The 72089-nt window shown below is 45.7% G+C and overlaps 1 protein-coding gene across 1 annotated transcript; it reads left to right on the top strand.

Moving 5' to 3' along the window:
• The first annotated feature begins 35443 nt into the window (after positions 1–35443).
• STK38L (serine/threonine kinase 38 like) lies at positions 35444–71664 on the top strand. Its single transcript, XM_044281447.1, has 14 exons — positions 35444–35593; positions 55039–55183; positions 59184–59235; positions 59324–59446; positions 59547–59630; positions 59748–59871; positions 62005–62159; positions 62453–62555; positions 63650–63711; positions 64778–64895; positions 65100–65223; positions 66762–66857; positions 68742–68833; positions 70237–71664. The coding sequence occupies exons 2-14, from the start codon at positions 55050–55052 to the stop codon at positions 70365–70367; spliced, it is 1398 nt and encodes a 465-aa protein (XP_044137382.1). The 5' UTR covers positions 35444–35593; positions 55039–55049; the 3' UTR covers positions 70368–71664.
• The last annotated feature ends 425 nt before the right edge of the window (positions 71665–72089 follow it).

Raw genomic sequence — 72089 nt, 5'->3', positions numbered from 1 at the left:
AGGGACAGATGCTTCTCTGCGCCGTGAATGCGCATCTAACGTTTAACTTCTTCTTTTACAGGTGTCCTCCCGCCTTGACCATTAGGCTACCATCCAATGATAGTGAAGATGAAGATAACAAACCAAATCTCCAGTTGATCCTCGTGGCTGACACCTATCACCAGGTAAGATAACTTTATTAACATTAATACAATGAACGGAACCATGCCACCATGTGTTCCCTTCATTGTATTACACAATGATATAGGGCCTCTACATTCCAGAACTGTAAGGGTTACATAGCATCATAAATCAATATAATGCTATGCGACCCCGGCAGTGCTGGAAGCTCAGGACTGGAGCTGTGCTAAGAGTCCGTCCGGAGCGTGACACTCACTCGTCTGAAACCTGCCTTACAGTTCATGCATAGAGCAGGAGTGCTCAAAGACATGCTCTGCTATCTCTAAGACAGCGATAACAAAAGACAGTGTAAGGTCCTTAAGGGTTTAAAAATTAGTCCGCATTTTCCACCCGGTGTACGGACAATTTAGAGCTCATACGTCTGAATGAACCCTACGGCGCCTTCTTCTGACAAGGTTCTATTAAAGGGTTTCTACCACTTGGATTTGACATAATTAGGTGTCAGACACTAGCGATCCGCTAGTGTCTGCTCTGCCAAACTATCCTGCTATAATAGCTTTTGGGGCAGCCGTCTACCTAAAAAAAGAACTTATATTGATATGTTAATGACCCTCTAGGTGCTATGGGGGCATCATTAGCACCTAGAGGATCGGTCTACCTTCTCAAGATGCCGCCGCCCAGCGCCTCCCTCCAGCCCGCCCATCTGCTTCGGAATGCGATCAAACGGATGACTTCACGCGCATGCGCTGTGCGCGGCTGTATTCGGCGCATGCGCAGTGAATGTCCGACCGCTTCACTGCTCAGACATCTCCACTGCGCCTGCGCCGATGGAGCACTATGACGTCATCGGCGCAGGCGCAGTGGAGATGTCTGAGCAGGGAAGCGGTCGGACATTCACTGCGCATGCGCCGAATACAGCCGCGCACGGCGCATGCGCGTGAAGTCGTCCGTTTGATCGCATTCCGAAGCAGATGGGCGGGCTGGAGGGAGGCGCTGGGCGGCGGCATCTTGAGAAGGTAGACCGATCCTCTAGGTGCTAATGATGCCCCCATAGCACCTAGAGGGTCATTAACATATCAATATAAGTTCTTTTTTTAGGTAGACGGCTGCCCCAAAAGCTATTATAGCAGGATAGTTTGGCAGAGCAGACACCAGCGGATCGCTAGTGTCTGACACCTAATTATGTGAAATCAAAGAGGTAGAAACCCTTTAAGATATTTACTTATGTTTGTGGGAAATCTAGTTGAAGAACAATACACAATTTAAAGGGGTTTTCTTCTTTTGCTATATTGATGATCCATCTTCAGGATAGGTCATCCATATCAGATTGTGATAAGATTTCAACAGCACTCGGTCCGTAACTTACGCTGCGCAGGAAGGGGCGTTCCCCAGGCGCAATATAAAAGACGTTTTTCTGTTCATCACGGTCTATTCTTTTTTTCCAGCATACAGGTATAGGTCTACAGGACGTGTTTCGGCCCGTCCAGCCTTCCGAAACTGATCAGTTGAGGAAGGCTGGATGAGCCCAAACGCGTCCTGTAAACCTATATCTGTATGCTGGAATAAAAGAATAGACCGTGATGAACAGAAAAACATCTGCTAGGATTACTTTCATATCAATATTAAGGCTACTTTCACACTTGCGTTTGGTGCGGATCCGTCATGGATCTGCACAGACGGATCCGTTCAGATAATACAACCGTCTGCATCTGTTCAGAACGGATCCGTTTGTATTATCTTTAACGCCAAGAAGAATCCGTCATGAACATCATTGAAAGTCAATGGAGGACGGATCCGTTTTCTATTGTGCCAGATTGTGTCAGTGAAAACGGATCCGCCCCATTGACTTACATTGTGTGTCAGAACGGATCCGTTTGGCTCAGTTTCGTCAGACAGACACCAAAACGCAGCAAGCAGCGTTTTGGTGTCCGCCTCCAGAGCGGAATGGAGACTGAACTGATGCATTCTGAGCGGATCCTTTTCTATTCCGAATGCATTAGAGCAAAACTGATCCGTTTTGGACGGCTTGTGAGAGCCCTGAACGGATCTCACAAATGGAAAGCCAAAACGCCAGTGTGAAAGTAGACTTAGATTGACGGGGCGCAGACTGACGGCACCCCCGCAGATCAACTTTATGAGCACTGCACTCTCTAGTAGTGGTGAGCATATGTAATTATAGCTCCTCCGTCCCATTCACTTCAATGGGACGGCTCTGTCCCATTCACTAGCACTGTGTTCTCTGCAAACTGCTGATCAGTGTGGGTGCTGGCAGTTGGGATAGGTCATCAATATATCAAAAGTAGAGAACCCCTTTAAGCTCCCATAGAAGTTGTCACCCAGCTTTCCCTGACTCCTGAATGGCAAATGTGCCTAGTTGTATAGCAATACAGGTACCAAGCACACTGTCAGACAGGTTGCCTTCTGGGTACTGATATATAACCATTCAGTCTCATTACTGCAGTAATATTCGGGGGATGGGCCGCATTATAAATGCCCTTATATATATTTTACTGCAGACATCGCATAACCAGAAAGGAATTCAGCACTGGATTTTGGGGTGGAGCGCTGCTGTATTTTCTGAGTCTGCCTTAAAAACGGAAAATCCTTTCCTGCCGTCTCATCTTAACTGGATTATTTGTCACAGGAGAAGAACACACCCTGGAAATTCAGGAGTTGTACATGACTTGTGCTGTTATAGTGCCTACAAGAATTACCACCCAGTCCAGCCCTGAATGGAATAGAAATCTGCTCATACATTGGTTCCCTTGCCCCCTTCCTAAAAGTCCTTCTACTTCTCTCCTACTGAATTGCTTGTGCGAAAGTCAGTCTTCACTGAAATTTTGCATTCTATTCATGAGCCTGGAATGTTTTATAACTGGCAGCACTGATTGGTTACAGACTGGCACCTCTTAATGTAACAATACCAACCTACCACTGTATGAAATAAAGCCCACTTTACCCAGGAAATGCATTAATGTAGTGACAAAAAGTGGTGATGGTACTAACTGGTGGCAGCAGCAGTGTAGGATATGTGTGCACTGTATAGAACTATTGTGTATACAGGGCTGCACTGCCAATTAGGTGAGGTTAGGCAATCGCCCCAGGTGGCACGGCTCTGGAGATGGGGGGAGGGGGGGGGGCAGGGGCGAGGAAAATGTATGCTTCCATTGTGGAAGTGCTCATCTCTCTATATTCAACTGTATTGCCGATCTCAGGAAAGTGTCTCCCTGCACTGCTGTTCCCTCTGATAGGCTTCAGGCCTAGTGTTTGTAGCCTATCAACGCGCCACCTGAGCCAGGCAACGCACGGCACGGGACCGCATCGCTGACCACGGCATGGAGGTAAGTACATATTTTTTTCATTTGACACCATGCTGTTGGCTGATATGGGGAAGGGGGGAGAGGAGCACTATGGGAGCATCATTTACTGGCACACATTATGGTGGGCACTATGGGGAAGGGAGAGAGGAGCACTATGGGGGCTTGTACTGGGGGCACTATATAGTGGCATTATATACTGGCACACATTATAGGGGGCACTATGGGGAAGGGGGGAGGAGAACTATGGAAGCACTATATTGGTGTATTTTAAACTGGCACACATTCTGAGGGCACTAAGAGGAGGTATTTTTTGTACTGGCACACAACAGGGTTATTTTTTATACTGGTGCACATTATAAGGCGGTATTTTTTGTACTAGCACACATTATAAGAGGGCATTTTTCTACTGTCACATTATAAGGAGAATTATTACTACTGTGGGCATTATGGTGAACTTTATTACTACTGGGGGATTATGGGGAACATGATTACTATTATGGCCACTATAGGAGCATTATTACTTCTGGCGCACAGTGGGGACATAATTACTGTTGGAGGCACTGTAGGGGCACTATTACTGCTAAATGCACTCTGGCAGAGAATTATTACTATTGGTGGGACTTTGGGGAGCACTATTACTGTGGAGGGCAGTGGCGTAACTATAGGGGTCGCAGTTGCGACCGGGCCCCTAAGCCAGGGGGGCCCAGAGGGCCCCCCTTGCAAGTCCTAATGATCGCGGTCTCCACAGCCCTGCACGCAAGTGATTTAACATTTTTTAGGCTACTTTCACACTAGCGTTCGGGCGGATCCGTTCTGAACGGATCCGCTCATATTAATGCAGACGGAGGCTCCGTTCAGTACGGATCCGTCTGCATTAATAACTTTAAAAAAATTCGCAAGTGCGCAAGTGCGAAAGTAGCCTGCGCGGATCCGTTCAGACTTTCAATGTAAAGTCAATGGGGGACGGATCCGCTTGAAGATTGAGCCACATTGTGGCATCTTCAAACGGATCCGTCCCCATTGACTTACATTGAAAGTCTGGACGGATCCGCACGGATCCGCACGCCTCCGAACGGCCAGGCGGACACCCGAACGCTGCAAGCAGCGTTCAGCTGTCCGCCTGTCCGTGCGGAGGCGAGCGGAGCGGAGGCTGAACGCCTGCCAGACTGATGCAGTCTGAGCGGATCCGCCTCCATTCAGACTGCATCAGGGCTGGACGGCTGCGTTCGGGTCCGCTCGTGAGCTCCTTCAAACGGAGCTCACGAACGGAAACCCGAACGCTAGTGTGAAAGTAGCCTAAATCTTACTTTAATAATGGCCAGTCAGGTCATGCCTGACCGGCGGCACAGCGATGCGCTCTCACAGTGAATTACATCCCGCCCCATCCCCGGCTCCGCCTCCACCAATCCGGCGCCGCCTCCACCAATCCGGCGCTGCTTTCTTGCTGTAATCTCGCCGGATCCCTCGGGCCTGCGGCGCACGCCGGATGACGGGAGTGGAGAAGTCTCCTCAGAGAAGGTGTGTAAATGTGCACACACCGCTGGCTTCATAACTCACAGAGGGGCACCTGGCAGCATGGCACAGTGGTAATACACAGGGGACTGGCATGGCAGCAAATCCTTCATAGGGGCCCAGCCTGGGGGACAAAATAATGACATATATAGGGGCAAAGTGAAAAAAATTGAAATATATACAGAGCGGGCAAAAAATGTAATATATACACAGGGGACAAATGTAATATATACAGAGGGGGCAAAATGGATTTATATAAAGGCAGGGGCGTAACGATCGCAGGCGCAGAGGGTATATATATACATTTTGCCCCCTCTGTATATATTACATTTGTCTCCTGTGTATATATTAAATTTTTTGCCCGCTCTGTATATATTTCATGATTTTGCCCCCGAGGCCGGGCCTCTATGAAGGATTTGATGCCATGCCAGTCCCCTGTGTATGACTGGTGGGGGGGGGGGGGGCCCAATTCAAAGTTTGCCCCGGGGCCCATAGAACTCTAGCTACGCCTCTGTGGAGGGCACCCTGGCACAGTATCAGCTTGGCACAATTATTTCTGGGGGACATTATGTTTACATTAATAGTGTCAAGGCCAGGGGCGTAGCTAAAGGCTCATGGGCCCTGGTGCAAGAGTTCAGCTTGGGCCCCCCTTCCCTCAAACCTTCGTGCTGCATGAGGCAAAAATTGAAACTGCACCCCCCCTCCTCCATACCAAATTCTTAACCTAACCCCTTCTGTCCAGCCAGAGGTGTAACTTGCATGTACTTTCTATAATACCAGTGTCTTCTTATATGGCACAAGGGTCTTTGGGCCCCTTAGGCTCCTGGGCCCGGTAGCAACTGCTACCTCTGCACCCCCTATAGCTACGCCCCTGGTCAAGGCACTGTTTGCTTTGCGCAGTTATTCTTTAGGGTACTGTGTGCCAATAATTATTAAAAGGGGGCACTATCTGTGTGGTACTAGTATTTTCAGGGGGGTTGTTTCTGCATTATAATATTGGGGAACACAGCGGGCACAGTATTGGGGGTGGCAGGATGGGGTGTTCAGAAGGTGGGAGGATGATGGAAAAGTAGGAAACTAAGATGTCTGTGTGTCAAACTCTGCAGAGATGAGATGCGGCTGAAAGAAATCATCACAGTGGTCTGGTCTGAAAGATGAAGTCAAGGAAAGAGAACATCTACATCAAAGGAGACTTCACTGGATGTAAGAGTTATGGGGTGCTGTATTAGGCCTCATGCACGCGGCCGTTGTTTTGGTCCGCATCCGAGCCGCCGTTTTGGCGGCTCAGATGCGGACCCATTCACTTCAATGGGGCCGCAAAAGATGCGGACAGCACTCCCTGTGCTGTCCGCATCCTTTGATCCGTTCCGTGGCCCCGCTAAAAAAATATAACATGTCCTATTCTTGTCCGCGCTTTGCGGACAAGAATAGGCATTTATATTAAAGGCTGTCCATGCCGTTCCGCAAATTGCGGAACGCGCACGGACGCCATCCGTGTTTTGCGGATCCGCGATTTGCGGACCGCAAAACACACTACGGTCGTGTGCATGAGGCCTTACCCTGTGTGTTTTGTAGTGCTGTATGTAATGTTAGGAGGGAAGAGGTGAGGTTGAGAATTTGGCACGGGGATTCGAGGGTTTGAGTGACGTTTACATTTTCACCTCAGGTAGCAGAAAGGCTAGGTGCACCCGTCTGTATAGTAGTATTAGTTCCATTCTATTATCTGGATGCTGTATAATAGTGAGAGATGGGCAATGTCTGGGTGTACTATGTGGACAATGTATGGTGGCATTATTTCGGTTCTTTATGTTTTTTTAGCCCTACAGTATTTGACAGTATTCTTTATCTTCTGTATAGCACTATTATTTAGACACTGTACAAAAGTGGCATAGCCAGGCACCATATCTGTGCTATATGTTAATGTTGCTACCTGATACCGCCATATATTGTGGTAGTAAGCTCTGTATATCTGAGCTATAAGGGCATTGTGTGGCAGAACTATTATATATGATTTCTATTTGGGCTGTATGTGACGGTATTACTTGGGTTTGGTAAACCAGAGTTGGTAAACCAAAGTTCTGACTCCAACTCCTGCATTTTATCACACTCCAACTCCAGCTCAGACTCCTTCATAAATGGCCAAAATTTAGTAACAATACATTTACTGTGGTAAAATGGTAATATCCACCTTTTTCTTAGGGTGGATTTACATTGGACAGGACTATTTTTTCCATCATGTATAACAGAACAAAACAGAACCGTTATTTGTGCCCAAAGACATGTATTAGGACAGAGCAAAAGGGAATGGCTCTTAAAGGCTTCCGTTTTACAATCCGTCCTAAAACTCTGTTACAGTATATTCCGTTATAACTCTAATGGAACCCTATAACAGAATTCCATAACGCGAATTCGAACCCGCCCTTACAATTGTGTAAGTAATCAGGCTACTTAGATGGAGCTTAAACCATACTTCAATTTAATTTCATTTCAATTCAATTTCTGAAATTCCTGATATTTTCTACATTTCTGTAAGTAAATGTGTAATGCATTATGCATTTAATAACTGGAACAGATTGTTATACACTTAAAGGGGTTGTCTCTTATAGTGTGCAAGCACGGCCACCGCTTCTAGATTGCAGGGTGGTCGTAACCATGGAAGCGAGCAGTGTATAATGTGATGGAAAAATGAATCCAGCCAGCAAAAAATGCAATATGGACAATCACAACACATTAGTAAGTGCCTTGTATTAACTTTCTCTACATGATAAATGCCATTTGATGAAGTGAGACAACCCCTTTAATAATTGTAATAAATCTATGAATTTTACCTCAGCTATATGTATGTTCTGGAAATGCAGAGAATCGTGTGGAAGCCTAAATCGGAATAAAAGAAACATGTAAAAAAACATAGCTGCCATATCAAGTGCTTGCCATGAAAGAGTTATCTGGGAATAAGTAACTTTTCACAGGAGCCTGCAGCATGCCTCTATTATGGGAAGATTCATACTTACACGCTATCTGCCGCTCTTTTCCTACACACTGGCTGCCAGGTGTCTATCTTCCGGTCCATGGCTTGTTTAGTTCCCTCCTGTATGGACATGAGAACACAGGAGATGTGAGAACTGATTATCTATCACCACTAGAACACCCTGCTGATCACTGTCTGTAGTATAAGGACAGGAGGGAACACAGGAGAGGTGAGAACTGATTATCTATCATCACTAAAACACCCTGCTTATCACTGTTTATAGTTTAAGGACAGGAGAGAACACATGAAACGTGAGTACTAATTTTTTATTATCACTAGAACTTCCTGCTTATCACTGTTTATACTATAAGGACAGGGGAGAACACAGGAGAGGTGAGAACTGATTATCTTTTTCCACTAGAACACCCTGCTTATCACTGTTTTTGATAAATAAGGGCCTTCGATTAATAGAACATAAAATATAATTATGAGTAACATTTCTAAACTTATATGGCAGTTAATAAATTAATTACACAACATAAGTAACAAGTATCTATTATTGTCTTAATAGATACATGCATTCCAAATGTAATAACAATCCTGGAGCATCTGTTTTTATCTCTCTATATTGTGACATTCCTATATCTACTAGAAGTTATGAATGAATTGCTAGTAGTCTGCAGTAAGATTACAGAGCGGTGTTGACCAGTTTTGGGGAGGGGGGGGGGGGGGGGGGTGTAACTGCACAATCTAACAATGGCAGCACTGACTGGAGTGAGATTGTGCAGGGACTCCCCCTCCCCCAACTGGTTACTTACTGCAGACTGCTAGCCATTCATAACGTCTATTAGAAATAATAGAAGAATGGCACAACATAGAGCCATAAGAATAGATGCTCCAGAATTGTTATTACATGGTCAATGCATAAAGCTATTAAGGCTAGTTTCACACTAGTGGCAAGGAACTCCGGCAGGCTGTTCCGGCGGGTGAACAGGCTGTCGGATCCGTGCTGCCGTTGAGACATGTTGTAGTTTTATTCCGGCCGCCTCTCGGCATGTTTGCCATGCTGCCGCCGGAACTCCGGCCCGCCCCTATTATAGTCAATGGGGCCAGAGCGGTAGTCCAGGGGCACGCGCGCACGAGCGGCAGCACGGATCAGACAGGCTGTTCACCCGCCGACACAGCCTTCTGAAGTTCCTTGCCGCTAGTGTCAAAGTAGCCTAAGACAGGCATGTCAGGAGTGGTGACAGGTCCTCTTTAAGTTGATTTGGAGTCGGTACATTTCTACTAACTCTGACTCCAGGGGCGGGCTGGGACGGGGGGCAGGGAGGCAATTGGTCCCCAGGCTGCCCTAAAGTAGGTTAAAAACGGCTGCCTGCTGAGCACCAGAGGACCAGTAAGCGGTGAAATTACTTGCGCACCGCCTGTCTGTTCCTGGTATCTTCTCTCTGGGCTCCCGACAAGTTGTTAAGGACCTTTCCCACTTAGCCAATCAGTGGCTGCAGTTGTGTCACGTGTCAGGCCAGTGATTTCCTGCTTAGCCAATCACTGGCCTGACACATGACACAGCTGTGGCCACTAATTGGCTGAGTGGGATAGGTCCTCAACAACTTGTCCGGAGCCCAGAGAGAAGATACCAGGACCACACAGAGGAGAAGGGGAGCTGCTGCAGACAGGGCCAGATGAGCATAATGTTTTTTACACAACATTAATAGAGTTGAGGGGGGGAAATATGACATGGGGTGAAATATGACATGGGGAGTAGAAATGTGACATGGAGGGGGAGAAATATGACATGGAGGGGGAGAAATGTCACATGATGGGGAGAAATGTGACATGGGGGGTGAATTTTTACATGGAGGAGGAGAAATGTGACATGGGGGGGTGGAATGTGACATGGGGGGAATGTGGCACAAAGGGGGTGCTGTAAAAAGGAGGGGGTGATATGACATGGAGGGGGAGAAATTTCACATTTCTCCCCCTCTATGTCACATTTCTTCCCCCATGGCTGAGTAGGATAGGTCCTCAACAACTTGCCCGGAGCCCAAAGAGAAGATACCAGGATCACACAGAGGAGAAGGGGAGCTGCTGCAGACAGGGCCAGGTGAGCATAATGTTTTTACACAACATTAATAGAGGTGAGGGGGGGAAATATGACATGGGGGTGAAATGTGACATGGGGGTAGAAATGTGACATGGAGGGGGAGAGATGTGACATGGAGGTGGAGAGATGTGACATGGAGGGGGAGAGATGTGACATGGAGGGTGAAAAGTGACACGGAGGAGGATGAAATGTGACATGGATGGGGAGAAATGTGACATGGATGGGGAGAAATGTGACATTGATGGGGAGAAATGTGATATGGGGGATGAAATGTGACATGGAGGGAGTGAAATGTGACATGGGGGGGTGAAATGTGACATGGGGGTGAAATGTGACACAAAGGGGGTGATGTAAAAAGGAGGGGGTGATGTGACATGGAGGGGGGAAAATTTCACATTTCTCCCCCTCTGTCACATTTCTCCCCCCTCTATGTCACATTTCTCCCCCCTCTATGTCACATTTCTCCCCCCTCTATGTCACATTTCTCCCCCCTCTATGTCACATTTCTCCCCCCTCTATGTCACATTTCTCCCCCCTCTATGTCACATTTCTCCCCCCTCCATGTCACATTTCTCCCCCCTCCATGTCACATTTCTCCCCCATGTCACATGTCTCCCCATGTCACATTTCTCCCCCCTCCATGTCACATTTCTCATCCCACCCCATGTCACATTTCTCCCCCCTCCATGTCACATTTCTCCCCCCTCCATGTTACACCACCCCCTCCTTTTTACATCACCCTCACCGAGTTCTGGTAGTGGTGGGGGCGCCAAAATGCAGCTTTGCTTGTGTTGGCAAAAATTCTTGCACCGGCCCTGGCTGTCAGTTGTGCAGAGCTGCGCACAGGAGTAAGGCGCTCTGTGACGTCACGGTGTGCGCAGCCTTCACAGCACAGCCGACAGCAGGAGGATGCAGATCGCGTTGGAGGAGAGGAGCAGGAAGGGTAAGTGTTTTTTTTATTTATTTTATATTTATGAGGCTGATGGGCAATTCTGGGGGCTAGTGAGGGCACTGAGGGCTGATGGAGAGGCTGCTGGGGGCTGAGAAGCTACTGGGGACTGAGAAGCTACTGGGAACTGATGGAGAGGCTGCTGGGGAGAATTATTACTACTAGGAGGTAGTATGAGGAGCTTTACTACTACTGGGGGCTATGGGGAACATAATTACTAGTATCGGCACTATAGGGGCATTATTACTACTAAGTGTGCTCTGGCAGAGAATTATTTCTATTGGTGGGATTTTGGGGAGCACTGTTACTTTGGGAGGCACCCTGGCATAGTATCAGCTTAGCACAATTATTTTTGGGGGACATTATCTTTATACTATTAGTGTCTGGGCGCAGTTATTTTTTAGAGCACTGTGTGCCAATAATTGTTAAAGGGGGCACTATCTGTGTGGTAGTAGTATTTCCAGGGGGACTTTTTTAGCAGTATAGTATTGGGGGTGGCAGGAAAGAGTGTTCAGAAGATGTGAAGATGATGGAAATGTGGGAAACTAATGTCTGTTTGTCAATCTCTGCAGAGACGGGAGATGGCTGAAAAATCATCATGGCGGTCTGGTCTGAATGAAGAAGATAAAGAAAGAGAACGTCTACAACAAAGGTGACATCACTAGATGTAAGGGGTATGTGGCGCTATGTAGGAGAGGAGATGCTCCGGCTCCTCCCCCTGCCATTTGCAGAAAGAGGATTCAAAGCTGGATGAGGATGGCCAAAGGGGGCAGCAGGCCACGGGGGGTGGCAGATGGTGGGGGGAACCACAGGCCTTGAGCAGGATCTGGGGAGGGAGGATAGCGGAGGAGCTTCCTGGCTGTAGCCTGCTGTTTATTGTATAATGTGAAGCAGGCAGTGCAGCCAGAACAGTGTGCTATTTGCATTTGGAATCTGTTGCTGTCAACTCTCAAGATGAGATCCAAAAAGCTGTCACTATCAGTGAAGCAAGCCATCATTAGGCTGAAAAAAACAAACCCATCAGAGAGATAGCAAAAACATTAGGCGTGGCCAAAACAATTGTTTGGAACTTTCTTAAAAAGAAGGAACGCACCGGTGAGCTCAGCAACACCAAAAGACCCGGAAGACCACGGAAAACAACTGTGGTGGATGACCGAAGAATTCTTTCCCTGGTGAAGAAAACCCCATTCACAGCAGTTGGCCAGATCAAGAACACTCTCCAGGAGGTAGGTGTATGTGTGTCAAAGTCAACAATCAAGAGAAGACTTCAGAGTGAATACAGAGGGTTCACCACAAGATGTAAACCATTGGTGAGCCTCAAAAACAGAAAGGCCAGATTAGAGTTTGCCAAACGACATCTAAAAAAGTGATGCCTTCACAGTTCTGGAACAACATCCTATGGACAGATGAGACCAAGATCAACTTGTACCAGAGTGATGGGAAGAAAAGAGTATGGAGAAGGAAGGAACTGCTCATGATCCTAAGCATACTACCTCATCAGTGAAGCATGGTGGTGGTAGTGTCATGGCGTGGTCATATATGGCTGCCAGTGGAACTGGTTATCTTGTATTTATGTCAGAATTGTGTCGATGTCCCAATATTTATGGACCTGACTGTACGTCCCTACATTTCCAATGCCCCAAGAACAAGTAGGAACTGAAGACAGTTGCAGTAGAGGCCTGGTAGAGCACCGCCAGGGATGAAACCCTGCATCTGGCGATGTCTATACGTTCCAGACTTCAGGCTGTAATTGAGTGCAAAGGATTTGCAACCAAGTATTAAAAAGTGAAAGTTTGATTAAGGATTATTATTCTGTCCCATTACTTTTGGTCACTTAACAAGTGGGAGGCACATATGCAAACTGTTGTCATTCCTACCGTTCCTGCCGTTCACCTGATTTGGATGTAAATACACTCAAATTAAAGCTAACAGTCTGCAGTTACAGCACATCTTGTGCATTTTATTTCAAATTCATTGTGGTGGTGAATAGAGCCAAAAATGTCAGAATTGTGTCGATGTCCCAATATTTATGTACCTGACTGTACGTCCCTACATTTCCAATGCACTCTTCCCTCTCCCATGACTCCTGCCTTTTAACATTGATAGATTTGGGGTTTTCCATCGCAATATTTACGGTACATCATATTTGGCAAACAGACTCTCCCTGTTCCTTCCTGTTGGGTTTCAGGAGACTGAGATTATTTTTCTTTTACTTTTAAGGCGCCTTCCCCTATCAGTGGCTGATCACAAGGGGTCACACTGCAGGAACCTTAGCTCTCAGGTATTGTGATACAATACAGCCTCTTTGCTTTAAAGATCTGTTCACCATTTCAGATTGCTCCAATGCATCTGCAATTAAGGCCTCATGCACACGACCTTATGTGTCTTGCAGTTTGCAAATCTCGGATACGCAAAACATGCATTCTGGCCGTGTGCAGAGGATAACACATGACAGGCTCAGACTACAAGACCACACACAGGATCTGTAACCATGGTCTGCATAGGGGCTGTAGACATAAAACGGTAGATTTTTCATCAAAAACATTTACAGATTTACTTTTTTTATTTATTTGAGATGCCTTGAAGGAATAAACATGGTTGCAAAGGTGTACACACCCTTTACATTTTTTTTTTTGGCGAGGGGGGGCAGTTTGGGGATGGTGGTCTGTAAATAAACAGATTTTCTGGAGCCAAGACATTTTACAAAAGTCAATGACAGACGATGGAAATTTCTCCCCCCCCCCCCCCCCCCCCAGTCTATGGAAATTTTACCCTTTCTATCTATTTCCTAGTGACAGGTGACGAGGCACAAAGATAGCCGTCTTGGCATGACACCAAAGTCTCATTGTGTCTTCTGCTCCCTTATGAGGTGAGATCACAGGAGGAGGAACTTCCACTGTAATATTACTAAACAGTTCTGAACAACCACCTCTTATACGGTAATCTCAGAGACGGCCTTATCAGCGCAGACAGGAAAAGGCTGCACCAGTGTGTTATATAAGGACACAGAACCACCATGATTACCAGTTCACAAGTTAAATGGGGTGGGGGGGTCCATCTTCTGACCTTTTATAGTGGGTTGTTCTGAGCATCAAATATGCCTAGTTATACAAAAGTATGATGTCAGAGAATCTGTTGTTCAGGTGTCAGGGAAATTTGGATGTCAGACTGCAGGGGCTTGTAATGGTGGTTATACTGGTTATCAGTCAACTAATAACTAAAGCTGACTAAACACATTCGATTAAGGAGTCCGGGACTGACCGACAATCTAATGTGTATGGGTCGGAGGTGGGGTGACCTATCCCCCCGCAACGTAGATGTCTGGGAAGGGGGAGAAGGGGTTGTGGAATGCCTGATCCTCCCACAAGCATACTCGGCCGAATGTGCACTCTACGGGGGACATTTATTAAGACTGGTTGTTTTATATGTCTTAATCTGTCACCCACTGGCATCATATGTAGTACAAATTATTGTTCTAATGATTGTCAATGGTGTCGCAATGCGAAACGTGACATGCTGTGACTGGGATGCGACAGTCGCAAAAAATCCACACATTTTGTGTTGCAGGTTGTGTGCATCCATTGGCTGTATTGGAAGTCATGCACGACATTCGACTCGCCTGTGTTTTCACAGCCAAATCACAGTTCGAAAAAAGCTGCGCGACTGCAAGTTGCAGACAATTTGCACTTATTTGTGTCGCACGACTTTTCTGCATGTTGATGTTATGTGACACATCTTGCATCTTGTTGTAAAGCCACATAGCCGTACCCTAATTGGTGCTCACCTCTTAATAATTTTGGCATATCTGTGCAGATCTGTGAGCCAGAATTTAAATCTACGCCAGGAAGAGAGCTGATGGTGCTAGGTCAATGAACAAACAACCAAGGAGGTGCACTCCTTATTTTGGAATCTGCAGCAGGGTATATGTTGAGGCAGGGTCACATTAATACTTGGTGGCATCTCCCCTTGCTGTGATACAGGCTGACACTCTGGTAATGGTCATACAGATCCTCCTTTGTCATTGCAAGCTCTTTCAACTTGGACTTGTAGTTCAGTCAAGGGGGTTGTTGACTGCTGTACATGGGAGATCCCTCGGCCCATCCAGTCCCAGACATTCCTGATGGGTGAGAGATCTGGTGATCGAGCTGGACACGGGAGCTTCTTTTTTTTTTGTTTCAAAAAATTTATTGGGCAAAATACAAAACATTTACAATAAATAAGATTTTTACAATCTCTCAATTCTTAGTGACCCAGCTAATTATATATAAACATAAATATATTCAACTCGTCTTTTCATAGCAATTAGAAAACCCTCCCCTCCCTCCCCCCCAATATGTGGTGCGTCAAAGTAGGACCCCCAAATATGAAACAACCTGACCTCAGCTAATCAAATCCTCCAACCGTCCCATATCCTACTCCACTGGTACTCAGTTTCCCTCCGTTTATATATAATTTTCTCATAGTTCTTTACCTTATCAGTTAAGTTTAACCATGTATTTATGTCTGGAGCGGAACGGGCAAACCAGGTCCGACTGATCAGAACTCTAGCCAACATCAGTATTCTGCTCAGGAAAATCTTTTGATACTTGTGATTTTTTAGTTTGGAAAGATCATTAAGAACAAATACTTGTGGTTCAAAAGGAATTTGAATTTTTAGTTTATACATAATACAGTTATTGATACTATTCCAATAATTTATAAGTTCTGGACAAGTCCATATCATATGGAGAAAGTCCGCTCCTACAGTGTCACATTTGGGACAGTTGGACGAATCTCTTAACCCACATTTATTCATCCACAAGGGAGTAATATATAATCTGTGACAAATATAGAATTGTATTAGAACGGGAGCTTCTGGTTACTCTGAAGAGCACATTCTGCAGAGCACTCAGTGTGTGGGCGGACATTATCTTCTTGGAACACCACATCTCCTGAGTCACAAAAGGCAGTAGGACTGGTTCCACAATGTCCTGGACATACTAAAGGCTGGTGCATGTTCCCTCCATGAATATCAAATGGGAACGGCCATGACACTTGGTGATGGTCCTGTGTGTCTCTGAACTATGCATGATGCTAGTAGGTGCTCTCCATTCCTCCTGTTAACTCCTGGATTATTTAATTTATTTTACCAAATTTCTTAATGAAATATAAAACAATAAACTATGAACATCATTAATTATCACTAAAAATATTGGCAGGTTTTAAGAAATGTTGTAAAATAAATTCAAATAAATAATCCAGGGGGACAAGATCTTCACTTGATCCCTGTTCTCATCATTGGACACTATTGTTTGTCATTGATGACCACATCAGAGGTTTTATGGAGAGCGCCTACTACCATCACATATACAGGACCAACACCAGGTGTCATGGTGTGGGGTGCCATTAGCTACCATAGCCGTTCCCATCTGATATTCCTGGAGGGAACATTGACCAGCCTTTGGTATGTCCAAGACAATGTGGAACCAGTTTTACTTCCTTTTTTGACTTAGGAGATGTGTTGTTCCTAACAAGATGATGCCCGTCCACACACTGCCCACGCTACACAATGTGCTCTTCAGAGTAACCAGCAGCTCCTATATCCACCTCGATCACCAGATCTCTTGCACATCGAGAATGTCTGGGACTGGATGGGGTGATGGATCTCCTATGCACAGCAGCCATAGATGAACAACAGGTCCAAGCAGAAAAAGCTTGGAATGACATTTATATCAAACTGTCTCTATCAGAGGACAACGTAAAGAATTCTATTTACAGGGGATTTACAACCTGGGCCAAACTGGGTTCCCACGACAAGCCTGGAAAGTGCAGTACACTTAAATACAGTGCAAATAAATGCAACACATAATCCTCTGCCTACACAATTTGTATAGTATTTCACATTGTACATAACCTGTCAAAAGATACCAACATGGTGATCACCAGTTACTTTACTGGTGGTTTGCTGGAGGGGATGGTGAATGCCCAGATTGTCCTTACTGAGGCATCCCCTTACAAGCCCATAAAAATAAGGATGGGGTCAATATAAGCTGGATCCCCTCTTCATAAGGACTGTATGCCCTTGGACCCATGTATAGTGTTCCCAGTTTTGCACCAAACTCAAGAAATGCACAATCTATGCCTCAATCTACCTACATCATGCCCAAATTTGCCCCAGCACCCCACAGCTACACCCCTTTATTAGTAAGCTCTAAGGGGGCTGGTCAGAAGGCTTATATGTGTATCTTTACAACCTTGACATAGCCATAATCCTCAGTACATTAGTGATTAATGATTATTTTCTAAGTTCACGTCAGTCACATGATGTTATAGTGCGCCATCATTACGCCTGGATCCGGTGTCATTCCCCAGCACGTTCTCACACACAGGTAACCTTGAATCACACAGTTTATGATGAGCCGCACATAATTATTATTGTATCTTCTGTACACGGGTGTGACACATAATACTGTACTGAGGAGGATGTCATCATTAACGTGTCTGCTGCATCCTCTGACATTACAGCGGTGCCGAAGCATCATGATAGGTTAAGAAATTGGCATGGGGGGGGGAGGAGGGATGGGTCTGACGGCATTTACATTTTTGCCTCAGACAGCAAAAAGGCTAGGTGCACCCCTGCACATACAGATTAATATCGGCAGAAGCCACAAATTTGACAGTGGTCCCCAACCTTTTTTGCACCAAGGACCAGTTTCATGCAAGACAATTTTCCCAGGGACAAGGTTGGGGAGGCTTTGTTTAAAAAAAAAATATTCTGTTACGGTGCTCACCACATAGGAATTTTCGAAAAATATTTTAATAGTTTGGACTTTTCGGACGTGGCGATATGTAATATGTTTATTTATTTATTGTTTATATATTTTATATGTAAAATTGGGAAAGGGGGTGATTTATACTTAATATTTTGGTGTTTTTTTTAAAAACTTTTTATTCAATAACTATTTCCCCCCTTAGGGGCTAGAACCTGGGATCTTTTAATACCTTGTCCTATTCCCCCTGATAGAGCTCTATCAGGGTGAATAGGATCTCACACTCTCCCTGCAGCTCTGTGCATAGTACACACAGCAGCAGGGAGCTGACCATGGCAGCCAGGGCTTCAGTAGCGTACTGGCTGCCATGATAACCGATCGGAGCCCCAGTATTAGGCCCCATTCACATGTCCGCAATTCCGTTCTGCATTTTGCAGAACAGAATTGCGGACCCATTCATTGCGGACCTGCATTTCCGTTCCCGAAAAACATAGAACACGTCCTATTCTTGTCCGCAATTGCGGACAAGAATAGGCATGTTCTATTAGTGTCGGCAATGTGCGGTCCGCAAAATACGGAACTCACATTGCCGGTGTCCGTGTTTTGTGGTTCCGTGGATCTGCAAAACACTTACGGACGTGTGAATGGACCCTAACACAACTAGGGCTCCGATCAGAAGCTACCACTGTCACCAATGAGGAGAAGGGGAGGGGACCCTGTGGCCACTGCCACCAATGATTTCAATACTGGGGGGTGTACTGCGCCACCAATGATAATTAACCTTTAAGGCCTCATGCACACAACAGGTTTTTTTTCACGGTCCGCAAAATGGGGTTCTGTTGTTCCGTGATCTGTGTTCGTTTTTTTTCCGGGTGTCTTCCGTGATTTTTGGAGGATCACCAGACATGAAGGAAAGTTAAAAAAAAGTCGTTTTGGTGTCCGCCTGGCCGTGCGGAGCCAAACGGATCCGTCCTGACTTACAATGCAAGTCAATGGGGACGGATCTGTTTGACGTTGACACAATATGGTGCAATTGCAAACGGATCCGTCCCCCATTGACTTTCAATGTAAAGTCAGGGTATATTTTAACTTGAAGCGTCCCCATCACCATGGGAATGCCTCTATGTTAGAATATACCATCGGATTTGAGTTATATTGTGAAAACTCAGATCCGACAGTATATTCTAACACAGAGGCGTTCCAACTGTGTATATGACTGCCCCCTGCTGCCTGGCAGCACCCGATCTCTTACAGGGGTCTGTGATCCGCACAATTAACCCCTCAGGTGCCACATCTGAGGGGTTAATTGTGCGTATCATAGCCCCCTGTAAGAGATCAGGTGCTGCCAGGCAGGAGGGGGCAGACCCCCCTCCCTCCCTCCCCAGTTTTAAATTCATTGGTGGCCATTGTGGCCTCCCCTCCCCCCCCCTAATAAAAATCCCCCCCCCCCCCCCATATACTATGGCCCCAGTTGTGCCCCCATCTTTATATTATGGCCCCAGTTGTGCTCTCATACATATACTATGACCCCAGATGTGTCCCTATAGATATATTATGGCCCCAGTTGTGCCCCCATACATATATTATGGTCCCAGTTGTGCCCCCATACATATACGATGGCCCCAGTTGTGCCCCCATAGATATATTATGGCCCCAGTTGGTGGCAGCAGAGAGTTCCGATCGGAGTCCCAGTTTAATCGCTGGGGCTCCGATCGGTAACCACGGCAACCACAACGCTACTGCAGTCCTGGCTGCCATGGTTACTTAGCAATTTTAGAAGCATTATACTTACCTGCGCTGTCTGTGACCGGCCGGGCGCTCCTTCTACTGGTAAGTGAAAGGTCTGTGCGGCGCATTGCTTATAGCACAGACCTGTCACTTACCAGTAGAAGGAGCGCCCGGCCGGCCACAGACAGTGCAGGTAAGTATAATGCTTCTAAAATTGCTAAGTAACCATGTCAGCCAGGACTGCAGTAGCGTCTTGGTTGCCATGGTTACCTGGGGCCATAATATAAAGATGGGGGCACAACTGGGGCCATAATATATGCATAGGGACACATCTGGGGTCATAGTATATGTATGAGGGCACAACTGGGGCCATAGTATATGGGGGGATTTTAATTAGGAGGGGGGGAGAGGGGAGGCCGCACTGGCCACCAATGAATGTAATACAGGGGAGGGAGGGGGGCCGCACTGGCCACCAATGAATTTTAAACTGGGGAGGGAGGGGGGGTCTGCCCCCTCCTGCCTGGCAGCACCTGATCTCTTACAGGGGGCTATGATACGCACAATTAACCCCTCAGGTGCGGCACCTGAGGGGTTAATTGTGCGGATCACAGCCCCCTGTAAGAGATCGGGTGCTGCCAGGTAGCAGGGGGCAGTCATGTACACAGTTCTCAGTATATTCTAACTTGAGATAAAAATACTGGGCACTCTCGCTATAGGTGGAAACATGCGATTTATTAATATATAAGAAATACCTTAAAAACATACAAATCTAATATATATAAGTCGAATAAACAGCCTTAGAGATAGTACAATTGGAATTAAAAGGTTAAAATGTATAAGATCGTGGATAAATAAAACTGTGAGCGCAACAATGTAATGATGGTATTAGCTCAGCAACATGTAACAGTCGGGTCACGAATGCGGCTTTGATTCTATAATAGCCGTTTGAACGTTGTTTGGGGTCTTGATGTATCCCCTATAATTACTTGGATAGTAAGTCTGAATCCATTCTTAGAAACAAAGTTGCTGAAACTCTAACAAACAGTTCACAGTGAGTGTTTAAAGCGGCGTCCCGCTATTACTCACTGCTCAGCGATATCCTGTTGAAGTTTTCAACTGCTGAAGTTGCGGTCCAATGTGTTGTTGGAAACCTTGCTCCCGGGTTGCCTCTGCCGTCACTCTGAATTGCTCTGGGCACCGCTCCGTAATGGGTCCAAGACCCCCAATATAACCACATGAATTCATGTTGATCATATGCTGAAACTATCCCAGGCTGTTCTTGAAAAAGACCGCGAATGCCCTGAAAGTAATAAGGTCCTGGCACGCTGATTAATTAGGATCGCAGCACGAGGATACAAGGTATCGTGACTGCAGACTGAACCTAGCGTGGGAGCAGGCAGCTAAAGGCTCGGAGGACACCGGCTCTTTAGCATTACGGAGCGGTGCCCAGAGCAATTCAGAGTGATGGCAGAGGCAACCCGGGAGCAATGTGGGGTCTAAAAGGGGCATCATTAGTATATGGAGCTCAAAAGAGGGCACTTTTTCTGCATGGGCACCACCACACGTAGCGAGTCCGTTGTGGAAAATAGACATCTGATTTGGCTGAAATCCACTGCTGCTGCTAAAAAAATCTCCATAAATCACCTAGGCTTTGCGGTGGCATTGACGAAGGAATGGAAATTTAAGCCTGTGGGTAAAACCTGCAGAGTAAGGGTCCATTCGCACAAGGCCGGCCCTGTGATAGAAATGCCTATTCTTTTGCGGGGCCGCAGAACGGAAGTGCAGATGCGGACAGCACATGGTGTGCAGTCCGCATCTTTTGCAGCCCCACTGAATGCCTCTGCACACCTTCCGCAAAATTGCGGAACGGATGCGGACCCATTTATACAGACGTGTGAATGGATCCTAAGCTGACACGCTGAAAACATGCAGCACATCAGTTTGCTCTGCGGGTTTTCTGTTGAGATGACTCAAATGTTGAAGAGACCAATGTGTTAAAACAAATGAAAGTCCCTGTGGGGGCTGTCATGGAGGCCATAGTGGCCCCTACACATGTCTCTAAAACCAGATCGAGCTGGGAAATGGCTGCATAGAAATTGTAACACAGAGTGAGACACACTGGTCACTGCGATCCTCTGTGGGTTTCTGAGATGTCTGCTTGGAGCCACGTGTACCCAAGCTAAACCATTGGGCCTGTCCTGGGTATGAGCATAGCACTAGATAGTACCGAGGTAGCAGCCGCCGCCATGATGTGGTACAAAGGCCCTCAGAAACATAGGACAATGGTTTTATTTTTGGGGGGCTGTCACCTATTTTGAATTGGGGCTCAAGAGCTTCATGTTACATTGGCATGAAGAATAGATGTCACTGAGACAGGATATTCCCGGCACAGTGGACACATCTTATGTCAGATCCTGGTGGACAACATGGGGAAATGTGAGAACCCATAAAAATCTGCCACAAAACTGCAGTTTTTGATAATGGGCAGTTGCCCTCATGAAGCATGACTGCAGTGGCAAGTAGCAGCCGTACAAGGGACTGGCGTGGGTTGTGTGTCCAGCAGGGCGGCGGTGTGTTTACACATTAGACAGCATGTGGGTGTGACAGCGCTGACAGTCTATTCTACTAGAAGAGAACCTGCTCCGGCCGGTTTTCTTGTGAAGTTTGATACAAGTTTGGCACAGTGTACACGACATGGCTGAGATCACACTAAAAACTGCATCCGTTTGAGTGAATTTCCCCACAGAAAACCAAAAATGTCAATGTTTGTAACTAAACCTGTTTGTGGGAAAGTCACTGGGGGAAATTTATCAAACTGGTGTAAAGTAGAACTGGCTTAGTTGCCCACAACAACCAATTTGATTCTACTTTTTATTTTTCAGAGCTCCTTTAAAAAATGAAATGTGGAATCTGATTGATCATACCTCCCAACTTTTGAAAAGGCTGCACTAGGCCACGCCTCTAACTCCGCCCAAAACATAACTAAACACCTAATCCCACCTAGTCCCCTAAATGCACCTGCATAGTAATTTTTCCCCCTTTATGCCACAACAGAGTAGTTATGCCAGCATTGTGCCCCCTTTACAGTAGTTATGACCAGATACATTTCCCCGGAAAGTAGCGATGCCCAGTTATGTGCCCCCTCACAGTAGTTATGGCCAGATATGTGCCCGCTCACAGTAGTTATGGCCAGATAGGTCCCCCCACAGTACCTATACCCAGTTATGTGCCCCCTGACAGTAATATGCACAGTAAAGTGCCCACTAACAGTAATATGCCCATTAAAGCCCCCCCTAATAGTAATATGCCAAGTAAAGTGCCCCCTGACAGTAATATGACTAGTAAAGTGCCCCCTGATAGTAATACACCCAGCAAAGTGCCCCCTTCAGAGGTGGTAAAAAAATAAAAAATAAACTCCACATACTCACCTTGTTCCATAGCTGCAGCAGGATACATGGATCTCCCGGCCGGCCCCGCCCCCTGCCCTTCCCAGACCTGCAGTGTGGAGTGCTGGCAGGGGGAGGAGGAATGATGAAGCAGACAGCGGACGTACGGTACGTATGTACGATCATTACAGGCAGCTGTCTCTACTTTCTATGGATGTGATTGGTTGCTATGGACAAATAAGCCAGTTCTACTTTACACCATTTTCTCTTGTAGGCTGCAATCCAGAAGACATGGTGCGGTGCAGAACAGAGGCACGGATTGGAAGCACTAAAGGGCTTTCATGGGTTTTCTGTCCGTACTTCCGCCCAGCAAAAAAGTAGTGCATGATCACAGACCCTGTTCAGGTGAATGGGTCCACGTCCGCAGATGGAGGGCACATGTTCGGTGCCTGAGGCCATTTTGTGATATTTTCTGTGGGAGTTGGTTGTCATCCAGCTTTTCCAGACTCCAAAGTAAACATATGGGTGACAACAAATATGGCCACCATCAGCTTCTTTACCATTGTAATACCGACCAGATTTGTTCAGGTGGGCTGTATGTTATCACCCAGCTCCTAACTAAGTAGATTTTAATGCAAGCATCTGGGAAAGATGAGTGAAGACAAACATGGCCACCATTAGCTCTTACATCATTTTACTACTTGAGAGCTGTGGGAGCCGGTTGCCATCCAGTTTTCCTGGACTCCTGGGTGCCAAATCCGCCTATTAATAAAGTAATATATTACGCCTCAATTCTCATATTAGTTTACAAGTAGGAGGATTTTTCATTCAGGTGTCTGGGAAAGCTGGGTGGCAACCAATATGGCCACTATTACCACAATCAAAGGGTTGTTTCATGAGGAAAAAACTTCCAATATTCAGTAGTACAGGAGTGGGGGGTGGCATTGCTAAGCAGATATGGCTTTCAAGGGGTTAAGAAAACGCCTTATGTGGGCTAATGGTGGCCATCTTGGTTGTTATGCAGTTTTCCAGATATAATGAGTACAATTTGACAGGTGAGGACAACTCAAGGACTCAAAGTTACAGGGAATTTAGACTCTAGGACCCAGTTGGATTGGTTTGAGAGGGTTAACGGGCGCCGTGTTTTTCTTGCATGCCTCATGGGTGTGTTTGTGCCGTCTCTTAAATATGTTACGAGATCGATTTCAAGGGCATTTTTGGACAAACAAGTTTTTGACAATAGTGAAAAAGTGCTGGGAAGAGGCGTAAGCCAAGATAATACCCCGAGGCTCCTCACTAACTATGTGGGGGGGCATAGACTCTGAGGACAGCCACAGCTTCACCTAAAATAAGTAGATAAGTGAATGTCCTGGACTGGAGGTCTCTTGATCAGGTCTCCATCAGCCACAGGACAGAGCTGTTCTCTACAGCTGCTAGACACGTCTGGAACCGCTGATCTTATCATGAGATTTTACCAGAAAAAAAAATCGATCGATCGATCTCTTATCTATCTATAAATCTCATCTATCTGGTCTCATATCTATATATCTGTCTGTCTGTCCCATATCTATACATCTGTCTATCTATCATTTAATATCTATCTAGTTAATACCTGTTTCTAATGACTATCTATGGCAGAATGTAGACGGACAACATTTTGTGAGATTCGGCTATAACTGGTTTCAGGCAGAGACCGCTTCCCTCCCTGGTAATCAGTAATGACTGTTCTTCCTGGGCTGTGTGGTGGGTGTTTGTGGTGTGACGGCCCCATTGGGCAGCGCATATAACCAGACCCACACGTTTACTGCTTATGGATGTGAAATCTGTTCTTCTTCCTTACACTGGTGCCATGGGTGACATGTTTACTATTAGGCACCCAAGGGCACCCAAATTTGTGTGTGTGTGGGGGGGGGGGGGGGGGGTTGGTTGGCGACACTCTGCTAAGTATGTCCACAAGTCCCCCTCCTGAACTCAACTGTATTATCTGAATACTCCAGTTGAATACTGCAGCGGGGTATGGCATCCGATGCTACCCTGCCCCCGCCATTAACTCTCATAGGTCTCAGGCCTAAAGGGCAGTACATTTCAGCACAGGCAGGCATGGGAAGCAGTATAGTGACATCAGCGCAACTGACCGCCTGCATCCCAGGCCGTAGGCTGAAAGAGGCTTGTGACCTCCATAACGGATGCCAGGGAGAAGAACTCTCAATGAGTATTAGTTGTTTTTTCTTTAATGGCCACTTTGGCCACATTACTGGGAGGAGAGGGGGACAGTACTATTGGGGCTATTGCTACTTGAGGAGCACTGTGTGGGACATTACTACAGGAGGGGCACTGTGGGAGCCATTACTACTGGAGGGGCACTGTGGGAGGCATTAAAGGGGTTGTCTGGGTTCAGCTCTGAACACAGAAATACCGATAATTTGACCTAGTGTAACGGTCACGTACACACACTGAGGACGCCGACGGCGCTGAGGAGAGCGAGCGCCTCGTCGGCGTCCCGTGACACCCAGGCAGCCCCCCTGATGTTAGCATCGGAGCATTTCATGCTCCGATGCACTCCCTTGCCCTGCGCTGGATCGCCCTGGGCAAGGGCTCTTTTGTTTACAATCAGACACTGCTGGGCAAAGGTTTCCGCCCGGCAGTGTGTTTGGTGATATCACCAGCTGTAATGGGTGGGCTTTAGAACAGGCTAGAGCAGCGCTAAAGCCCGCCAATCAGTGCTGGTGACGTCACCGGGCTCACTGCTGGGTGAAAGCCTCCGCCTGGCAGTGCTAAGGAGAGCCCGGTTCATCACCGGAACTCCAAAAAATGCCTTTGCCCTGCGCAATTTAGCACAGGGCAAGGGAGAGCATCTGAGCATGAACTGCTCTGATGCTCAAGTCAGGGGGGCTGCCTGGGTGAAAATGGGGATATGTCGGGTATAGCTCTGAACCCGGACAACCCCTTTAGTACTGGAGGGATATTGTGGGGGACATTACTACTGGAGGGACACTGTGGAGGAGATTACTGCTAGAGGAGCATACTGGGTAACGTTACTACTGGGAAGGGAGCATTATGGGGCACTGTGAGACATTACTACTGGAGAGCACTGTTTGGAACATTACTACTAGGGGGCACTATTGGGGCATTACTACTGCAGGGGACACTGTAAGGGACATTACTGGTAGCACTAGAGTGGGCATTACTGGGTGCACTACCAGGGAATTTTTAATATTGGGGACAGTATAATGGGCTGAATCACTGAAAAAGGTGCACCACAATCATATGCGACTGACCATACTGGCTAGACCCTCACGCTAATGTTAAAAGCTGAGACTTTAGCCAATGTATTCCAGTCAAGAACATATCAGAGACCTGCGCACCCAGTCAAGGTGTCTCAGTGTGGCGTGGGTCTGACCGCTAAACTACCTATCATGTGTGAACACAGTCTGTGAGGACCAACTCACAGCCAAACTCCTACATACCTCCACAGTGAGATCACTAATACAATGGGACAAATAGTGGCAACGAGGAGAGAAAGGCGCTCATAGGGTGAGTAAACACTATATCCACAGATATTGCAACCACAATAAAGTGCACCTGGTAGCCTGTGTCACATGGCCTGTTATAGATGGGGCTCACAGCCGTATCATCTTCACTATGGAGGTATGTGGGAGCTTGGCAGTGAGTTGTATCTTAGCACCTCTCAGACCGTGTTCACACACCTTAGGTAGTCTAATGGTAGAACCCATGCCACACTGAGATACCTTGACGGTGGTGCAAAGGGGCTCTGATGTGTTCCTGACAGGAATACATTGGCTAAAGTCTCAGTTCTTGACATCAGCCTGAGGAATTAGCCGGTGTTGTCAGTTGCGTATCATTGTGGTGCACCTTTTACAGTGATTTCTGTATTTGTATATTTGACTGTTTACAGTCAGCGCTCTCCACGTGCCGACGAACAGCAGCCGTGCTGGCCATCCTGCTGACCTGTCTCCAGGTATCAACTTCTCTTTCTTCCTTTTTTTCTCCCATAGAGTGGCTTCATGATAATCATGAACCTCAGCTCAAAACCCAGTAGAATTCGTTTTTTTTTTAATTATATTTACAGTTACACTCTCATTGCTAATTGCATCTTAGAATTACAATCCCCTAGTGTATCCCCAACCCCCCAAAAAAAACTTACTCAAAATTTGATGTAAATAACAGCAAGACATTGATCTGATTTTCTGGTTATACGTCCCAGTTTTTTTCTTTATTTCATTCTTATATGTTTATCTTCTTTTTTTTTTTTTTGTCTCTGTACCTCTTGTGTGTATATATGTGTGTGTATGTGTATATATATATATATATATATATATATGTATATATATATATATATATAAATTGAAGAAATAGGACTGCACTCCAAAATAGTGATAAAATCAGCAGTGGTTTATTCACCCATAATATGGCAAGTCTTGCGACGTTTCGGCTCACAAGAGCCTTCCTCAAGCATGGTAACAGTGAAAGTGAAAGCATTATAAAGGCGTTTCAAAAGTGTCCAAAAGTGTGCACTTTATTGATTTGTATCAGATGTTCGTAATTGTAATAGATTGTAACCACACCCATATGGGTTGGACATATGGGTCAAGACTGTTGGAAGACCATTTCAGGTGACTACCTCTTGAAGCTCATCAAGAGAATGCCAAGAGTGTGCAAAGCAGTAATCAAAGCAAAAGGTGGCTACTTTGAAGAACCTAGAATATGACATATTTTCAGTTGTTTCACACTTTTTTGTTATTTATATAATTCCACATGTGTTAATTCATAGTTTTGATGCCTTCAGTGTGAATCTACAATTTTCATAGTCATGAAAATAAAGAAAACTGTTTGAATGAGAAGGTGTGTCCAAACTTTTGGTCTGTACTGTATATATATTATATCTATATCTTTTATATTTCTTTGATTGATTCTTCTAGGGAGGTATTTTGTGCTGCAGGGCAGTATATTGTCCCGCAATGTGGTATTTGGTTCTGTAGCCATAACAAATACGGTACTAAAGTGCAGCACAAGATACCTCCCCAGCAGAATCAAATACCACACTGCTGTCACGAGGGTGTCAAGAGCCACGCCTGACTCCGTTGTACCCGGGGTCAGGAGGTCGCAGCGGTTGGCTGCACGCTCTATGTCAGATAGGGAAGTTTCCTTATTGTAGCTTTCTGGGTTTGCTTTACAAACCCTTTTGGCTCACTCAGGGATCCGTAGCTCCTTCTCTCAGCTGTTCCTTGTCCAGCACTCCCAATCCTCCTTATATTCCCCTCTCACACTTCTCTGGTTGCCAGATATAGAGCTTCCTGCCTGGACATCTATTCTGACCCACTGGAGCTGTGTTGCTGCGTTCTCTGGTAGTTGATCCAGAACGCTACCCTCCGGATCCCTGTTGGACCTTTGTGGACAGTTGTTGTCGTCCACCTGGGTGTTTGTGTTTGTCTGTGTTTGTCTGTCCTCCCCCTGGTGTTTCCCACTTAGTGCAGTGGTGCGGACTAGCGATCCCACCGGCCCGTTCATTATCTAGGGCTCATTTCAGGGAAAGCCAGGGTTTAGGCACGTGATCGCCGCACGGGTGAGGAACCCGTCTAGGGACGACAGGGCAGGCAGGTACCAGCTGCAAGGTGAGTTAGGGGTCACCACCTTTCCCTCTCCCTTGTGCAGGGCCTTCCCTGTTTTCCTCCCTGTGTGTGTTGCCGGTCATTACATTATATCTGGCCCTTATTTTTGTGTAGGTAAAAAAAAAAAAAAAAAAAAAAAAAAAAAATTTTTTTTACCTACTTAGAATCCAGTATGGATCCAATTGCTGCTCTGTCCGAACAATTTCATGGCCTGTCTTTGGAGGTGGCAGGATTGAAGGCGTCGGTCCTCCAGCAACAGCAGCAATTACAACAGACCGCAAGCCCAGCGGTTGCTACTGGTAACCAGGTTGTTGCGGAACCCAAGGTCCCTCTCCCTGACAGATTTTCTGGGGGAAGGGACAAGTTTTTGACGTTCCGTGAGGCCTGTAAACTATACTTTAAACTGCGTCCTTACTCCTCTGGTAATGAAGAACAGCGGGTGGGTGTTGTTATTTCCCTGCTGCAGGGGGACCCGCAGTCCTGGGCGTTCTCTTTACCTACTGATTCCCAGGCTCTTCGGTCAGTGGATGAGTTTTTCGGGGCCTTGGGTCTCATATATGATGACCCTGACCGAGTCGCACTGGCTGAATCAAAATTACGGAGACTCCTACAAGGAGAGCGGCCGGTAGAGGAGTATTGCTCTGACTTCCGTAGGTGGGCTACGGATACCCAATGGAACGACCCGGCTCTCAGGAGTCAGTTCTGCTCTGGGTTATCCGAAAGGGTTAAGGATGCGCTTGCATTGTATGAGACCCCCTTTTCCCTTGATGCAGTTATGTCCCTTTCTATCCGTATAGATAGACGCCTTAGGGACAGGTTGAAAAAACCGGAGCCATTGATAACCCCTCCCAAGCAGCAGTTAGTCTGTACGGACATAGACGAGCCTATGCAGCTAGGAGGAACTACTCGTCAGGTCCGTCCTCCTGAGGTTCGCCGTAGGCGTGGGGGTTGTTTTTTTTGTGGGGAGAGGGGTCATTTCATTAACGTCTGTCCTTCTTTCCTCAGAAACAAAAAAACCGTCGGAAAACTACTAACCCCAGGCTGTGTGGAGGATGTCAGCCGGGGGGTATACGTTTCCTCCATACGTACATCGCAATTTTTGTTGCCAGCGGTTATTGTTTTTGGTGATAAGACAGAGACTGTTTCTTTCTTTCTAGACAGTGGAGCAGGGGTAAATTTGATAGATGCCCATTTTGCCCGCACTATGGGTTTGTCTCTCTGTACGTTACAGAGACCTATTCCCATATTTGCTATAGATTCTGCTCCTCTGTCTCAGAGAAACCTCACCCACATCGTTCATAATTTACACCTTCGGGTAGGGGACCACCATAACGAGATGCTTTCATGTTATGTTCTGGAGGGGCTTCCCACTCCGGTGGTGCTGGGCCTACCCTGGTTGGTAGCGCACAATCCAGTGGTGGATTGGCAGGCCAGGGAGATATTGGAGTGGAGTGAGCCGTGCAGAGAAAATTGCTTAAATAGCAATTGCTTAGTCGCCTCCATAACTACCCTACCTACATTTGTTTCGGACTTTGAGGACGTTTTTTCTGAAAAGGGTTGTCAGAAGTTACCACCTCATCGTCCTTATGATTGCCCGGTTAACCTCATTCCCGGCGCAAAATTACCCAAGACCAGGTTATATAATCTTTCAGGTCCAGAGAGACAAGCCATGAAGGATTATATCTCCGAGAGTTTGGCTAAGGGACACATCAGACCCTCTTCTTCACCCGTGGCTGCAGGGTTTTTCTTTGTTAAAAAGAAAGATGGGGGCCTGCGTCCTTGCCTAGATTTTCGTGAATTAAATCGGATAACCATCCGAGACCCATACCCTCTTCCTCTCATTCCTGACCTGTTTAACCAGATTGCGGGTGCTAGGTGGTTCTCCAAACTCGATCTTAGGGGGGCCTACAATCTGATTCGTATCAAGGAGGGGGATGAGTGGAAGACAGCTTTTAACACCCCTGAGGGGCATTATGAAAATCTAGTTATGCCTTTCGGCCTGACCAATGCTCCTGCCGTCTTTCAACATTTCGTTAATGACATTTTTAGTCATCTAATCGGCAGGTTTGTGGTAATATACCTAGATGATATCTTAATTTATTCGTCTGATCTGAAAACACATGAGGAGCATGTCAGACAAGTACTACAGGTCCTACGGACGAATGAATTATATGCTAAAATTGAAAAATGTGTTTTTGCCGTTCAGGAGATACAATTCCTAGGTTATTATTTATCTGCGTCAGGTTTCCGTATGGATCCTAGGAAGGTCCAGGCAATTTTGGATTGGGATCTTCCTGAGAACCTCAAAGCACTACAACGGTTCTTGGGCTTTGCGAATTTCTATAGGAAATTCATTAAAAATTATTCGGTGATCGTAAAACCCCTTACTGACATGACTAGGAAGGGGACTGATTTTTCTAAATGGTCTGACGCCGCTAAAGTTGCTTTTTCCTCTCTAAAAGAGAGGTTTACCTCAGCACCTGTACTAGTCCAACCTGATGTCTCTCAGCCTTTTATTGTTGAAGTCGATGCATCAGAGGTGGGAGTGGGGGCTGTGCTGTCTCAGGGTCCGTCTCCTGGCAAATGGCGTCCTTGTGCTTTCTTTTCTAAAAAACTATCTGCAGCGGAACAGAACTACGATATTGGCAATAGGGAACTGTTAGCTATTAAACTTGCGTTTGAGGAGTGGCGTCACTTTTTAGAGGGGGCAGTCCACCCCGTCACTGTGTTTACGGACCACAAAAATCTGCTGTACCTCGAATCAGCTAAGCGTCTCACCCCTAGACAGGCTAGGTGGTCGCTATTTTTTACCAGGTTTAACTTTGTGATTACCTATCGTCCTGGGGTAAAGAATACCAAGGCTGATGCACTATCTCGTTGTTTCCCTGGAGGGGGTAATGTGAGTGATCCGGTACCCATTCTACAAAGAGGAGTAGTTGTCTCTGCGGTACACTCTGCCTTGGAGGGGAAGGTGTTAGAGGCCCAGGGGGACGCCCCGGTCTCTTGCCCTTCAGAGAAGTTGTTTGTACCGTTGAACCTACGTCTCGAATTATTAAAGGAACATCATAATTCGGCACTTGCTGGGCACCCGGGTAGTAAAGCAACCTTAGAGCTATTGTCTCGTCGTTTTTGGTGGCCAAGGTTGCGTCAGGATGTATTGGATTTTGTGTCTTCTTGTTCTACCTGTGCGCGCGCAAAAGTTTCACATACACGTCCTGCAGGGTCTCTATTACCACTCGTCATTCCCAATAGACCATGGACACATCTGTCTATGGATTTTATCACTGACTTACCTTTGTCTGCGGGTAAAACAGTGATTTTGGTAGTAGTGGACAGGTTTAGCAAAATGGCACACTTTATTGCGTTACCCGCACTACCTAATGCTAAAACTCTTGCTCAGGTATTCGTCAGTGAGATTGTGAAGCTTCACGGGGTCCCCTCCGATGTTGTTTCGGACCGGGGAACCCAGTTTATTTCTAAATTTTGGAAAGCTTTTTGTTCCCGTTTAGGGGTTCACTTGTCCTTTTCCTCAGCTTTCCATCCTCAGTCGAATGGACAGACTGAGCGCACCAACCAAAACCTGGAGACATATCTAAGATGTTTTGTGTCTGAAAACCAAGAGTTGTGGTCGTCATATTTACCGTTAGCTGAGTTTGCCATAAATAATCGCCGTCAGGAATCCACTGGCAAGTCACCTTTTCTTGGTGCATATGGTTTTCATCCCCAATTCTGTACTTTCAAAGAGGGGGGGTCTTCTGGGGTTCCCGAAGAGGAACGGTTTTCGTCATCTCTTTCTTCAGTATGGCAGAAGGTGCAAGCTAACTTGAAAAATATGGGAGGTAAATACAAATGCATGGCTGATAAGAGACGGTCGCCAGGTCCGGACCTAGGAGTGAATGACTATGTGTGGCTGTCTACAAGGAATATCAAGTTGAAGGTTCCCTCTTGGAAACTGGGTCCTAGGTTTATTGGTCCTTACAAGATTGTAGCCATCATCAACCCCGTGGCTTTTCGCCTGGAGTTACCTCAGACTTTTAAAATCCATAATGTCTTTCATAAGTCGTTACTCAAAAAATATGTTCCACCTCTAGAACCGTCACCGCTGCCACCCCCTCCTGTTGTCGTGGATGGTAGTTTGGAATTTCAGATATCCAAAATTGTTAATTCTCGTCGGGTCCGCCGCTCTCTCCAATATCTGGTGCACTGGAGAGGTTACGGTCCCGAGGAAAGAATGTGGGTTCCTGCGTCTGAGGTAAACGCCGACAGGCTAGTCCGGATTTTTCATGCCTCTCATCCTGAGAGACCTGGTCCTGAGTGTCCGGAGGCCCCTCGTAGAGAGGGGGGTACTGTCACGAGGGTGTCAAGAGCCACGCCTGACTCCGTTGTACCCGGGGTCAGGAGGTCGCAGCGGTTGGCTGCACGCTCTATGTCAGATAGGGAAGTTTCCTTATTGTAGCTTTCTGGGTTTGCTTTACAAACCCTTTTGGCTCACTCAGGGATCCGTAGCTCCTTCTCTCAGCTGTTCCTTGTCCAGCACTCCCAATCCTCCTTATATTCCCCTCTCACACTTCTCTGGTTGCCAGATATAGAGCTTCCTGCCTGGACATCTATTCTGACCCACTGGAGCTGTGTTGCTGCGTTCTCTGGTAGTTGATCCAGAACGCTACCCTCCGGATCCCTGTTGGACCTTTGTGGACAGTTGTTGTCGTCCACCTGGGTGTTTGTGTTTGTCTGTGTTTGTCTGTCCTCCCCCTGGTGTTTCCCACTTAGTGCAGTGGTGCGGACTAGCGATCCCACCGGCCCGTTCATTATCTAGGGCTCATTTCAGGGAAAGCCAGGGTTTAGGCACGTGATCGCCGCACGGGTGAGGAACCCGTCTAGGGACGACAGGGCAGGCAGGTACCAGCTGCAAGGTGAGTTAGGGGTCACCACCTTTCCCTCTCCCTTGTGCAGGGCCTTCCCTGTTTTCCTCCCTGTGTGTGTTGCCGGTCATTACAACTGCAGAACAAAATAATACCCCCTGGGGGCAGTATATTGTGCTACACTTTGGCATTTGGTTCTGCTGGGGCAGTATGTTGTACTACAGTGTGGTATTGGGCTCAGCTGGGACAGTATATTGTTCTGCACTATGGTATTTGGTGCTGTTGGGGCAGTATATTGTTCTGCACTGTGGTATTTGTTGCTGCTGGGGCAGTATATTGTGCTGCACTGTGGTATTTGGTGCTGTTGGGGCAGTATATTGTTCTGCACTGTGGTATTTGTTGCTACTGGGGCAGTAGATTGTGCTGCACTGTGGTATTTGGTTCTACTAGGACAGTATATTGTGCAGCACTGTGGAATTTGGTGCTGTTGGGGCAGTATATTGTACTGCACTGTGGTATTTGGTTCTGCTGGGGCAGTATATTGTGCTGCACTGTGGTATTTGGTTCTTCTGGGGCAGTATATTGTGCTGCACTGTGGTATTTGGTTCTTCTGGGGCATTATATTGTGCTACACTATGGTATTTTGTGCTGCACTGTGGTATTTTGTGTTGTTGGGGCAGTATATTGTTCTGCACTATGGTATTTGTTGCTGCTGGGGCAGTAGATTGTGCTGCACTGTGGTATTTGGTTCTACTAGGACAGTATATTGTGCTGCACTGTGGTATTTGGTGCTGTTGGGGCAGTATATTGTGCTGCACTATGGTACTTGGTGCTGTTGGGGCAGTAGATTGTGCCGCACTGTGGTATTTGGTTCTGCTGGGGCAGTATATTGTGCTGCACTGTGGTATTTGGTGCTGTTGGGGCAGTATATTGTGCTGCACTGTGGTATTTGGTTCTGCCGGGGCAGTATATTGTGCTGCACTGTGGTATTTGGTGCTGTTGGGGCAGTATATTGTGCTGCACTGTGGTATTTGGTTCTGCTGGGGCAGTATATTGTGCTGCACTGTGGTATTTGGTTCTGCTGGGGCAGTATATTGTGCTGCACTGTGGTATTTGGTTCTTCTGGGGCAGTATATTGTGCTACACTATGGTATTTTGTGCTGCACTGTGGTATTTGGTTCTGCCAGGGCAGTATATTGTGCTGCACTGTGGTATTTGGTGCTGTTGGGGCAGTATATTGTGCAGCACTGTGGTATTTGGTTCTTCTGGGGCAGTATATTGTGCTACACTATGGTATTTTGTGCTACACTGTGGTATTTGGTTCTGCCAGGGCAGTATATTGTGCTGCACTGTGGTATTTGGTGCTGCAGTATATTGTGCTGCACTGTGGTATTTGGTGCTGCAGTATATTGTGCTGCACTGTGAGCACCGAACCATATAGTGGCAATGCTTGGTATCAGCCCCTTTCACTTCAGGAGGGGAGCATTATATATACTGAGGGTACTGCAGGGGTTGGGCTGTAAAAAAAAAAAAAGCCAATGAAATTCATCTGTTATTAGCGGACATTAAAAAAGAATGCAAAAAATATATAAAAAAAATCGATGGATGCACATACTGACACAAAGTGGCCTTCAAAATTACCTCAGACCCCAATTTTCCCCTTTAACTGTAAGTGATAATAACCTTGTATGCACATTATAGAATCCTACTGGTAATATCCTGGAAGTGTGAGGCAGTATGGAATACGTCGTTAGTCACAAGGAAAGTTGATGTCTCTTATAGAGTTGTACATCTTCTGAAAACGCCCTAGCCTACAGTAGGTGAAAGTGCACCTGAAAATTTTAAATTCCATACGATATTGCGTCATTTCCGCTCAATAATAATAATAAAAATAATAATACCTAAGAACTGTCCCCATTCATGCGACCATTTTTCTGACGACTAGTTTTGCGTTTCAACGACATTAGTCTTCTACATAATGGATCCCGTAGGAAGCTGTGATGTTGCTGTTTGTCCTCTAGTTTGCGAGAGTAAATCACAGAACGTGGACGGGGCGTGTCTGGGAGCTCAAGCTGCGGGTGTGACAGGGGGCGGGTATACCGGGACAGGTGCTCAGATCTCGCGAGAACTGGCTGCTGGAGCTGCGGGAGGATGAGGTTGTAGTCAGTCCGGGATCTGGTTGCCGGTGTGAGGAGACGTCAGGCCGGGTCAGTGGGCATTGTGGCGACAGGGCAGAGAAGAGCTGCAGTCACCTATACTAGCAGTGTAAGTATATGTCCTTATACACCCCCATGAGGAATACACGATACTGCTATATCCAGCATTGTACTTTCACGTCTCAACGTTTTCAAGCTCTCTGCTTGCTGTCAGTGATTAGGAACATGCTTTTTTTTTTTTACATCCAGAGGTTGAAACCTAATACTTTTCATAGCTGAAGATTTCTAATAATTGTATCCAGTGGAGACAATAGAGGTAAACACATGGGCAGCACTTTGTTACAGTGTATCAGTCTGGAGTCCAGCCTATGGCTGGATGGGTAAATAATGTCCCCTTTCACTCCCAGCAGGCAGAGGTCTTGACAATGGTGAGGAAGCGAAATTATATTATATTAGAGAGTTGGAGGGGATGCTGGGAGTTGTGGTATCACTGCTTACTGCAGTGTACTGGTTCTTGTGATGTCACCTTGTTTACACTGTGACATTGTTTCCCTCCCATCATGCAGTGTACATAGCAGTGCTGTCCGGAATCACCTGTGTGGGAGTACATTTATACTGTCATCTATCCATATGTTATATGGCTGGCCGTCTGGCATCTATCTATATGTTATATGGCTGGCCGTCTGGCATCTATCTATATGTTATATGGCTGGCCGTCTGGCATCTATCTATATGTTATATGGCTGGCCGTCTGGCATCTATCTATATGTTATATGGCTGGCCGTCTGGCATCTATCTATATGTTATATGGCTGGCCGTCTGGCATCTATCTATATGTTATATGGCTGGCTGGCATCTATCTATATGTTATATGGCTGGCCGTCTGGCATCTATCTATATGTTATATGGCTGGCCGTCTGGCATCTATCTATATGTTATATGGCTGGCCGTCTGGCATCTATCTATATGTTATATGGCTGGCCGTCTGGCATCTATCTATATGTTATATGGCTGGCCGTCTGGCATCTATCTATATGTTATATGGCTGGCCTGGCATCTATCTATATGTTATATGGCTGGCCGTCTGGCATCTATCTATATGTTATATGGCTGGCCGTCTGGCATCTATCTATATGTTATATGGCTGGCCGTCTGGCATCTATCTATATGTTATATGGCCTGGCCGTCTGGCATCTATCTATATGTTATATGGCTGCGTCTGCATCTATCTATATGTTATATGGCTGGCTGTCTGGCTGGCATCTATCATATGTTATATGGCTGGCCGTCTGGCATCTATCCATATGTGTATAGGCTGGCCGTCTGGCATCTATCCATATGTTGTATATGGCTGGCCGTCTGGCATCTATCCATATGTTGTATGTGGCTGGCCGTCTGGCATCTAGCTATATGTTGTATGTGGCTGGCCGTCTGGCATCTAGCTATATGTTGTATGTGGCTGGCCGTCTGGCATCTATCTATATGTTGTATGTCTCTGGCTGTCTGGCATCTATCTCTGTTGTATGTCTCTGGCCGTCTGGCATCTATCTCTGTTGTATGTCTCTGGCCGGCTGGCATCTATCTCTGTTGTATGTCTCTGGCCGGCTGGCATCTATCTCTGTTGTATGTCTCTGGCCGGCTGGCATCTATCTCTGTTGTATGTCTCTGGCCGGCTGGCATCTATCTCTGTTGTATGTCTCTGGCCGGCTGGCATCTATCTCTGTCTCTGTCTTATGTCTCTGGCCGGTGGGGGTCAGTCCCGTGGAGCCTCTGTGCTGCGTGTCACCTCGCTGTATGTGTAGGACTAATAGCACTAATTACAGGACTGCCTCCGTTAGCGCTCATGACGCAGAGCTCGGTGACATTTCAGGCCTTTGCTCCGGAGACATATATATCGGTTTTCTCTTCTCTGTAATCCGATCAGAAGCCACGAGAAGATTCCCGCACCGCATCCTCCGTGGTTTTACAGATTCTCACGACTTCATGTCATGTTACTTACAATTGTTGTTTTCCAAAAACTGTAACTCCCAGCATGCCCTGACAGCTGCGGGCTGAGTATGCTAGGAGTTGTAGTTTTGCTGAGACCTCGGCATTGCAGGGTCTGCCTGGTGATGCGTCTTATTCCTTAGAGAAAGCGTCCATTAAGGTGACGTCGGCCTCAAAACTGAAAACATTTCCAAACCTCGCGGCTGATAACGGATGATTGTGCGCGGTACATTCACGTGGGTCAGTGAGGCGCAGTCCTTCTGCATTGTGATCTTCCGCCAGTTTCTAAGGATACCTTGTGCTGCAGATCCTGATTCCTTACCATTTTCAAGATCTCCATTAGGGCTGCAGTAAACGATTATTTCAGTAATCAAGTATTCTATCGATTAATTGTAAAAAATAATCGAGTAATCTAATAAGAAAAAATGAATTAATAGACTGTTTTCCTTTATAAAAACTTATCAGACCCCCTGCCAGCAATCCCCAACACCCTTCGTTCCCCCTGTGCGATCAGCCCACGTGAATCAGCCCCCCCCCCACCCCAGTGCCATAAGCTCAGTTCCATCAGTGCCTTCAGCTCTCCCCCACCCCAATGCCTTCATCTCCACTCTGCCAGTGCCATCAGCCATCCATTGCCATGTCCCCCACTCCCCCCGTGCCACCAGATTGGTCCCCCCAAAAATTTGCATGCTGTCTGTGAGTGGCGCCATTCATAATTTCTTTTCAGTGGCTGAAAATGTGTACAGGCATAAATTCTTACAGATGTGGGTTTGTTGCAATTGCATGTGTGTCATGTCATGTAGTATTGTGATGTCCCCTGCAGAAGGAGCTGGGTTTATTTAAATTAGCATGCAAATGAGCATTTCTTAAGGTTTTTGGGGCATTCCAGATAGAATGGCGGTGATGCATAAAACGTCCAATCTTTGTGAATAGTGTCACAATCGGTGCCAACTTAGGAGGCTCATGTGCCGTAACCCCTTTGTGTTAGTGGTTGTATGGGATTCCAGCCCATGGACCCCCCCCCCCTCCCCGAAACTAATAACACTCTATAACATGTGATTTAGGCCTCATGCACACGACCGTTGTGTGCATCCGTGGCCGTTGTGCCGTTTTCCGTTTTTTTTTCACGGACCCATTGACTTTCAATGGGTCCGTGGAAAAATCGGAAAATGCACCGTTTGGCAGCCGCATCCGTGAGCCGTGTTTCCTGGCCGTGAAAAAAATATGACCTGTCCTATTTTTTTCACGGCCAACGGTTCACGGGCCCATTCAAGTCAATGGGTCCGTGAAAGAACACGGATGCACACAAGATTGGCATCCGTGTCCGTGATCCGTGGCCGTAGGTTTTAGTTTCATACAGACGGATCCGAAGATCCGTCTGCATAAAAGCTTTTTCAGAGCTGAGTTTTCACTTCGTGAAAACTCAGATCCGACAGTATATTCTAACACAGAGGCGTTCCCATGGTGATGGGACGCTTCTAGTTAGAATACACTACAAACTGTGTACAAGACTGCCCCCTGCTGCCTGGCAGCACCCGATCTCTTACAGGGGGATATGATAGTACAATTAACCCCATCAGGTGCGGCACCTGAAGGGGTTAATTGTACTATCATATCCCCCTGTAAGAGATCAGGGCTGCCAGGCAGCAGGGGGCAGACCCCCCCCCCTCCCCAGTTTGAATATCATTGTGCGGCCCCCCCCTCCCCTGTTGTTAACTCGTTGGTGGCCAGTGTGCGCACCCCCCTCCCTCCCTCCCTCTATTGTTTTAATACATTGGGGCCAGTGTGCGCGCGCCCCCCCAACCCCCCCCCCTCCCTCTATTGTTTTAATACATTGGGGCCAGTGTGCGCACCCCCCCAACCCCCCCCCCCCCCCCCCCTCCCTCCCTCTATTGTAATAATAGCATTGGGGCCAGTGTGCGCACACCCCCCCCCCCCCCCCCCCCCCGATCATCGGTGGCAGCGGAGTAGAAGATTTTCATACTTACCTGGCTGCTGGCTGCTGCGATGTCTGCGTCCGGCCGGGAGCTCCTCCTACTGGTAAGTGACAGCAATGCGCCGCACAGACCTGTCACTTACCAGTAGGAGGAGCTCCCGGCCGGACACAGAGATCGCAGCAGCCAGCAGCCAGGTAAGTATGAATCTTCTACTCCGCTGGCACCGATGATCGGGGGGGGGGGGCACACTGGCCCCAATGCTATTATTACAATAGAGGGAGGGAGGGGGGGGGGGGTTGGGGGGGCGCGCACACTGGCCCCAATGCTATTATTACAATAGAGGGAGGGAGGGGGGTGCGCACACTGGCCACCAACGAGTTAACAACAGGGGAGGGGGGGCCCACTGGCCACCAATGAGTTAAAAACAGGGGGCAGTCATGTACACAGTTTTTTTGTATATTCTAACCTGAAGCGTCTCCATCACCATGGGAACGCCTCTGTGTTAGAATATACTGTCGGAAATGAGTTTCACGATGTAGCTCATATCCGACAGTATATTCTAACATAGAGGCGTTCCCATGGTGATGGGGACGCTACAAGTTAAAATATACCATCGGATTGGAGAAAACTCCAATCCGATGGTATAACAGAACTCCAGACTTTACATTGAAAGTCAATGGGGACGGATCCGTTTGAAATGGCACCATATTGTGTCAACATCAAACGGATCCGTCCCCATTGACTTGCATTGTAATTCAGGACGGATCCGTTTGGCTCCGCACGGCCAGGCGGACACCAAAATGACTTTTTTTTCATGTCCGTGGATCCTCCAAAAATCAAGGAAGACCCACGGACGGAAAAACGGTCACGGATCACGGACCCACGGACCCCGTTTTTGCGGGCCGTGAAAAAAAAACTGTCGTGTGCATGAGGCCTTACAGGTACCCTTTAAGTGCTGCCAGTCTGCAGCCGATGAAAGTAAATTTCCTCAGCATGTACCTGTAGGGGGTCTTACCCCATTGGCCGTTTGAGGTATGATAATTTTTTTTGGGGTGGGATGTTTAGTGTATTAGTACCTGGCTGGAGGCGGCTTCTCCCTTTGCGGCAGCAATCTGCTGTGATCACTGGGGGAAGCTGCAGCCAGTCATAGGTTTCCTCTGCAGTGGCCACTACTGGTGAAATGTGGTAATACATGCTGGCCATTCAAACGATGGGGCAGTGAGTGGTTCTCTGCGCTGGCTAACGTGCCCATACACCTTCAAAAGCTATCTCTTCTCTGACTCCCCCATACACAGCGCCTCGGACTCCTCTTATCTACCAGGAGAATAAAGGATTGGGCGCGAAATGCAGCATCATCTTGGGAGAGATACATATTGTCGGAGGCTCATTTTTCATTGGGTGCCATGTAAAGCTGCAGTTGTGCGTTCTTCCCAGCAGAAGGATTCCCGGATTCGCACAGGTCGTCACTGTTTACACTGAGGGATGGCATACAGTGATGGTGACTCCTTTCTTCCTCACGTGTGAGGCACGAGGCTCCAACATGCCTCACCCTGAGCAGGACACGTACCTGCATAATTATCCATCTTATCTGCCTGTTTAATTGCAGTGACTCGAGGAGATGTCATTCTTGGGAAGTCGGGGGAGCAGGCGCTGAGTGGTAACCATTGCTTTCCGCTCACCCTGATCCGTTCTTTGTAAGGTTGCCGTCACGCTGTCTGTTTTTAGAGCTTTTACTTTTTTTATGGCATTTTTGCGATGTGCGGTACACATCTGTTATATCCTTCTCTATTAGGATTTTTCTACAAAAGTAAAAAAATATTAGTACAACCTATTTAACCAACAACCAGTTGGTAAGATGTATGTCATCATATAGAAACCCAAAAAGTAATCCAAACGGAACACCCATACATATACAAAATATTAAATTTTATTAAATAATTACATACAAATAATAAGACCATGAAAGACAATAAATCTAAGAAATGTAAAGCAGCACTACAGGTGATGTTGCAAGCGGCAGCTCACATGCTGACCGGCATGGTATAAGATCCCAGAAGCAAAAATAAACTAGGCACCTAGTCAATGCCTAAAGAGAAAATGTCTATGCACCAATTATGCCCTAAAAATGTGTCTGATGTTCCAAAAGAGCCCTGTATAACAAGCCTCCACATAAGGTCCCTGCAGGGACAGGCAGCAATAAACTAGAGGAAAAAACAGACAATACCTGGGCTATGGTGCAAAGCAGGGATCCAACCTTCGGTCAGCTGTGAGCCCACCCCGACGTATGTTTCGCTCCGCTTTCTCAAGGGGCGTATCTATAAATGGTGGCATGCACGCAGCTGGTATCCATATTTAGTGGATCCGTCTCTTGCATATCACAAAAACCGATACAGTCGTCTGCATGCGCCCTAAGGCTCTGTGTCCCTGTGAGACCTGGAATCTACTATATTACCCTGACAGCGTTATGTCGGTGTAATTCAGTAGATTCCAGGACTGTGATGGTTACACAGAATTGTAAATCATTCACCTGAGATGAGCCCTGTACGTGACTCATCTCAGGGACAGGACTCATCTCAGGTTAATTTGCATATGTATCAAATCAGTTTTTTTACACAATAAAAGCACACAGAGCTATCGGAACGGAGTATTGCGGAAGTGCTAGCGGCCATCTAGCAACCCATGTCCTCAGCGCTATACACAAAATCCAGGTGACAGGTTCCCTTTAATGCCTTCACCCAACCAACCGAGTGTCTGAGAAAGTCGGGGGGCTGCCCTTTTGTGAATTGTACGTGTTGTCACACAGATTTCTCGGATGTAACTGAAGGTTGAGAATTTGACAGAAGTGGATCCATCTAACTTGCTTTCTAGACTTCTTTAGGAATTGACCATGTCATGTGTAGACAGGATACCTACAGGACAATGAGGTGCCATTCCCATTGAAACCTGTCAAATTAAATTCCTCTCCTCTAGGTACATGAAAAGTGGAGGTTACAATGGGGTTAACGGTTCCGCAGGTTTTTTCTGTTGTAAACCTAGTTCCTCCTGCGCAGCTCAAGAAGCGGCCTCTTTTCTTTCCTCATTACACATGCACGTTCTCGGGCATTGCATCAGTTGTGGATTTGGAGAGGGTCACGGTAAGCAGCCTCGCCTGCTACACTGTAACCTCACTCCTCAGCACTACCCACCATTAGTACATAGGACCCCAGCAAAACGTACTGCCTTCTGTGGGGCCTCATCATGGAGAAACGCGCCATATAGTTGTGTTGGCAGCCCCCGTACCTCCCCTAAAATCTCCATCAAGACCATGGGTGAAGGGAGAGGTGGGTCATTTATATTTAGGACTGCAGAAGGTCCAGAGGTCCTTCTGGGGACCATTCTATATATAAATGGTGTTCATTGCCATGATGGAAACTCTTTAAGGGGATCACCGGTTTGTAATAAATCAAGCATAATTATTGTCTACTAAGTTTAATAACTTTCTTATTTCCTTTGTATTTCCATTCCGCGCCTTGTTCACAATCTCTGCTTGCTGTCAGCAAGGGCTCGTGCAAACGACCGTAGCCTGTTTTGCGGTCCGCACAACCTTAGCATTTTGCTGAACGTCCAGGCCATAATAGAACAGTCCTGTCCTTGTCCGTAATCAGCATAAGAGTAGGACATGTTCGATATTTTAGCGGATACAATGGAACGGATATACGGATGCGGATAGCACACGGTATGCTGTCCACATCTTTTGCAGCCCCATTGAAGTGAATGTGTCCTTATCCGACCCGCAAAAAATGCGGATCAGCATGCGGACGATAAAATACGTTTGAGCATGACCCCTAAGGCTAGGGTTACATGATGAATTTGACCACACAGCAGCAAATTTTGGGTCACTTTTTGGCTCCGTTCAGTTGCGTTACGGGTGGAGCTACACTGCGACCTTAGGCCTTATGATGTGTGTGACAATCAGTAGCCATGTTTCCCTCCCTTAAAGGGAACATTGTTTATAGCCAGAGGATGTAGAAGCCTACTGATGTACTGTCAGTCTACACGGACTACCCTTGTACCAAACCCTAGGCCAGTGGTGGCGAACCTTTTAGAGGCCGAGTGCCCAAACTGCAACCCAAAACCCACTTATTTATTGCAAAGTGCCAACACGGCAATTTAACCTGAATACCAATATGGCATATCTTCTATGTACTAGCCTGCCTACATTCACTGCCTGCGCTGTTGAATGGAAAAGTCTAAGGCATATTGGTACACAATAGACTTTTTCCAGGGGCGGGTGCCCACAGAGAGGCCTCTGAGTACTGCCTCTGGTACCTGTGCCATAGGTTTGCCACCACTGTGAGATGTAAGGTCTGTACAGGTTTCCAGCCTCTGCATCTATGTTTTATTCACAGAAAGCAAGCAGTGAATAGTAAGGAATTCAAATGCAAGTTATAGGGCATCAGTATCCCATCAGTGGGCGTTTGATTTCCGGCATTCCTGCAGAACAGTACTGAGCAGTACCAAAAACAGCCACTACACAGTTTACGGCGCTGTGCTTGGTATGCTGTGACGAGTCGGCAGCCCCTATTGGCGCACCCCGACCTCCTCACAGCCTACCAAGAACAGCGCCGTACACTGTGTAGTGGTTGTGACTAATGATCATGACATCACTGGCCTAGGAAGAGGCACAGCGATCGCCAGAGGACTGAAATCTCATCAAACAGCTGATCAGACGGGATTCGGACCCCCGCTCACCTGATATTGATGATCTGTCCTGATTGTACTCCCGAAAACCCCTTTGATCACTTTACCACAGGATAGGTGATAAATGTATGATTGCTGGAAGCAAGACTCCTGGGAGCCCTAGCGATCACGAGAACGCGAGTTCCCTCTGGGTAGGTGATAAATGTTGTTTGCGTGCCAACCCCTTTAAGGGGATAGGATGGAGTTCACACAGTGGACGCATTGTTCGTTCTGTGTTGACTCCGCTCATTGACACAGCCGCCCCCAGTCTGTACACGCAGCTGTTGTCGCACAGGTCACTCCTTGCACCCTCCTGTTACTTTATGGCTCTCGCTACCTTTTTTTTTCTTTCCTCCCTCTGGACGTTGTTAATCGGGTGACGACATTTTCCTCCCGTAATCACCTGATTATTGACAGCAGTCCGTGAAACTGAATCTGCAGTCCTTCCTCTTCTGTCCCCGCAGTGCGGCGACCACTGCCTCATAGAATTCAATGACAGACGACGTACAGTGAGATTGCCAAACCTGTGGCCCTGCAACTGCTGCAAAACGACAACTCCCAACCGCAGGCTGTCATCATGGCATACTGGGAGTTCAGTTTGGGGAACACCACCTTGCTAGATATTGACCATTTGTCTAAAGGCTGTCAGAGCACGATGAGAGTTTCCGTTTTGCCACAGGTGCAGGATGTCATCCATTTGCATTGAATCTAAAAGCAACTGACAGGGCATGCTGGGAGTTGTAGTTTTGCTATAGCAAGAGAGCCACAGCTTAGGGAACACATCTTATACAGTGCAAGCTTTCCCAAATTTTTTTTATTGTGATTAAGACTGGCATCGGGCTCCCCAGTCCTGCGGCCCGGGCACCGCTCTGTCCTAGATTTCCTGTATAGAAATCAGTCTTTCTGTAGAAAGGCTAATGTCATCGACCCGTCCCTGCGAGGATCTGTGCAGAGGGCTCCCAGGGGCCCAGCTTTTTCTAAGAACACAGTCATGATGCAGCTATTTCTATCAATCGCCATGTCCCTTGTTCATACGGCTGCTATGAGACGGGTACTGCATGGAGTTTAGTGCAGGAGGAGCCTGCAGGGACTGTACGCCTCCATGAAGCCTGGGCGACCCTGTGACCACAGATGTAGTCTTGTGTGTAGGGCTACAGCTGGGCACAGGGTTTACCTTCTGGACTCTAGGAAAGCTGGGCAGCCATGGATGTGACTGCTGTGATGGGGGAGGAGTAGTGCACTCATCATCCTCATCCAGAAGATGTGATGCGGCTCTCCTGCTCCAGGGATTTGCAGATTTCCTTTTTAAGGCTTGTCTTTGTGTAATGTTTCTTCCATTAAAGCCTTGGTAGATTTTTCCACGAGCCTCTTCTTTCATCAAATGCCTAAAAATAGCAGCAGACGGCCAAAAATGCAGACTGGGAGCTGAGGAATCTCCTCTGATCCACAAACACTGACCCCACATCATGTCTGGGGGGCGTCACTTTAACCTCTCCCTCGTAGTATGCAGTAGAACATTCCCCTAGAAAATGCTACTTTAAGACTGGGTGCGTGGCAGGCATGTTTGCCCTGTCAGGATGAATGGCTCATGTTACACTTGATAGGTAAAGATTTACTTTTTAAAGACCCTAAATGACTCAATAGTCTGTATAATGTAAAATTACTCCCCGTCCCTGTTTCTTCCCTTTTTCTTGTGCCGTTTGTGCCAGTCTTAACTGTAATCCTGGTGTTTTATTCATAAACCAGAAAGCTCTGGATGCACAGATGAGGTATGAGTCTTGTTAATAGTGAAATGTCTATTGCTCTGGGCAGCCTGTAGTTTCCCTGCAGTGCCCCCTGCTGGGCATATTTAGTATTACATGGCTCCCATTCCACATGATAGGATCCCAGGGATATATTCATATGGAAAGGGGATTGTCCAGATGGAATGACCCCCTTCTCTAAAACCAGAGGCGATACTAGAGGTTCTCCTTTCTAAACTTACCTGACTACTAGAAGATGGCATGCACGTACCACCATATGAAAACCGGATTGCGGGACATTCCATGCCCATTTTCTGTTAGGATGGCGCTTTTAGTGCAGATCTACATAGCCACGCCCCTTTTGTTGGCCAGTTGGCGGTATGATAGATGGATGCAGGTGCTGTTTATGCATCAATTCTGATCCATTTCTTCAACTTGATTACCGACCCCATTGAATTGTGGGTAATTAGTGAGGGAAGCCTGACTGTACCCATTTTGCTCTGTGGTGTTTTAAGGTTTGCATTTCTCTTATCCGGTGGGGAGTTGTAGTTTTCAACCCAGAACCTGAGACGACTCTTTGATTGAAACTGAGAGTTAATAAAGTAAAAGAAGGGGGGTAATTATAGATTAAGAACCAGATAAGGAGCGATTGCTGTATGACTCCATCTTATGGCCTGCGGCTGTCAGAGCATACTGAGAGTTGTAGTTTTGCAACAGCTGGGTATTTGAGAAATGGATGTTGCCTGGCAACAGTTGTCAGGACATACTGGGAGTTGTAGTTTTGCACAGCTGCAGTGTCAGAGGTGGGGTTGTGGAGGGAAAGTTGAGTGAATGTGTTGAATTTTTTTTTCGTAGGCACTCAGGCTTTTGCAGATGATGTTGGGAGTAGTAGTTCTGCCACACTGGCGTAGTGCACTCTTTTCACCCCATAAAGCAGGGATCTCAAACTGCGGCCCTCCAGCTGTTGCAAAACTACAACTCCCAGCATGCCCGGACAGCCTACAGGTATCAGCCTACAGCAGGGCATTGTGGGAGTTGTCGTTTTGCAACAGCTGGAGGGCCGCAGTTTGAGATGCCTGCCATATACCCTCTTTCACGTCCGTGTTGACGTCTGTGACAAGATGTTCATACGTAAAGATGCCCATTGGGCCTCATGCACACAGCCGTTGTTTTGGTCCGCATCTGAGCTGCAGTTTTTGCGACTTGGGTGCTGACCCATTCACTTCAATGGGGCCACAAAAGATGCGGACAGCACTCCGTGTGCTGTCCGCATCCGTTGCTCCGTTCCGTGGCCCCGCAAAAAATAAAAAAAATGACATGTCCTATTCTTGTCCATTTTGCGGACAAGAATAGGCTTTTCTAGAATGGGCCGCCCGTTCCGTTCTGCCAATTGCAGAAGGCACAATGACGGCTTCCATTTTTTTTGCGGATCCGAAATTTGCAGACCGCAAACATTCGTGTGCATGTAGCCTTAAGGATCAGTTTTTTTGCCCTCTGCGTGTCATCTGTGTTCCACAGCCACTGTCAGGCTGAAAATTGGTTTCCAGAGAATCTCCTAGCACCGATCCGTGAAAACCACTGACCAAACACTGATGGCATCCATATTGTGTCTATGGTTTTCACTGACCCATAGACTATAATGTGTGTGAGGGATCTGTAATCACGGACAAATATAGGGCATGCTTTCTTGGTGTCACCATGGCCCCATGATGTGTGGAGAGCTTGTTTGGTTGCTAACCTTATTTTGATTTGAACACACACCATCATTTTGACTGGACAATACAATGCCGAAATGTAATTGACTTTTATTTGATACATTCGAGGGGATTACGCCCTCACTATTTGTAAATGCTTCATGTCCTGTTATTTTTCTCAAATAAAAATAAATCTTTGAAAAAAAATATATAAAAATGTGTGAGTACACACATTAAAGTCAGTGGGTGCGTGTGCTGTCTGTGGAGATCGTGGACAGCACGGTTCAGTGGTTCCTCCTCATCTGTGGCTTTCAGCTGCATGTTTTTTTTCTCATCCTGTTTCCTGCCATGTTGTGTATACTTCTAGGAAAGTTAAGTGGCTAGTGGCTACCAATATGGCCACCATTGCGGCATTTGCAGGGGTTGAAACCAGCTACTGGATGGCAGGTCTGTCTGGAAAAGAAACTACGGAGGTATTATTATCATTCCCTCCACAACTTTTTTTGGTTTTAAAAACCCAACCAATTGCAATTACGAATTTTGTAAGACGCAGCTGCCATTTTTATGCTGTCCTCATCAGTTTCTGAAAAGATTGCGTGGCAAGGGTGGGGCCATCAGCCCCAGCAATTTCATCATTATTTACACCACAAACTGGTGTAAGGGAGGCTCCAAGCTGCTGTAAATCTCAGACTGGTATGCGGACTGCCGGAGGAGGCATGACATTTAGGGCTGTTTCACACGAGCGAATGCCGTGCGTGTCACCTGCTGCGTGAAAGAATGCCAAGTGCCCCGCACTGGACAACAGACACACGGAGCAGTAACATGATTGATAATGCTCTGTGCCTCTCTGTGATCTTTTTACTACAAAATCACGGTGACCACTTTCTCACTGTGATTTTGTAGTAAAAAGATCACAGACAGGCACAGAGCGGAGCTTGTCTGTCTTTCACGCAGCGGATGACACGCACGGCATCTGCTCGTGTAAAACAGCCCTTATAAGGACAAAGGTCCTATAAAGACCAAAGTAGCACTCGCCGGCGTTGATAAATCGGGGCCTATGCTTACATATGGGGACAGATTTGTCCTTTAGGAGTCTGGCAAACATGGGTGACTAATGGTTACCCAGCCTTTCCAGGTTAATAAATGACTAGTCGTCCTGGTTGTGCATAACGAGCTAGATTCTGGGAAAGTTGAGTAAGTAAGGCTACTTTCAGACTGGCGTTTTGGCTTTCCGTTTGTGAGATCCGTTCAGGGCTCTCACAAGCCGTCCAAAACGGATCAGTTTGCATTCTGAATGGAAAAGGATCTGCTCAGAATGCATCAGTTTAGTCTCCATTCCGTTTTGGAGACTGAGACCAAAACGCTGCCTGCAGCGTTTTGGTGTCAGTCTGATGAAACTGAGCCAAAATGATCCGTCCTGGCACATAATGTAAGTCAATGAGGACGGATCCGTTTTCACTGACACAATCTGGCACAATGGAAAACGGATCCGTCCTCCATTGACTCTCAGTGGTGTTCAAGACGTCTTGGCTATGTTAAAGATAATACAAACGGATCCGTTCAGAACGCGAGTGTGAAAAGTAGCCTAATCCGGTCACTTCACTTAGGCAGAGACGAATCTCTCCCTATGAGTCTAGGAAAGCTTGATGATGGCTCCTGTAGTGGGCAGGACGTATTGTTTGCCATCCGGCTTTCCCAGAACCTAAGAAAAGTCTGAATTAAAACTTTTGACAACTTACATTCACTGGAGAATTTTGGGTGATATTCAGATTAGGGATCGACCGATTATCGGATTTACCGATATTATCGGCCGATATTCAGGATTTTGAACGTTATCGGTATCGGCATTTATTTTGCCGATATTCCGATAACGTCCTGGGAACACAGATCGCGCTGCTGACAGCGCTCTCCGTGTTCCCTCAGCAGCAGCACAGGGGAGAAGGAGCAGTGTCTCCTCCCCCTGTGCTGCTGCTGCCGCTCCAGCCAATGGGAGGACAGGGGACAAGAGGAGGGGAGGAGCTATGGCCACTGCTCCACCAATGAAGCTTAATATCACATTAATTCATATACAGGAGGCGGGAGCTGCAGAATCACATAGCCGGCTCCCGGCCTCTATGAGCTGTAGCTGCGATCTGCGGTAGTTAACTCCTCAGGTGCCGCGGATCGCAGCTACAGCTCATAGAGGTCGGGAGCCGGCTATATGATCCTGCAGCCAGCTCCCGCCTCCTGTATATGAATAAATTAGAGATTAAGCTTCATTGGTGGCGCAGTGCGCCCCCCCAAGCCCCCCAGTATCAGACATTGGTGGCGCAGTGCGCCCCCCTCCCCCCCAATATTAGGCATTGGTGGCGCAGTGCGCCTCCCCCCCAAGCCCCCCCAGTATTAAGCATTGGTGGCGCAGTGCGCCCCCCCCCCCCCAGTATTAAGCAGTGGTGCGCCCCCCCCCCCACCCCAGTCGCAGTGCGCCCCCCACAGGATTCCCTCTCCCCTGCTCCTCCGATCGGAGCCCCAGCAGTGTAATGCTGGGGCTCTGATCGGTTACCATGGCAGCCAGGACGCTATTGAAGCCCTGGCTGCCATGATAAGCTCCATGCTGCTGTGTGCACAAAGCACACAGCAGCAGGGACAGTGTGAGCTCCTATTCACCCTGATAGATCTCTATCAGGGTGAATAGGACAAGGGTTCTAGTCCCTAAGGGGGCTAAAAGTTAGTTTAATAAAAAATAAAAGTAATAAAAATAAAAACACCAAAATATTAAATATAAATGAAAAAGAAAGATTTACAATAAAAATAAACATTAATTTTCAGCAGATTTGTGGGAATTTTAATTTTTTTTTTCAAAAATGAAAATTCCCAGAATATCGGTATAAATTATCGGCTATCGGCCTGAAAGTTCACAAATTATCGGTATCGGCCCTAAAAAATCAATATCGGTCGATCCCTAATTCAGATATATATTGTACAGCGGGCGCCTCTTGCCTGCGACATGAAGGTTATAGGGACGTGTCACATACTGCACCGAGGTGTAAGAGCCTCACCCGAGCTCTGAGCAGTGACAGGTGCTTCCTTCCTTCCTAACCGAATTTCACTTCTCTAGATGGGCACCACCGCACCCAGAAGTACAAAGCCCAAGTGCACTGCCACTAGAAGGCTTTCAGGTGCCAGTCATTCTGGAATAGCTGATAACAGAAGACACAAGCTTGTGTTCAATGCCTGCAGGTTTATGGTTCCTTTAACCCCTTAAGGACCGGGCCATTTTTCATCTTAAGGACCAGACCAATTTTTGCAAATCTGACATGTCACTGTATGTGGTGATAACTTTGGAACGCTTTATTTATCCAAGCCATTCAGAGATTTTCAAAATTTCAATTTCTCTGCTTTTAAAACAGATAGTGATACCTCATAAAATATTACTTAACATTCCCCATATGTCTACTTTATGTTGTCATCATTTTGTAAGTGTCATTTTATTTTTTTTAAACGTTAGAAGGCTTAGAATTTTAGAAGAAATTCTTAAAATTTTTAAGAATTTCCAAAACCCACTTTTTAAGGGCCAGTTGAGGTCTGAAGTCACTTTGTGGGGCTTACATAATAGAAACCACCCATAAATGACCCCATTTTAGAAACTACACCCCCAAGTTACTCAAAACTTATTTTACAAACTTTGTTAACCCTTTAGGTGTTCCACAAGAATTAATGGAAAATGTAAATGAAATTTAAAAATGTCACTGTTTTGGCAGATTTTCCAACACATCGAGGGTTAACAGCCAAACAAAACGTATCATTTATTACCCTGGTTCTGCGGTTTACATAAACACACGCATATGGTCGTAAACTGATGTAAGGGCACAAGGCAGGGCGCAGAAGAAAAGGAGAGCCATATGGTTTTTGGAAGGCAGATTTTGCTGAACTGGTTTTTAGAAGCCATGTCCCATTTGAAGCCCCCCTGATGCACCCTTACAGTAGAAACTCCCAAAAAGTGACCCAATTTTGGAAGCTAGGGGACAAGGTGCCAGTTTTATTGGTACTATTTCGGGATACATATGATTTTTAATTGCTCTATATTACGTTTTTTTTTAGGCAAGGTAACCACAGGGTAGATTGTGCTATTTTTTATAGAGCAGGTTGTTACGGACGCAATGATATCAAATATGTCTAATTTCTTTGCTTGCTTCAGTTTTAATAAATAAAGCATTTTTGAAAAAAAAAATCTGGACGCCATATTTATTTATTTTTCTGCTGATCGACTTGTGCAAGGGCTCCTTTTTATTGCAGGAAGAGTTGACTTTTTTATTGGTACCATTTTGGGTACATATGATTTTTTGGATCATTCATTATTACACTTTATGGGAGAAGGTGAACAAAAAATTGGTTGTTTTAGCAGAGTTTTTATTTATTTTTACAGCGTTCATCTGAGGGGTTAGGTCATGTGACATTTTTATAGAGCAGATTGTTCCGGAGCCATAGCTTTTTTTTATTTTTTGACCGATTGTCTTAGGGTCTCATTTTTTGCGGGATGAGGCGACGGTTTGATTGGTACTATTTTGGAGGGCATACGCCTTTCTGATCGCTTGGTGTTGCACTTTGTGATGTTAGGTAAAAAAATAAAATGGCTTGTTTTCACCTGGTGTTCACCTGAGGGGTTAGGTCATGTGATATTTTTATAGAGCAGGTTGTTACGGACGCGGCAATACCTAATATGTCAACTTTTTTTTATTTTTTATTTCACTTTAACACAATAATAGCAGTTTTGAAACAAAAAAATTATGTTTTAATGTCTGCATGTTCTGAGAGCTATAGTTTTTTTTTTTTTTTTTTTTATTATGGTACTTCCATTTTTTGGGGTTTGATCCCTTCTGCAATGTATTACAATACATCTGTATTGTAATGCATTGCCTGTTAGTGTATTACTCAGTGTAATACACTAATGGGTTGCCTAGGAGACTAAGCCTGAGGCTGGATCTCCTGGGCACCCGTAGAAGGCAGGTCCCGATGCCGTGCAACGCATTGGGCAGCCTCTGCACAGCATTAGGCTGCCTTGTCACACATCGGGACCCCGCCACAGCAGCACGGGGACCCGATGGGCTCCCTCACCCGCAGCAAAACCCCTTCTATGTCGCGGTCAGCGCTGACCACGGCATAGAAGGGGTTAATCCACCAGATACAGTAGGGGCCCAGCTATCAGGGACTGCTGGGCCCCTGCAGTGATCGGGCGGGCGCAGCTCACAGCTTCCCACGCCATACATGCACTGCGTTTTGCGTTAAGGGGGTTAAAGGTGTTCTTGGGGCTTTTAATATTGATGACCTATCCTCAGGCTTGATAGGTCGCACCTCCGCTGAAGGGCGCGCTGTGTGTATTTGCCCTCTCTCGTCTCTCTTCCTGCTCGCCATAGATGTAGCAGCAGCACGCACGTTCCGCTCTCCTTACCTTCATGCAGCTTATTGGCAGGGGTCCGACACCCAGCACCCCCGCAAATCTGATATTGATGACCTATCTTGAGGATACGTCATCAATATTAAAAGCCAGAAGAACCCCATGTAAGACATTGACAATATGTATTACTTATAAGAAGGTGATAACCCTTTAGGGTACGTGGATTGATACTGCGTTTTTTCATGTGTCAAATCTGCAGGATTGTACAGTACCAGCAAAACTAATGTCAAAGGTTTACATCATTGGGTCTGAGTGGTGAGGCCCCCACCAGTCACTAGAACGAGGATAAAGAGTGCTCACATAGGGCTCTCTCTCCTCGCTGTAGAGGACGGAATTGAGGTGGGCTCAGACTCTCTATTCAGCTTGTGTCCTGCACGCCCTGCTCAGACCCCCGCTGATCACATTTTTTCAAAGTTCAGTGAAACTTTAGAAATCTCATCCATATGCTGCAAACAATATCTACGAGAATTGATCTTGTGGTGCGGATATGAAGCCTGCCACATTTCAATTTATGCTGCGGATTTCCCGCTTTTTAATACACAGGGTAAAATTCATGGCACAGTACAGAACATATTTGCATGATTTTTCCTGCAGAAATCCAACATCCTTATGCTCTTATAATCCAGCACAAAACTGCTACATAGTGAAGCATTCAGCAGTAAGTGGACCTGATGGATGCTAAATTATCAGGTATTCTAGATTATTGGAACTCACTTGTAGAGAGCCCCCAAATCTGCAGCTGTCCTATGGTTCCTTCTTCATCCACTTCTAGTCTTGTGAAATTCCACGTGGTATTTGCTCTCCTGTGCGGGAGACGAGTGCCGATTTAGGCCCAGTTCACACGTCATTGTTTGATCAGTGATTTCCATCAGAGATTGTGAGCCAGAACCAGGAGTGGAGCCTGCACATGGATAAGGTATAATGAAATTATTTTCTCCTGTTCTGTGTCTTTGACCTGCACCTCGTTTTGGCAATTTTGGCTGCAACACCTGTTGTGCGACCAGTGATCGCTGTGTAGCATTGCAGCCTTTCATGTGAATAGGGTCACACTGCAACCTCGGAATCGCAAAAATATCCAGAAGTGCTGAAAGTCACTGGTAAAACACAAATTAGGCCCTAAAGGGGTTGTTTTTTCCTGGAGGCCTTTCATGGCCAGACCTTAAGAAGGAACCCTACCACCTGATCCCCACTGCTGGGTTCCAGCTCCCCCGTTCTCTCCAGGCTGCTGCAGCTCTTAGGTCTTCCCATGTCAACATCCATTTTGACGCGGGTCATGTGACTGCTTGAGTAGTGATGTGTCTCCCATGCCTGACGTGACCCAGTGACATGACGCGTCTAACTAAAAGGCCTCCAGGAGTGAACAACCTCTTTAAAGGAATTTTACTCTGTTGTATAGTGAAGGGACTGGGTTTTACAGGGTTAGGCCTATTGCACACGGCCGTTTTTTTTCCCGTTTACTGGCCGTTTTTTGCGTTCCGTATACGGAACCATTCATTTCAATGGTTCCGCAAAAAAAACGGAATGTACTCCGTATGCATTCCTTTTCCGTTCCGTTTTAACATAGAACTTGTCCTATTATTGCCCGCAAATCACAGTCCGTGGCTCCATTCAAGTCAATGGATCCGCAAAAAAAACGGAACACATACGGAAATGCATCCGTATGTCTTCAGTTTCCGTTCCGTTTTTTCCTGAACCATCTATTGAAAATGTTATGGCCAACCCATCTGGTACTGCATATGAGCTCTATTCACACACGCACTGGTTTGGAAAAAAGCTGCCACGTTTAGGTAATTCTTCTCTGAAATCCATAAACGAGTGTAGTGTGAAGTCACTGGGATTTCCGACGCCCTATGTTACTTGGACTGAGGTCCCCGGCCCTAGTGTAGGTTTTCTGTTAAATATGTGTTTGGGTGTGACGGTGCCAGCCTCGACAATTCCTGTGGGCACCTGGAGGGAGCTGCTTGGTGCTCACGGTAAATTTCCAGTTTCAGTGAATGTTTTTTTTTTTTGTCTAACCCCAATTATTATTATTATTTTTTCAGTACTCATTATTATGGCAGTGACGGCCGGCAACGCCACAGCCTTCCCCATGAGTAACCACACCCGAGAGAGAGTGACTGTGGCCAAGCTGACTCTGGAAACCTTCTACAGCAACCTGATCTTACAGCATGAGGAGCGAGAGACCAGGTACCACCACGCAGAGTGATGTAATGCCCCACTTACATGTGTGTGCGTGTGAAAAGGCTCAGCATCCCTTAACCTGTTCGAAAACTATAACTCCCAGCAGTAGTTTTACAACAGCTGCAGAGACCCAGGTACGGAGACACTCCCTTAAAAAAAGCAAGGTGTCCGTCGTTTTAACAGAGACTATTGGGGCATGCTGGGAGCTGTAGTTTTGCAACAGCAAGGGGCCCACATATTGGGCAAGACTGTCGCAGCATTATAACAGCTGGAGAGCGAAAGGATGGAGGGATTTTGAGGAATGGTAGGAGCTGTAGTTTCAAAACTCACTTGCAATTCCTGGGGTTGGGTCTGTTCATGATACTGATTGTTCATCAAAGGATCAGCCTTCAGCTGGCATGGCGGGTGGTAGTTTTGCAGCAGTAGGGAAGGCTGTCAGGGCATGCTGGGAATTGTAGTTTCACAACAGTTCGAGTGCCCCATGTTGGTATATCTAAATGAACTTATGAGATACTAGATAATTGCATAAAGAGCAGTTGCTTGGTGAATATAGTGTTTAACACTAAATATTCAATAAAGGGTGAGATCTGCGGCAGATCAGCAACAAAATTTGCAAGTTACTAGCCTAAGGCTACTTTCACACTTGCGTTCAGAGCGGATCCGTCTGAGACGGATCCGCTCATATAATGCAGACGGTGGATCCGTTCAGAACGGATCCGTTCAGAACGGATCCGTCTGCATTATATTGTAAAAAAAAAATTCTAAGTGTCAAAGTAGCCTCGGATGGATCCGTCCAGACTTTACATTGAAAGTCAATGGGGGACGGATCCGTTTGAAAATTGAGCCATAGTGTGTCATATTCAAACGGATCCGCCCCCATTGACTTACATTGTAAGTCTGGACGGATCCGTTTGCCTCCGCTCGGCCAGGCGGACACCTGAACGCTGCAAGCAGCGTTTAGGTGTCCGCCTGCTGAGCGGAGGCCAAACGCCGCCAGACTGATGCATTCTGAGCGGATCCGCATCCACTCAGAATGCATTAGGGCTGGACGGAAGCGTTCGGGGCCGCTTTTGAGAGCCTTTGTACGGAACTCACAAGCGGAGCCCCAAACGCTAGTGTGAAAGTAGCCTTAAACATGCAGATTTTGTGGCAGAAATGCAGAGAAATCCACATTGAAATCTTTGCAGAATTTCTGTTTGAAAATATGCACTTGTGTGCAGGGTACTCTAAGGGTCTGGACTGTGGGGGTCTGGGTACCTGCGCAAAAACTGGCACAACCATATTTATACTACACGTGAGTATTAACATGTTTAGGATCACATGCCGCTTTAGTATCTAGCAGGAGCAGGCCCAAGGAGAAGACAGAAGCAATTTATAACTACTGTGCCTCTTTATTCTCTGGAATACTTGGGCTCCATACTTTTGGGGCCATAATAACCTGTACATACTGTGGCAGCAGACTAGTGTCTGTAGAGTCCAGTTCCACAGTTTCCACACTTAGGCGTCATTTACAGTTCTGTCAGTATTATGTACGTGAAAAAAGCGTCCTTATTTCATCCGTGAAATGTCTCTGAAGGATCCGTGGATGGTCCGTGTGTTTTTTTATTCTCCGTGTGTCATCTGTAATCCACGGACGTTGCTCGGCTAAAAATTAATTTTAAGAGCATCTCTTATATGTCTATTGTAAAAAACGGATGCATCTGTGTTGTGTCCGTGGTTTTCATGGAACCATAGACTTTAATAGACGTGTTTGGTCCGCATCACGGATCAAACTAGTGCATATGTGCGTAGTCGGTAAAAAAATACTGATGTGTGAACAGCAGAAGTCGCAATAATACCTGTACAAGCGTCATAGATGCCTGTTCAGGCCATTTTACTCCCTGGAAAAAGACTAATGCGTATTTATACGCATGGTCTTTTTATAGTCAGGAGCGCTGTATCAGAAGCTGCCAGGTCCAGCACACATAAAGCCCCGCCCCTCACGAACATCTCACCAGGAGCAGCTTCAGAGTCTGGACTAAACACTACATTGTGGTTAAAGGACCTGTGGTGATGTCACAGTCATGTGATCAGCCATGTGTGTGGGAGGAGTAAGGGAACACAGGACTGTGTTGGTGGAGAATGCAGAGGTACTTTATGTATGAAAGGTGTGTATAAAGCAGGGCTATGTCAGTGTAACCAGTCTATTATACAATTTTCTGTGTGTAATGTGCACACAGTAGTAGCAAGACCCAACACTCTGGATGAGCTTAAGGCCGCTATCGAAGCATCCTGGGCCTCCATAACACCTCAGCAGTGCCACAGGCTGATTGCCTCCATGCCACGCCGCATTGAAGCAGTGATTTCTGCAAAAGGATTCCCGACCAAGTATTGAGTGCATAACTGAACATAATTATTTGAAGGTTGACTTTTTTTTGTATTAAAAACACTTTTCTTTTATTGGTCAGATGAAATATGCTAATTTTTTTAGATAGGAAATTTGGGTTTTCATGAGCTGTATGCCAAAATCATCCATATTAAAACAATAAAAGGCTTGAACTACTTCAGTTGTGTGTAATGAATCTAAAATATATGAAAGTCTAATGTTTATCAGTACATTACAGAAAATAATGAACTTTATCACAATATGCTATTTTTTTTAGAAGGACCTGTATATAGTAAACTATCTGTGTAATGGGCATGTGGTAGAGCTGTGTATCTAATATGTATATAGCAGTGTCAGGTGGGCGCTGTGTATGGCAGCAGTGGTCTTATGTTTAGTGTATGATGTTGGATAAATTGTCTACATTTTATTTCTGCATGGGAGACTAGCAATGGTTTCCCTGCAGAAATATCAGCCTCATAATGTTATGTGGGCCTATGCATTATCTATATGAATTACAGCAAAATGTGTACTCCTCCTCGGCTAAAAATACTCCTCAAAATTGTTAAGAGGAGTATTTTTACTCTTCTGGAAATAATGTAGTGCAACCTCTGGTGAACAGACACATTCAAGTCAATGGGTACATGTGCTGTCTGTCGAAAATGCGGACAGCACGCATCAATGTCAGAATAGCATTGCCATTAAAATGCAATGCACTATAGGGATTGATTGCATTTTAAAAGCAATCAAAAAGCGGTCTGTTTTAGCCCCCTTGTGTGACTATTAAGTGGTTTAAAAAAATAATAATAATTTATTCAATTTTAAAAATCCCATTAAAAAATTACGCTTTTTTTTCCTATTGAAAATACGCTTTTCAACAAAAAAAAATTGCAAAAATAAATAAATCTTCCCCATATGTTTGGTATTGCCGTGTCTGTAACGACCCGGACTACATAAATATCATGTAAAATATCCCCTACTGTAAACGCCGTAAAAAAAGCACAAAAAAAAACAACACAGAATTACTAATTTATTCTTAGTTGCCATTGAAAAAACGTAATAACAAGCGCCATTTTAATCAAAAAGCGTAATTTTCTCGAAAAATTATACCAATGGAAAATACAAGTCCCCCAAAAATCAAGCCCTCACACAACTCCATGTAAAGAAAAATAAAAAAGTTATGGGTCTTGGGAAGTGTCAATGCAAAAACATTTTTTTCTTTAATTTTATTGCAAAAAAAGTTGTAAAACGTAAAAAATTTATATATATATATATATATATAAATTTGATATCACTATAATCCTACTGACCCAGAGAATAAAGGTATTGTTATTTACACCGAAAAATGAACGGCGTAAAATTTATAAGGTAAAAAGCAGTGGCAGTATTGCTGTTTTTCTCATCTCCCTCCCAGCGGGATGCTTACGGCTGGTATCTGTATTTTGCAGAACCGCGGGTTGCAGACCACAAAATAGATATGGCAGTGTGAATGTAGCCTTAATAAAACGGTCCAGTGTGTCAGAACATAGGACCTGACACAACCACCACATGGTCAAAGTCGCAACAAAGCGCCTGGTCATTTTGGACCAAAAATCTCTGGTCATTAATGAGTTAATGTCATTTGCAATTTTCTTCCTAAAACAGGCAAAAGAAGTTAGAAGTTGCCATGGAAGAGGAGGGACTGGGAGATGACGAGGTGAATGCTGGCGCTGATAAGTAGCGACCTCTAGTGTTAGCACAGAGAATTGTGCCATCCACTAATACATTGTGTTTCATTTCAATAGAAAAGACTCAGGCGGTCACAGCATGCGCGAAAGGAAACTGAATTTCTGCGTCTGAAGAGGACCAGGCTGGGCTTGGATGATTTTGAGTCGCTGAAGGTCATCGGGAGGGGAGCGTTTGGAGAGGTATGCCCATTAGAGTGTAGCCTGTCTATTCAGTAGATAGCTAATGACTTAATATACTATGCCTAAAAATGTGAGTGCAAATTTTTTTTTTCTATTTTAGGTGCGTCTTGTTCAGAAAAAGGACACTGGACATATCTATGCAATGAAAATCCTCAGGAAAGCAGACATGTTGGAAAAAGAACAGGTGAGGGGTACAGTTAATTCATCAGAGGGGGGTTCGCTAGGTCCCTCTCATCTGTTTGTCCAGGATTTGTCTGAAATCATTATCATCATGGCATTCTTTATATCCCCCTTTATGTAGGTGGCGCACATCCGTGCAGAGCGAGATGTATTGGTAGAAGCAGATGGGGCCTGGGTGGTGAAAATGTTCTACAGCTTCCAGGACAAAAGGAATTTGTATCTGATCATGGAGTTCTTACCTGGAGGTAACGCCATAAATAGGTTTCCAGTTTAATTACATTAATCTACATACCGTTACTATGTATATACTGTACATTACATTACTTATCCTGTACTGATCCGGAGCTGCACTCACTATTCTGCTGGTATAGTCACTGTGTGCATAAATTACTTATCCTGAGTTACTTCCTGTATTATACTCCAGAGCTGCACTCACTATTCTACTGGTGGAGTCACTGTGTACATGCATTACTTATCCTGTAGTGATCCTGAGTTACATCCTGTATTATACTCCAGAATATTAGGACATCGACATAATTCTAACATTTTTGGCTCTATACACCACCACAATGGATTTGAAATGAAACTAACAAAATGTGCTTTAATTTGAGGGTATTTACATCCAAATCAGGTGAATGGTGTAGGAATTACAACTATTTGCATATTTGCCTCCCACTTGTTAAGGGACTAAAAGTAATGGGACAGAATAATAATCATAAATCAAACTTTCACTTTTTAATACTTGGTTGTAAATCCTTTGCAGTCAACTACAGCCTGAAGTCTGGAACGCATAGACATCACCAGATGCTGGGTTTCATCCCTGGTGATGCTCTGCCAGGCCTCTACTGCAACTGTCTTCAGTTCCTGCTTGTTCTTTGGACATTTTCCCTTCAGTTTTGTCTTCAGAAAGTGAAATGCATGCTCAATCGGATTCAGGTCTGGTGATTGACTTGGCCATTGCATAACATTCCACTTCTTTCCCTTAAAAAAACTCTTTGGTTGCTTTTGCAGTATGCTTTAGGTCATTGTTCATCTGCACTGTGAAGCGCCGTCCAAGAGTTCTGAAGCATTTGGCTGAATAGGAGCAGATAATATTTCTCGAAACACTTCAGAATTCATCCTGCTGCTTTTGTCAGCAGTCACATCATCAATAAATACAAGAGAACCAGTTCCATTGGCAGCCATACATGCCCACGCCATGACACTACCACCACCATGCTTCACTGATGAGGTGGTATGCTTAGGATCATGAGCAGTTCCTTTCCTTCTCCATACTCTTCTCTTCCCATCACTCTGGTGCAAGTTGATCTTGGTCTCATCTGTCCATAGGATGATGTTCCAGAACTGTGAAGGCTTTTTTTAGATGTCGTTTTGGCAAACTCTAATCTGGCCTTCCTATTTTTGAGGCTCACCAATGGTTTACATCTTGTGGTGAACCCTCTGTATTCACTCTGGTGAAGTCTTCTCTTGATTGTTGACTTTGACACACATACACCTACCTCCTGGAGAGTGTTCTTGATCTGGCCAACTGTTGTGAAGGGTGTTTTCTTCACCAGGGAAATAATTCTTTGGTCATCCACCACAGTTGTTTTCCGTGGTCTTCTGGGGTCTTTTGGTGTTGCTGAGCTCACCGGTGCGTTCCTTCTTTTTAAGAATGTTCCAAACAGTTGTTTTGGCCACGCCTAATGTTTTTGCTATCTCTCTGATGGGTTTGTTGTGTTTTTTTTTTTTTTTCAGCCTAATGATGGCTTGCTTCACTGATAGTGACAGCTCTTTGGATCTCATCTTGAGAGTTGACAGCAACAGATTCCAAATGCAAATAGCACACTTGAAATGAACTCTGGACCTTTTATCTGCTCATTGTAATTGGGATAATGAGGGAATAACACACACCTGGCCATGGAACAGCTGAGAAGCCAATTGTCCCATTACTTTTAGTCCCTTAACAAGTGGGAGGCACATATGCAAACTGTTGTAATTCCTGCACCGTTCACCTGATTTGGATGTAAATACCCTCAAATTAAAGCTGACAGTCTGCAGTTAAAGCACATCTTGTTCGTTTCATTTCAAATCCATTGTGGTGGTGCATAGAGCCAAAAAATTTAGAATTGTGTAGATGTCCCAATATTTATGGACCTGACTGTACATTACTTATCCTGTACTGATCCTCAGTTACATCCTGTATTATACTCCAGAGCTGCATTTACAGTTCTGTAATTACTACTTTTGTCTGCACAGAGCTTGCTCTGGTGATTTACATTCTGGGAAGTGTCATATTTACTACTGGAACTGCACAGTCATTTGTTGCAAGGAAAACTTGATGCCCCTCCTATGTTTTAGGCCCTCAGCTAATATGTCTCTTGCTGTCATTTTTGTAGGTGACATGATGACCTTGCTCATGAAGAAAGACACGCTGTCAGAAGAGGAGACGCAGTTCTATATAGCAGAAACTGTATTGGCCATTGATGCGATTCACCAGCTGGGCTTTATCCACCGAGACATAAAGCCAGACAACCTTTTACTAGATGCCAAGGTGAGTTAGAGTCTACACAGACTAGTTATGCTCTGGATGACTTTTCACATGTCTTAAAGGGGACCCGGCGCCTAAAAACTTTTAAAGTCTTCTTCTGTCCGCTGTCTGTGCAGTTGGTTACAATTTACTGCTTTCTGTTAGTCACTGCTTCAGGTTGGGGAGATGTTGACTGTAGGATGCCCATTTAACAAAGATAATTCCAGTCAGATGTATAAAGTGTTACATGTCACATACTGTATACATGTCATTCAGTGGAGTGATGACGACGATATCCACCTCTTCTGTTACTGCAGGGTCATGTCAAGCTCTCAGATTTTGGTCTTTGCACAGGGCTCAAAAAAGCTCATCGGACAGAATTCTACAGGAATCTCACCCACAATCCGCCCAGTGATTTCAGTAAGTACTGGATGTGTCACACTAGAGTCGTATAGGTCACCCATTCTGTGACCTATATCTCTGTTCAGGTTGGAGCTCCCCTTGTTTTTCTAGCACAAGAGATTTTCCAGGGAGAATTTAAAAAAAATTAGCTAAAACCTGTTGAGAATAAAAAGAGTCTTTACTCACCTTTCCCCACTCCTGGCAACTGCAGCTTCAATTTTCTCAGATCACCACCGCTTTGCACTGTCCCAGCTCAACATGCCAGATATGGTAGCAGAGGCTGACTTTGCTAATCACCGGCTCTAGACTCAGCTACTAACCAGCTCTAGCGGTGACCCGCCTTGGCCAGAGATAGGCTGCACAGGCCTTACATAACATTTCTGCCATGTCGGTCTGAGACAGTATGTGCAGAGCCGTGGCAACTGGAGCCAAATCAGAACAGCAGGCGTGAGGAGTCTGGGAGGGTGAGTAAAGCTTCATTGTTATATTGAACTTGTTCCTTGATTGCTGTCGGTCAGTTGTAAAGGGCATCTGTCAGCAGTCTTGATCATGCTAAACTGTTGACAGTGCTAACTAGGGGTCGGGAGAGAACAGTACAAACATATATTTTCTAGGGTTTTATCGTTGGTGTTGGAATATGAAGTTATATTTTGCCAAGTTCTGCTCTTTAGGTGCACTGGAGGTAGAGCTTCAATGTGAAGTGCTCTCTGCGTGACAGCTGTAGCATCCAACCAGGAGACCACAACAGATGTAACTCACTGCAAAGGGAAGGGGCTGTGGAGCAGCTCAATAAAGAGAAAAGTTCCACCTCCATTGTACCGAAAGAGCAGAACCTGGCTGGATAAAAGTTCACTACTCCTGATAATAAAAGCTCCACAAAAGAGAAGTTTGTTGTTATCTCATTAGCCCCTACCTAGTGCTGACATCTGTTTAGCGTGGTCAAAACTGCTGACAGATTCCCTTTAAAATAACTGTCTATGCAGTGTATTAGCAGCTGTGTATCAGAAAAACTGAGATGCTACCGCTATAAAGATGCATTCTGAAATTTGCACAGAATTTTGATCTTCACTTTACCATTCCTCCAAACTCATACAACTTATTTCTGTTTTCAGCATTTCAGAATATGAACTCAAAGAGGAAGGCAGAAACCTGGAAAAATAAACGGAGGCAGCTGGTAGGTCTGATCTTCTTTACAGTCAGGACTCTTTCAAGGGACTACACTGCACATTATGTACCATGATTGGAACGAGGTTCCTTTATTGGGGCAGGCTGCAGTTTTCCTACATAGCCGGGTGACCAGGGAGAACTTAGAAGGGCATGCAGTGCCAAATCAGTATCTGGCTCATTTGGGACCCCAAAGGTTGGACAACCCCCATATAGACTGATGGCATATCGTAGCAATATGCCACCACTTTATAAGATAGGAATTCCTTTTATTGGGATTGTGATTGGATCCCTTTGTATTATTTGATTACCCATTTTCTCAAAATGATTTACCAAAATTGAGTGGTGTGCGCTTTCTGAATTACTGGACTGCTGGATTAAAGGAAAATGTATTGCAATCCACCAACCAAAAATCTAATTGTCCAGTGAAGATAAGAAATATAATGATACCTGCAGCAGATAACTGGGCAAGGAGAGCCGACAAAGAATTCCTTTTGTTGTGGTAGGATTTTATTCCCAGCTTTCTCTATCCATTTCATATTATTTGTCCAGTAATCCAGAAAGTCCCATTCTATTGAATGGAGGCTGCGCTGCATTAACCAGGTACAACCTAAGTTTTGGTGCTTAGTTCTGGCGCTGCAACTAGTGAAAATAGCCTCCATACACCAGATAGTCGAAATCCTGCCCCACCACCACTCTACCCGACCTGATATTGATATAGGTCATTAATTGGAAAAACCTCTTTAGGGTCCATTCACATGTCCGTAGTGCATTGCGGATCCGCAATACACCCGGCCGTCACCCCCATAGAAATGCCTAGTCTTATCTGCAATTCCAGACAAGAATAGAACATGTTCTATATTTTTTTTTTCCGGAGCCGCGGACCGGAAGATCAGCGGCGCACTCCGGAAATGCGGAGAGCACATAGTGTGCTCTCCGCAGCCATTCACAATGGATGCGGACCCATTATTACGGAGGTGTTAATGGACCCTTAAACTTCTATGAGGTGAAGCTTTTATGGTTTGATATTCTCTGTGCGTCCCTGCATTTTACATGATTGTTTTGTTTGTGCGTAGGCATATTCTACTGTCGGGACCCCTGACTACATTGCCCCTGAGGTCTTCATGCAGACGGGATACAATAAGCTGTGTGATTGGTGGTCGCTAGGAGTCATCATGTATGAGATGCTAATAGGTAAGGTTGCCGTGAGACTCTACAAACGTGAAAAGTTCAAGGCCACCCAAGCCCTCCATAGATCTGACGTCACTGGGAAATGTCATTGTAATGTCGAACTCCGGCTCTGATTAGAATATATTCATCATTATGTCAGACTGCAGGGCTAACGTTGATTGGGACACAATAAGCTGTGTACTTATTGCTTTGTTTTGCATTTTACAGGATATCCTCCGTTTTGCTCGGAAACCCCCCAAGAGACATATCGGAAAGTGATGACCTGGAAAGAGACGCTCGTGTTTCCTCCAGAGGTGCCAATATCTGAAAAGTCCAAAGACTTAATTCTCAGGTCTGTGACACTGGGTCATACGATTGAGATTCTGTATATACATATAAGGCCAAGGCTGTAGACATCCCATGATTGTCTAATTGGAGGGTATCTGATGGCTGTGTAACAAAGTAAAGTGACAGCGGCACTAAGGCCCAACCAATAGCTTAATATACCGTAACTATATATTTCTGTCGGGGGCGCACCTTCGCTCTATTTCTCTGACTGGTGCAACCCCACCAACACAGTGCCATGTTTATGCCTAACTGTTGGCCCAGCTGTCATAACCCCACCAGTTGGGCATTGATGGTATCACATTAGCCCTGCTATTAGTGGTGGTGTTTTTTTTTTTTTTTTTTAAAGAGATGTTTATTCAGTAAAGTTGTAAGACAGTAACAAAGAAGTGTTGACAATTAAGCAAACTTGATAACAGAAAAACAGAACATAGTTATGGGTGCCAACTATATAATATGCATCAGTAAACCTACATATTTTCAACAAGTCCAGCATAGAGTCCCCTTGCCACATACAGTATTATACAAAAAAGGATAGGAACTTAAACAAAAGCCTTTAAAAAATATGAAAATGAAAAGGTAAGAATATCTCAAAGAAGGCTTAGGAAGCTGAAGACTCCAGATCTTATCAAATTTGTCAGGGCGTCCACGAGACATATAGGTGGGCTTACACAGTGGAGGCATTTTGTTGACTTCCCGGATCTAAGCAGATTTAGTGGATCATTCTGGGTTCTTCCAGTTAAATAGAATATTTTTTTCTGCGTAGCTTAAATAGGGAGCGTAGAGCCACATTAAGGCTACATGCACATGACTGTATGTGTTTTGCGGTCTGCAAATTGCGGATCCGCAAAAAAAATAAACGACATCCGTATGCCATCTTAATTTTTTTTTTGCGGAGCCTGAAACGGAGAAGAATAGGACATGTTCTATATTTTTTTGCGGGGCTACGGAATGGACATACTGTGTGCTGTCCGCAGTTTTTGCGGACCCATTGAAAACAATGGGTCCGCATCCTATCCACCAAAAAATTGGTACGGAAACCAAATACGTTTGTGTGCATTAATTATTATTTTTTTTTGTGGATAGTCAGCGTGCCCATTCATTTCAATGGGTCTGCAAAAAATACAGACAGCACACCGATGCTGTCCGCATCAGTATGTCCTTTCTGTAGCCCCACAAAAAAAATAGAACATGTCCTATTCTTCTCCATTTCAGGCATTATTACAATGGATCCGCAAAAAAAAAAACTGATGGCATACAGATGTCGGTTTTTTTGCAATTTGCGGACCGCAAAACACATACGGTCATGTGCATGTATCCTGAGAAAGCGGTAATCTACTAATCCAGACTTTGGGGTACAGTATTTTAGGAGTGGTCAAATAAGTCTCCATAGTCAAGCACTTCCTGCCAGTAACGTTGAAAAACATCACAATCCCAGAACATGTGAAGCAGTGTATCGCCATCCGACTGGCATCTAGGGCATTCCGCTGAGTATGTGTATGTTTAGACTGTAAATGGACTGACCCGGGTCATCTCTAAAAACAGGTTTTGCAATGATGCTGAAAACAGAATTGGCGCAAGTGGAGTAGAGGAAATTAAAAGCCATCCATTCTTTGAAGGTGTGGACTTGGGGCACATCAGGTATGGAAGATCTGAACTGCTAATACTCAAGAACTTTGGAAAGTTTGTCTCCTTTCTTCTGACGAGATGCACTCACGTACTCAAGATCTGCTCCAGACTTCTGTGCATTTTCTTGTTGTGGAATATTTAATCCCCTATTACCACCCAGTAATAAGTAGAAATAAGTATAGGGTTATTACGTCTTAGTACTTTTGTATAATACTATGGAGGTGATTGCTGCATGTAGTTGCAGCAGTTTCCCTCACTGATGAGCAGGCACTTGCCGGATAGGAACGCTTCCTTCCTGGCAGTCGCCTACTAAATTGTCCCATGTAAAGGGACCTATAGGGCTCATTCAGATGGCCGTATGCTGTCTGCAAAAATGCGGATCCGATTTTGAGGACAGTTCAGCATTGCATTCCGTATTTTTGCGTACCCAAAGACTTCAGAGCCATGTCCTGATTTTCACTCAAGTATAGGACATGTTTTATTCGTTTTGCGGAGCAGTGGAATGGAAGAAAAGGGCCCCATAGAAGTGTATGGATGGGTCAGCATCTAAGGCTGCTTTCACACTAGCGTTCGGCTGTCCGCTTGTGAGCTCCGTTTGAAGGGGCTCACAAACGGACCCGAACGCTTCCGTCCAGCCCTAATGCATTCTGAGTGGACGCGGATCCACTCAGAATGCATCAGTCTGGCAGCGTTCAGCCTCCGCTCAGCAGGCGGACACCTGAACGCTGCTTGCAGCGTTCGGGTGACCGCCTTGCCGTGTGGAGGCAAGCGGATCCGTCCAGACTTACAATGTAAGTCAATGGGGACGGATCCGTTTGAAGATGACACAATATGGCTCAATCTTCAAACTGATCCGTCCCCATTGACTTTCAATGTAAAAGTCTGGACGGATCCGTTCAGGCTAATTTCACACTTAGACATTTTTTGACAATATAATGCAGACGGATCCGTTCTGAACGGAGCCACCGTCTGCATTATATGAGCGGATCCGCTCTGAACGCTAGTGTGAAAGTAGCCTAATCTGCAAAAAAATGGATCCGCATTTTTGCAGACTGCTTACTGACGTTTGAATGAAGCCTTAGGCTACTTTCACACTTGCGTTCAGAGCGGATCCGTTCTGAACGGATCCGCTCATATAATGCAGACGGTGGCTCCGTTCAGAACGGATCCGTCTGCATTATATTGTATAAAATTTTCTAAGTGTGAAAGTAGCCTGAGCGGATCCGTCCAGACTTTTACATTGAAAGTCAATGGTGGACGGATCCGTTTGAAGATTGAGCCATAGTGTGTCATCTTCAAACGGATCCGTCCCCATTGACTTACATTGTAAGTCTGGACGGATCCGCACGGCAAGGCGGACACCCGAACGCTGCAAGCAGCGTTCAGGTGTCCGCCTGCTGAGCGGAGCGGAGACTGAACGCCGCCAGACTGATGCATTCTGAGCGGATCCGCGTCCACTCAGAATGCATTAGGGCTGGACGGAAGCGTTCGGGTCCGCTTGTGAGCCCCTTCAAACGGAGCTCACAAGCGGACAGCCGAACGCTAGTGTGAAAGTAGCCTTAGTCATATAAGGATTTTTTTTTTGGGGGGGGGGGGGGGGACAGTTTGAAGTTTTTTTAATACCAATTATTTTTTACCATTTTAACTTAAAGTATTTTATTTTAACGTAATGCTTAGGAATAGTCGTACAAAACATTGTATTTTACAAAAAGCTTATTCACACAGGCGTGTCCAGTTTTTCAAAACGTATAGGTGTGTGAATGGGCCCTATTGACTTGTATGGGCCTGGTAATTAACTTTCCCCTGCATGTGAGGTCCTCATTATAATGAAATGTATAGGAGAATCGCTGTCCATGAAATTTCTCAGTGAACCATTTATGTAACATTCATTTTCAGGGAGAGACCTGCAGCGATCACCATTGAGATAAAAAGCATTGATGACACGTCCAACTTCGATGAATTCCCCGAATCAGATATCTTACAGCCAGGTAAGTGTTAGTTTACATATTAATAATATAGTGGCTCACCCTTCTTGATCTCTGGATTCAGGTGCACTGTCTGTGGCTCACCCACTGCCAGTATAGCTAGTTAAGAATAAGATAGAATTGACAGGCACTCTACCATCTGGAATTAGGTTACTTTCACACTGGCGTTTTGGTTTCCGTTTGCGAGATCCGTTCAGGGATCTCACAAGCGGTCCAAAACGGATCAGTTTTGCCCTAATGCATTCTGAATGGAAAAGGATCTGCTCAGAATACATTAGTTTGGCTCCGTTCCGTCTCCATTCCGCTTTGGAGGCGGACACAAACGCTGCTTGCAGCTTGCAGTGTTTTGATGTCCGTCTGACGAAACTGAGCCAAACTGATCCGTCCTGACAAACAATGTAAGTCAATGGGGACGGATCCGTTTTCACTAACACAATATGGCACAATAGAAAACTGATCCGTCCTCTATTGACTTTCAATGGTCAAGACTGGATCCAGTTTAGCTATGTTAAAGATAATACAAACTGATCCGTTCTGAACGGATGCATGCGGTTGTATTATCTGAACGGATGCGAACGCATGACGGATCCGCACCAAACGCGAGTGGGAAAGTAGCCTAAGATGTAAAAATCATTCAGGTACAGTATATCCTTTAATGGTACCAATAATACATGATATCTTTCAAATATATTAAAAACACATGAATAAAAAAGGATGTATAAGAAGACCTGATATTTTCAAAAATGCCCCAGTGAAACAGCGCTTCCTCAGCCCGGGTAATCTGCCACCAGCTTCTCGTTTGATATAAGCCCGGTCCGCTAACGGGATTATATAGGGTGAGAAACCAACCTGCGGTAGCGTATAACTAGGCCGAAACATGGACGTGGGAATTTGTGATAGAGATACAAGATAGCGTAAGATTAAATTATATATTTAATCGCCTTTAAGGCCTCCTGCACACGAACGTTTTTCTTTTCCGTTTACTGCCCGTTTTTTGCGTTCCGTATACGGAACCAAACGGAATGTACTCCGTATGCATTCTGTTTCCCTATTTCAGTTTTTCCATTCCATTTAAACATAGAACATGTCCTATTATTGCCCGTGGCTCCATTCAAGTCAATGGGTCCGCAAAAAAACGGAACACATACGGAGATGCATCCGTATGTCTTCCGTTTCCGTTCCGTTTTTTGCGGAACCATCAATTGAAAATGTTATGCCCAGGCCAATTTTATCTATGTAATTACTGTATATGCCATACGGAAAAACGGAACAGAAACGGAAACTATTCTCTGCACTGTGAGGACCCCCCCCCCCGAGCTACACTTTTGTTTGCCTGCCTGAGCATGCGCTCTGTCTGTCGTTTGCCCGCACACAATTTAAAAGTTTTTTAATTTATTTTTTTACAGTGCCAAACACAACAACAGAATCGGACTACAAATCCAAGGACTGGGTTTTTCTAAACTACACCTACAAACGCTTTGAAGGTCTGACGCAGCGCGGTTCCATCCCGTCCTACATGAAGTCTGGGAAATTATGAGGATTATGCTGCTTCTTGGCTCGAGGGGAAAATGGGGGGGGGGGGGACCCACAAACTATTCTCAGGTATCTGCCAATCTTGACTTGATCGCCACACAGAATCTTCTGCATGGGACTGGTATAGATGCCGGGGAAATTCTGCGGGCCTAGGATTTCTTACACATGATAGTGGCACGTTGGCAGAGCCAGCTGAAGTATTTTGTTTGTCCTTTTATTTTCCTACCTTTTATATTTCGTTAAGAGGGAGATGTTTTGTTTGGAGGGTACTGGAACAAGCTTTGAGTCCCTGCCCCCACCCCATCGCTGTGCACTGGGGAGAAGGGGGTCTTTTTTATTCTTTTTTTAATGCTCCATTCTCTGCACTGTGAGAACCCCCCAGCTACACTCTGCAGCCAGTCACTGTCACATCGGCCAGTGGGATCTGATGACGACCGTTCCATGACGGGATTACAGGGATCATACGTGCTGTGTTTTGTTTTAAAGAGGCAGCTGCCGGTTGGAAGGGAAAGTCATGAATTTCATTGTTACTACTTTTTTTTTTTTTTTACGGTTTTAATTTGTATGATTATTTATTCTGTGGTGTCTGGTTTGTTTTCAACCTTTATTTCTTTTTAATATCTGGGTCGGGACAGTGGAATCTACATCCTCCTCCTGTAAACCGCTCTCTGAATATTAACAAACTGTCCATTTACAGACCTTGCGTGTACGAGAGATAGATATTTGGTAGCGAATGACAAGTGCGTGAAAAATAAAAATGAATAAAATAATTGAAAGGGTAAAGTAGAGATCTGGTTCATATCTATTTTACAGTTTAAAAGTGTGACACTGAGTAACTTTTCTTTTGCATTAGTGATCTGTGATTGCTGTCAGTGAATGGGGATTTTCTTGTTCATGTCCAGAGGTTGCAAACAGTTCTGTATCAAAGTCGTTTGAACTGTATAGAGCGGACGGAAATCTGAAAATAGTTATGAGTGTCAACAGTAGTAAAACATAATAAAAACTATATAAGGCTACTTTCACACTGGCGTTTCTGGGTCCACTTGTGAGATCCGTTTCAGCCGGCTCAAAACGGATCAGTTCAGCCCCAATGCGTTCTGACTGGATAAGGATCCATTCAGAATGCATCAATTTGGCTGCGTTTAGTCTCTGTTACAGTTTTTTAGGCGGCAGTGTTAGCTTGCAGTGTTTTGGTGTCTGCCTGACGATGCAGAACCAAACGGATCCGTCCTGACGTACAATGTAAGTAAATGGGGACGGATCTGTTTTTCACTGACACAATATGGTGCAATTGAAAACAGATCCGTCGCCCATTGACTTTCAATGAAAGTCAAGACGGATCAGTTTTGACCTGGACTTTTTTTTTATATTAATAATGCAAACTGATCCGTTATGAACAGATACAAGCGTTTGCATTATAGGTGCGGATCCGTCTGTGCAGATACAAGACGGCTCCGCACCGAACGCAGGTGTGAAAGTAGCCTAACTTTGGTAATGCCGTCATCATACTGACCTGAAGAATAAGTTTGTCATTTTTTAGACATGGTGAACGCAATAAAAATAAAACCCCCAAAAACATGCTGTAATTGGATTATTTCCCTCCCCCTCCCCCTCCCCATGATTCTCTATGAGCTAAATACATCAGACCGAGCCCTTGGATGTAAGCAAGAACGTTCCATTCACTTGACAGAAAGCCGGAAGCTTGAAAATGGTGGGGACTTGAAAC

This window comes from Bufo gargarizans, chromosome 2 (genome assembly GCF_014858855.1).
Source record: "Bufo gargarizans isolate SCDJY-AF-19 chromosome 2, ASM1485885v1, whole genome shotgun sequence".
Taxonomy (NCBI): domain Eukaryota; kingdom Metazoa; phylum Chordata; class Amphibia; order Anura; family Bufonidae; genus Bufo; species Bufo gargarizans.
This window is presented reverse-complemented; position numbering and strand designations above follow the sequence as displayed.

Coding starts and splice junctions, on each gene's coding strand:
- STK38L (XM_044281447.1), top strand. CDS start 55,050: ATGGCAGTGACGGCCGGCAACGCCACAGCCTTCCCCATGAGTAACCAC. Junction 59,236..59,323: donor AGGGACTGGGAGATGACGAG/GTGAATGCTGGC, acceptor TCATTTCAATAG/AAAAGACTCAGGCGGTCACA. Junction 65,224..66,761: donor TCCAAAGACTTAATTCTCAG/GTCTGTGACACT, acceptor CTCTAAAAACAG/GTTTTGCAATGATGCTGAAA.